This window comes from Pelmatolapia mariae, linkage group LG1 (genome assembly GCF_036321145.2).
Source record: "Pelmatolapia mariae isolate MD_Pm_ZW linkage group LG1, Pm_UMD_F_2, whole genome shotgun sequence".
Classification (NCBI taxonomy): Eukaryota; Metazoa; Chordata; class Actinopteri; order Cichliformes; family Cichlidae; genus Pelmatolapia; species Pelmatolapia mariae.
In genome coordinates this window covers 11589673-11661761 of record NC_086227.1, presented here as the reverse complement: position 1 = coordinate 11661761, position 72089 = coordinate 11589673, and the positions used below count along the sequence as shown (strand labels likewise).

Below are 72089 nucleotides of genomic sequence, written 5' to 3'. Positions count from 1 at the left end.
AGCAGGAGTCCTTCCATTAAAACTCTCAGCTCGAGGTTCATATTTAACGCTTTACGTCTGAAGTGAAACAAAACATCAACGAGAGAATTCACTGTGTCCTTAAATGGCAGGAAGTGCAAGGGACTCAGGTCCTTGGGTGCAGGCGAAAATAGAAAGCCTTCTTACTAAGTAAGACATTGTCTGTGATTTGATTAGGCGATACAAAAAGTTGTGACGCTAAATCGCTTAAGCTGCATCATATGCCAATCAGTCACAGATTTTAGCTTTTTGTGGAAATTAAAACAAAGCCTGAGGATCAAATATTCAGCAGCTTGTCAGGGGAACAAGTTCAGTACAAAGGTGGTGTCGCCCAGTCCGTCCCCCTGCTGTCACAAGACTTGTGCCCCCTGTTGGATTGACCTGTACGGTCAGACATCTGCCAGGGTTTGACTTCAGCTATGACTTAAAGGTTGAAAAAAAATTCTATAGAGATCACAGATGATGTTACACACCTCTGTGCTGTAACCCCTTCAGAGAACAAAGCTTATAAATAGTCCTCAACATATGTCTTTGTTGACATTGCTATTGCTAGGGCTTTACTAGTATTCATAATATTCTGTCGGGTAGTGTTAGTGAAATATTTCACACAATATCTCTCTGATGGGAAAACAAATTGACGCTTAATCAGCATCCAACACAACAGCAAATGCATTTCCTGACAGGAAGGAGGGAGTGGCCTTTAGGAGCCACGGAGTAAATACCAGGAGAGAAACTATTGTAATTACCTAAGAGATTCTGAGCTCAGCTCTAAAGACAAACTTCCTGCGATTAGTCACTTTTTGAGGGGTGGGTCAGTTACTGTGTCAAGATGCAGAACACGTGTATCATTAAAGAAATCAACTGTGGAAAACTATCAGGTTCAGAGTTCATTTATAAATTCATTTTTTTCTCCTGGTTCACCATTTGATATTTACTGCAGTCATAAAGTATTCAGATAAATGGTGGTTTATTGGTGTTGCGATGTTCGATACTGAAGCAAAGAATTGTGCTAACACTTTGTACTTATAGAAATATGGAAATGGTTTATTGGTTATTTCTCTGCAAAGGTGAGAGGTGCATCTCTTTGCATCTTCCTGTGAGCAGGATTAAAACTACCAAAATGAATTTCACAAACTTTGTGGAGAGACAGACCATAGTGGTGTCCTTCCTGTCGTGTAATGTCCTACAAGCTCAGCTATTTGAGCTCAGATCGAAACTTCCTCAAGATATATATTAGAGACCTTAAGACTCACTTTGGATTATGAAACACTATGTAATCATCTAATATTGGCCGTATTGTTGCGAGGTATCAGTAAAAAGGCTCAGCTGTAGACCAGTAAAAACTTAACAGCTCATTAATTAGAAACCTCATTTGCTCTACCTTCTTTGTTTGTGAGTTTCTCTCCTAACATGGTGAGCTTGGCCCGCAGCTCAGATGCCTCGATGTATCCCTTCTTCTGCTTGTCCGTCATCTTCAAGGCCTCCAGGATTTCCACTTTGGGATCCTCCTGTTGTATCTGTCTGTGCATTATTGACAGGAACGTAGAGAAGTCCACCTCAGCAGACTTTTCTAAACACAAATGTGAAATCAGTTGGTACATTTTATTTAACCTTGACTTGATGATTAATGTAAGTTTAAAAAGAAAATGCCCTTTGCTCTTGTACTTCTTTAGGCCCTTTGTTATTTGTATTGCTGTCTTTTCCCTGCATTTCTTAAGGATATATAGTGTTATTCTGTGTGTAGCACACATTAAGAAGGCTGTAAGAAAAATGTACAAAACCATGAATTTTAAAGCACAAACAAAACTACCAGCTTATGCTTAAACAGTGATAGTAAAGACTGTAAGTTCAATTTGAAATTACTGTCATTTAAACGTCACCTCTTAGACTTGTCCCTTATGCTACACTTATGTGTCTAAACCCACAACAAGCTGTTATTCAAAGACAAAAAGACTTTGATTTACTGCATGTTATAGTTTACCAATTTTGTGGACTTGTAGATGTCTCCTGATTTCACCAGGTGTGGGGCTTGTACCCAGGCAGCGCATAACTGTGATCAGGTCTTTGTTATTTATCTTGCCATTTTGATTCTTGTCATACAATGAGAAGCACTCTTTGTACTCTGCAGTGGGGAAAACAGAACATTTTTGAATGACAGTACTTTTTTTTCCCCTTGTCGTAATTAGTGAGGAGCTTTATCACAGTAAATCCTCGGTAAACAGGAATTAATTAGACTGAAAAAGAAGAGAGTTTGGTTGTTTTGTACAAATAAATCATTTCAAACATCAGTAACAGAGTGAAACAGTGATCGACAACATGCACCTGTAGATGAATCTTACCATTGATCTGAGCTTGTGTGAGGAATTTAGCCTGCAAGGTGACAATAGTGTGGCATCACTTGTTAGGTAAATACAGAAAAATGGTCTGTTGTGTGAGAAAATACACAAAAAGGCTCAATGGAAAATGGAATTTCTTACCATGTCTGAGACTGCTGCGTTTCTGTTCAGGAAGAAGACAGTTTACTGAAGCCTGCGTCACCTGTCCCTCCACCTCTGTTTAAAGTCCACCACCCGTCGTAATTTAATATCTGTTGCTGTGGAAACACAGATATCGGATCCACAGCGCTGCATTGTCCTTCCTCTTACCACCCCTCCAATAAAAGGAGGGGACCGATTACTACTAGACAACTACCATATGTTACCACAATGTCACATCATAAAAACGTTTTCTGACATCAAGTTAAAAGCAAGATTTAAAACTTCCAGATAACTTCAGATAAATATCTAAATAATAGTATGAAGTTTGTTTGTTTTTTAATTTAAAATGTACATTAAAAAAATCACATTCACCATGGAGCAATGCTATACAAAACACATTAGAATCCAAATTTTGCAATAACAAACTGTGCAGGAAAAAAAATATTTACAGACATCCAAACCCACCTGTAATGATGCAAATAAATTTATAAATTTATGTATTTTTTCTGGATTTTGTGCTGATATTCTGTTTCACTCCATTAAGATCAAACTACCATAAAAATTTGAGACTTTTTTTTCTAAGTGAGCAAACATAGAAATTCAACAGGGGATTAAATATACTTCAGCTTGAGGTTCATATTTAATACTTTAGTTCTGAAGTGAAACAAAACATCAACAAGAGAATTCACAGTGTCCTTAAAAGGCAGGAGGTGCAAAAGACTCGGGTGTTTGGGTGCAGGCGAAATAGAAAGCCTTCTTACTAAGACATTGTATGGGATTTGACTAGGTGATATAAGGTGTGAAAAGATGCTAAATCACTTAAGATGGATCATATGCCAGCCAGTTATATGACCCAGACTGACTGACCAATCAACAGAGAGCCTGTTATTTATGTAATACTGATGTTTCATGTTAAACTGAGACTTCTTATAGTGGCCTCCACTTAAAGATTAGTCAGGTTTAATCTTGTTATTTTAATATTTTGTCATTGTATTGCTATTTTTAGCTTCTTCTTTTTTTTTACCTTTTATAAATCCATATACACTTTATCGCCATAAGTATTCACTCACCCATCCAAATCATTGAATTCAGGTGTTTCAATCACTTCCACAGCCACATGTGTATAAAATCAAGCAACTATGCATGCAGACTGTTTCTACACACATTTGTGAAAGAATGGGTCGCTCTCAGGAGCTCAGTGAGTTCCAGCATGGTACCGTGACATGATACCTCCTGTGCAACAAGTCCACTCATGAAATTTCCTCTATACTAAATATTCCACAGTGACTGTTAGTGGTATTATAAAAAGAGGAAGCGACTGGAAACAACAGCAACTCCATGAGGTGGTAGGCCTCTGCGTAAAAATCGCAAGCGAGGTCAACAGATGCTTAGGCACTTAGTGTGCAGTCGATCACAACAGACCTCCAGACTTCATGTAGTCTTTAGATTAGTTCATGAACAGTGTGTAGAGAGCTTCATGCAATGGGCTTCCATGGCTGAGCAGCTGCATCCAAGCCTTACATCACCATCATAGACAATTTCATGCTCTCAAATATGTGGGAACAGTTTGGGGATGGCACCTTCCTGTTCCAACATGACTGTGCACCATCGTCCACAAAGACATGGATAAGTGGATAACTTTGGTGTGGAAGAACTTGACTGGATTGCACAGAGTCCTGGCCTCAACCTGATAGAACACCTTTGGCTAAATTAGAGTGGAGACTGCAAGCCAGGGCTTCTCAGTATCTGACCTCACAAATAGACTTCTTGAAGTGTTCAAAAAGTCCCATTAACACTCCTGAACTTTGTGGGAAGCCTTTCCAGAAGAGTTGACGCTGTAATAGCTGCAAAGGGTGGGCCAACATCATATTCAAACCCTATGGATTAAGAATGGCATGTCACTGAAATTCAAATGCATTTGAAGGCAGATGAGTGAATACTTTCTACATTTTAAAAAAACAACAACTATTATTAAGGGTTTTTTTTGTTTGCCATGCAACTAAATTTCTATTAATATGCATATGTTAAGATAAAGTAATATACTTATATAATGTAACTACTTCTTTTTATCTTTTCCGACAGTCAAGAGAGGACCATGTGTAACCATAGCACCTGTTTCTTCTGGGGTGTTAAAGATCAATATTACAGCATTCAGCTGTTAATAGATTGGATTCTTTAAGGTTATGCAAGGTCAGCTTTCTCTTTTTCCATTCAGGTTGCTTTCTGGCACCATCATATGTCAAATTAATTAAATTCTTTAAAAAGAATTCATTACCAAACATTCCCAAAATGTCAGTGCTCCACAGGTGTTTAAGTGGCACTTAATTCATTTGAATTAACAGCAAGGCTTGAATTTGTGCCTGATCTTAGGGTCCTGTGCGATAGATTTTTAAATGCAACACATTCACAAGTTATATTTGAATGACTGGTAGCAGTCGTGAGGCAGTGATTGGTTTCTGAGTAAAATGGAACATGTGTAATGGTAATTGAAAGGTAAATAAAGGATCATAAGGGCTCACTTTGTCTTTATTGGCTAAATCCCAGTCCAGTATTTATACCTTTAATTTTAACACATTCCCATTTGGCCAAAATATTTTAAAAACGATGAACAGATTTATTCCCCATTTGCATTAGAAAATTAAACATGTATGACATGAGAATTGCAAAATCTCCCCTAATATTGTTAACATGATGCATGACAGTGTGCAGTGCTGGTCTCTTTTATGATTTCTCATGTCACAAGATTCAAGCATTAAAAAAAAAATCACATTGCCTAATCAAAGTGAGACAAACAGCGAAACATTTCACATACATCAATATAAAAAAATCTACAAAGGAGGCAAATTCCCTGCTCAGTACTGGGGCAAGAGGCAGAATATCCTTGAGTTTAACAGTGAAAACCAGTGCACATCAATGAGTTTTATTAAGTGCCATAGTTAAGCACAGCTAATGTCTCTGCCACACAAAATTTGAGAAAATGTATTTTTTTTAAAAGAAAGAAAAAAGAGCAGTTTCTTTCATTTATAAAAACATACAACACTAGTGAAACCTTTCAGTGGCTCTTCTTTATATGCAAAGTGTAGTAGGACCAAGGCTCCGGCACATAAATGAGCCCGGGGTACTTGTTGCGTAGCACTGGGTCATTCCACAGATAGGCCACCCACAGAGCCACAAGCAGCACAGTAACACTGAAACTATAGAACAGGAACAGACCATTACTGTCGGGGCCAAGTCCTTTATGATGTTGGAATATCACCATAGCAACCATAGCAACGAAGGTGAGGAGGAAAAGTTCAGTGATTTGTCCTTCAGTGACCAAGTACCTAGAAGAAATTTTTAAAAAGAGACAGAAGAATTCAGAAAATCAGTGAGAACCAAATACTAAATGTCCAACAAAATATTATTATAAGGAAACTGCAATCTTTATGGAAACATCAATACTGCTATATATTGCAACAATCCTATTCACATTACTAACTATATTACCATTTAGATGTCAGATAAGAAAAGTAATTGCTTTTCCAAAATGGCACAGGTTTCGGAGGATCGTCAAAGCTGCTCTCAAGCACAACGTCTATATCTTTCTTTGTGTGTAAAATTCAATTTGGACAATTGTTAGAACATTTATCTGGTTTAGTCACATGTTCATTTTTGTCAGACTTTTTAGTCAGAAAGAAACTGATTTTAGAAATAGGTTAGAAAATACTGAAGTTCAGAATACTAAAGGTCAATCTAAAAAGAATTAAAATAGTTTGGAGTGCAGAATAATTGGAGGGACTGTTCATAAGCTATTAACTTCACTTATAGTACTGAATGTTTCCCTGGCTTTACTTTAAATGTGAGCATTACTGCTGTTCGTCTACTCTTTTCTTTATCTCAGTTAGCTTAGATTATGAAAGTTATTTGTAATCATCCCAATTACTGTTAAGCATTTCTTTTTTAAGTAGGGAGGGCATCTCTAAAGCCCATCATTAGACTTCAGATGTCCTTCACAGTTTTCATTTAGACTCATGTAGAGGCTGAGGCTCGCACTTTGTCACTTTAATAACAACTGAATGTATTCATGGTGAGCTTGTGTGTATGGCAATCTATGTAGTGCGTCTAAAGGATAAACTGACCAATAGTAGAGAGCGCTTGGTCCCAGCAACAGCCAACCAGCAAGAGGAACCTTTTTCTGTTCTTCACCACTGGAGAAGCAACCAGTGAAGTAGATGAACAGAATGATAAAGAAAGGAATGTACCTGGGGGAAAAAAAAGAAGCAAACCCTTATTCTCTGCACAGGATGAACATTAACTTCAAGTACGTCTTTATAAACGGGCAATGAAAAATATTATTGAGCTCGGCTCAAGGTTACCTTTAAAACCTAAAAAAAAGTAAACAGTATTTAACAAACCCCAAAAGCGGAAGGAGAAAAAAACCCCAATTTCTTTCTCTTTTTGTTATTAAATGTATGGACGTGATAACGATAATGAGGTCATTTGTTTAACTTAACATCTGCAAGAATTATTAGTACATTTTTAAACAGTGAATTAAAATGAAAGTGGCAAATTAGCAGTACAGTTGTAAAAATAAATGAATCTAATCGCTGATCAAAGTTGATAAAAACAAGATGGAAAAATGTAAAAAAATACACTGCGTTTTATTTTACCAGTAAATGTTACAGGGATGTGCTGTACATGGTCAGTTAATAACACCTTTGAAATCTATTAAACTGTCAGCTGGTCTCAAGCTAGAGTCTTTCATACCACCTAGAGTTTGTAATTATTATTGATGGTTCTTATCTGTGTAAATTTGGTCAGACAGTAAATGTTTCATCTCTTGTAAAACGATTATCTCCATTTGGATGAGCCCAAAGATTTAAAAGGAACATTATTTTCCCATCAGGTCCACTTATTTGCTCCATTAACGGCTTTTCATTATATTTGTCAAACTAATTTGGCGAGTACAGCAAGTGACTATATGAGTTTAACATAGTCTCTGCTCATATTCCTGCTTTCTTAACAACTACACAGATTTTTGCTATTAGTGTATCACAAATCACATCAGTACTACAATTTATTCTTGCAACTTAGAATTCAAAGGATCTTGGATATGTGTAAGAAAGTGCACATATCCAGGTTTGTGTACTCATTTATATTTTCATGTTTAAAAGATTGTACTTCATATTAAAACATAAATAAAAGAATATGTATAAAAATAAACCTGTTGGTTTTGGGGCCAAGGCACTGAACAGTTCACAGCTGCACCTTCCCTCGTGTCCTGTCATCTGTCACAAACCAGTTCAACCCTTCATGAGGCTGCTTATGTAACGCCTGAGCAGAGGAAGCTTAAACACTGTCTCAACTCACTCATCTAATTTTATGAGTTCTTTGGCAGCACCGGTGAGCAAGAGGGTAAAAAGACAAGTACAGTACAGTTCATCCTGATTCAACGTATTAGCAATCTCCCTACTCACCCTCTATCTTCTTTCCAGAACTGCAATACTCAAACCACACCCATATCTGCATTACTGAGCGAACAGCAGGCTCGTCCACTGAAAACTGTAATGCCTTTACCTCAGCAGTGAAAATGCAATGCTGGAACATTATGAGGGGAATAAAACATAAACAAACCCATAAAACTAAAAGTCTGTGCAATAATAAGAAATAGCAGGAGAGCTATAACTCTTCTTCATTTTAAAATAAAACCAAGTGATCTGGAAAAATTCTCAGTTTTCCTGCACATAATAGGATAAATTTTCCAGGCGACACTCAACTGACTCAAACCAGTCACTCAGCCTGCGCATCCTAAAAGTCTGTTTTATTGTTTAATCTTATAGAGACAAAAACTGGTCACACATTAAAGCTTAATAATAACTGTATACAGATTTTCTCAAAATCTCTGCTCTGATTACTTTACTCGCCTTTGTATGTTTTTTCAAAACATAACCATGATAACCCCCCACCCCACCCAAAAAAGGGGAAATTGTGGTTCATAGCGATCCATTTCTGTACATGCAATATAATTATTGTAAACATACCACATTAAGTGTCCCAGGTGTTCGTCATAATAATACAGCAGCTCAAAGGAGTCAATCTGAGGGAGAAGGACCAAATTAAATTCATTAAAACGTTCCCAGACACACAACCTTATGCTACAGTGCCACCTAGTGTTCTGGTGTGTAACTTCAACTTTATTACAGAACTCACAGAGAGCAAAACAAGATTTAAAAAACAGCTGTTAACAACATTAAATAATATAAAAATATAAGAAGACACTGGCTTTACCTGAGGTGACTGTATATTAAAAATGTTGTAACTAACTGAAGAAAAGATTTCACGCAATTGATGTTTTTCCAAATGTGTAAAATCACAACATTTCATGAGATGATGAGTTTTTGAAAGCTGTTGACCCGAGGACTTTAAGCATTTGATGAAGCCTCACACGCACACAAAAGCTGCTGATTACAGTTGCCAGTTACAGGTGTTACATCTAGAGAAATCCAAGTTCATGTTATTCTCAAATGGCAAAGAGTTGTTATCTGCATTTCCTAAGATTAACCCATTCAAAGGACTGCAATTAAAATGGTCAAATCTTACAAGTATCTAGGTATCATTATAGATCAGAATTTGTCATTTAAAACTCACATTCAAAGGCTTGTGTCCAAGTTGAAACTAAAACTAAGTTACTTTTTTAGAAATCAATCTTGTTTCTCTCTCAAAGTGAGAAAACATTTAAATTGATGCAGCTTTTTTTTTCCTTTATTGGATTACAGCGATCTGCTTTTTATGAATGCACCAGTCCAGTACCTAAAGAGATTAGATACTATCTACCATGTTTTATTGTTGGCTATGGAAATTGTGTACATCACTGTTCTCTGTATGCTGCTGCTAAATGGCCATCTCTGTACAGTATATCCACAGACTTTCCCATTGGTTGGTTTTTAACTATAAATCTCTCCTTGGCTGGTTTCCTCTTAACTGTGTGTTTATATGTGTTTAAACTGCAACTAATACAGCCTTCGTTCTCACAACATCATACAATTGATTGTCAGAAATGGTTGCCGTAAAGGAGTTTAAGTGCATTTCAAGAAGGGAGAGAATAACTCTTTTAGTCAGTGTGACTGTTTTAATTGTGGCTCTTAATGATCTGCTGTTGCATATTTTTCCCATGTTTGTGCGGATTGTTGTTATGTTGTCATGTGTTGTATGTTTTGTAATTTTTGCTGCCATGATGCCAGGTCCCTCTAGGAAATGAGATTTAAATCCTAATGAGACTTTTACCTGGATAAATAAAGGAGTATAATAAAAATTGAAAACAAAATATGAATGTAGAGATCTGGAACATCAGTCGACACCTCAAAGTACTACGCTGAAAGATGAGAGCAAACTTACATTTCTGTAGGCAGTAAATGGGTTTAAACCTCACAATGAAATTCACATGAATGCAGTGTGAAAAAATGTTTTTAAAAACCTTCTCTGACTCTCTGTTGGTCTAACTGTGGGGTAAGGAGTTGTGCATCAATCAGATGTTTGAACAACTACATATGAATCTTGGTTTTGTAATAAATAAGATCTGTAGTGATTTCTTCCCCTGAAACCAGCAGGGAAATAAATCAGGAACAAATCAAGCCAGGGTATAAAATCTTAACATGACTGCTGTTGTGCTGCTACACTAACCCACAGTATATAAGTGTTTACAAACACCACACTATCAAAGGTACGATGTTCTGCTTCTGGTCGATGTGACAATAAAAGATGTGATGATGACGACGAAGGAGCAGAGAGAAAAATAAGCTCCACTCCCACACAGCAGGATAAAGTCTGCTGCATCTAAACAGCTGCGGTGACGCGTGTTTCTGCGGTGTACTGTCAGTTCAAAAAGAACAGCTTTTTTAAACTGCTGAAGACAAACAATATTTTTTGTACGAGCGGCATGCACAAAGTTGTCCCACTTACATAAATAACATACAAACACACACTTTGACAACCTTCTCCATGTATTCCAGTATTCCCACTAAGCCCACCATGGATCTTAGCTGTTTGCCATCTTACCAGTGAAGCTGGTTTAAGGTCTTTGATGATGGGGTTCTCCCTCACTGATAGGTGGAGCTGATAGCCACTCAGGATGAGCCGGTGGTTGATGGAGTCTCCCACCAGGTGGATGCTGGCTCCCATGACGAACGTGATGATGCACAGGTAGACGGCTGTGCGAGACAGCACTCTCGGACTGCGCTCAATCAGCTGAATGGCGCAGAAACAAACATGTATACCTTAAAAGAGTTATTCTGGGGACACCTTTAAGAACTGGCATCAGCCACAGTGCCTGTGCGTCATCTCTGAGACATTTTTTCACACAGCCTACAAGTTAATGTGCTGTATTTCTTTTCTTGAATATGTTTTTGACTTTATGTAGGTGTGTTTGTGTTTTTATCTATTCAGCTGCACCTGCCTAGTTCTTCCTGTCTCTTAAATATAGATCTGCCTTAAAGGTAATGGATATTACAGGGCAAATAGCTTGTGTCATAACACAACCACACAGATGACCTACATCCTCTAACAAAAGCATGCAACTTGCGTCATTACACTGACTAGAAGTAACACTGTCTCTTTGCCAGTCAGGCGTTGAATTATGGGTTTTTATGTTGGTTTGCAAGAACCTAAATAGTCTGCCTCAAAATGCAGGTAAGTGGCTACCTGATTACTTTATATCAAAGGAAAAATCATAACACAAAATTATTACACAACATTTTAACTGATGCAATTCTGATTCCTGAAACTGAGAAAGAAAATTAACCCAAAATGATGTTGGATATAATATTGCCATGTTGAGTAACAGTCTCTTAAAGCAGGTAGTAAACAAGCTGGAAGGTTTTTCTAACTAGGGCCTGCCCAAAATTCGATTTTTATTGGTGAAAACTAAACTATCAAAAATCAAAACAAGGCCAGCAGTCACAACATGCAGAGCAGAAAAGGAATGACAAGATCTGGAATACTGAAATCTTTGCCTCTCCTATACTTGAGTGTCTTGAACTGTCCTAACTGTATAGGAATCACACATAAACAATAAGATATGAAACATTAAAAGTCAGCACAGATTTCAGCTTTTAAAGCAACAGAAAACCAGATTGGCCTGATGCAACTGCAGTAAAAACAATATTGAAATAAAGAGTTACACAATAGGATCTGGGTTACCACAGTAAGTCAAGTGTTCACACAGAAATTATTCACTGGAGAGAATACAGAAGACCTGATGTTGTCTTCACAATCACTAAGACACTCTGCTGCATTAAGACTTGCCTTGAGCATTAGGAATGGCGTTATAACATTGTAGGCCATGTGGAAGTAGTCTCCAGCACTGGGCTTGTTCAGTGGAAACCACTCCAGAGGAAGAATGATCTGAAACATATGTAAGAAAATACTGGTTTCCACTGAAATTGAAAATATTGATGTAACCATCCATTTGCCTTTTTTTCCTTCATTAAATTTAAACCACAAGAGGTACAAAGAAATTGCACTGAGCCTCCCTACCATAACAATGGGCCTTCCAAAGTCTAATATCCAGTTCTGCACAGTGAGACACAGCCACAGGTCAAAGTGGAAGAGCTGCTTTTTCTTCTGCGGCACATTTTCCTTTGAAACACCAGGAGTGCTGTAAACATACAGTAAGTCATTGTAATAGAGCAAGCATTACCAAAGCAAAGGGCAACACAGATGCCGAGCACTTAACAGACATGTTACTGAATTTATTTCAGGTTAAAAGCACATGGTTTCCTTACTCGAATTCGAGTATTTTATATTGATAGTAAAACTACAGTATTTTAAAATGTTATTTTAAAGCACAAGTGTATTCTCTTTTCACCCCCCTTGCATCCTCCACTCTTTGATTTCAGAGTAATAATTATGCAGCAGCTGTGAAACTGCTGAACTATCCAACCTGCTGTTTATTGTGTGCAGCTGTGCAATTTCCTGTAGCATGTTGAGCACAGTCCCTATAGTTCAACATATGCACTGGGAAAGCGGGAAGATGAGTGCAGATAAATCCCCCATGGGCTCTTCAGCCTTCCTCAAGGATTACAGGACCCCTTGTAACACCAGCAAAACCAGTATTTGCCGCAAAGAGTGCTGTGACCATCTGCATCTGCCTGAAATCCTTTTTCTTGCCATCCAGACATATTGATCATGAAACTGCAAACATTAATGAAGCCACACAGATTTTTTGCAAAACTCAGCTGCTGGGGAACTTTTGCAGCCACTTGTTGGTTTCAGTTCAACATACTGCTGCTAGTAGCAACCACTGCTGATTCAGTTTAAAGCTGTTTCAGTCTAACGTATGTGTCTAGACCAGGAATGTCAAACTCATAATATATTATGGACCATATATAACCATAAGAAAAAGAAAGGCAATTTCAATGGTACATGTCAGTTTTTCCAAATGATAAAGAAATGCTGCTGTAATTCATAAAAGAGATCTTTCAGCTTGACTCTTTGAGCTTAAATTGTCACAACTAAATGTGTGAAATTACAAAAGGAACTGAGGTAGCTCATTGCCCTGATGGCCCTGTGATTATGAAATATAAAGTTTCACAGGAGTAAGTCACAAAAACTGCCCAGTTTTTGGTCCACAAAAACTGTTTTTGTGGACCAATTGTAAAAATTGTAATTACTTTGGTGTAGTAAAGATGCCCATGTGGGAGGGCTTTATTAATAGGAAAACATTCAAAACTTATGCATTTAATAGTCCAAGAATTTATGCCCTCCTTCTCATTTTCCAAAGGATCCAGTAGGCCACAGTGGAGTCTTTGCAGAGCCGATAATGGCCTGTGACGTTTGACAACACTGGTCTAGACCTTTAAGACACAAGTCAGGCTTTATATGACTTAAGGTCTCAAATGCTGTAGTTGCACGTGTTCTTTTCCTATAGCCCCTTTTGATTTTTTGGATTTTGCTTGGCCTGATCTATTTTTTCTTCTTTTTACATGATTGTGTTTGATGGCCAGATGTCTGAAGACTGAAAACAGACTAGTTACATCCAGATCAGCTACACAGCCAGTGTGAGATTTTCCAGAGTTAGTTGGTGTTCCTGTCATGTCATAAGGAAGCCTGAAGACAAGAGCGAGGTAAATACAACAACAGGCTTCTCCGCAAGAAGCCAGGATTTTATTTCTACAACATTTGGCTTGAAATAACGCCTAACTGGCGCTATCAAACGGAGCATGCGCGCCTCCTAGTTTTCATTTGTACGTCCAATCATTCACTTGGCGCGCAGTCCAGCCTCCAACATCTGTTCCTGGATACATGCAGGAGAAGAAGTGATAAGCAGATGCTGTACTGTAGATAAATTTTATTCTCGGGGTTTTACAGACGTTCGTTTCTTTAAGCTTTACGCTTTCTGCGTTTATGAACCGACTGCGCTTCAGCAAGGCGATGATAACAGAAGCGACATCTTCATGTTTAGAGTACAAACCTCTTCAGGTGTAAATCCTTGCCTTGACGCTTCCGTACAGTCTGCATCGTTGTTTCCGTGTAGGCAGCCGATGGTCCCGTTTACTGTACCTATTCTTACAGCTCCGTGGTCACAGGTGTGGAAAGCTAGCGGGATTCAACATTTTTGTGTACAGTTAATGGTCACGAGCGCTGTCGCTTCCGGGCTGTCGCCTTGTTTCCGCCCATCAGAAGAATCCACCAATCAAACTGCAGCAAAGACACTAGAAGTGGAGAGGGCACACTTCACCCCGAGTTATGATTTGTAGGCTAGGCAGCTATAAAAATGCAGTCTTCGAAGCCTGAATAAATAAATAAGCAAATAAGTGAACTTATAAGGATGTTTTTTAGTCATCAAGTTCAAAGTTGTTGTAATGAATGTAAGGATTTTTTTTCATCACGGAAAATAAGCCAAGACCTAAAGTATGGAGGACCACAAGAGCCACGCACATCGAAATAAAGAATTCTGTGCTTAAATAATGAATTGTATAATAAATTCTGCATTTGTAAATTCATTTTTGAATTCCACATTTAAAAACTGATTTTCAAAATGTTTTGTTTTTTTAAAACATTTGTGGGCCCTCTGACCACTGGTGGTGATCAGAGGGCCCGGTGGCACCAGTGTCCGGCAGCCTCGCCTCTGTCAGTGCGCCCCAGGGCAGCTGTGGCTACAATGTAGCTTGCCATCACCAGTGTGTGAATGTGTGTGTGAATGGGTGAATGACTGAATGTAGTGTAAAGCGCTTTGGGGTCCTTAGGGACTAAGTAAAGCGCTATACAAATGCAGGCCATTTACCATTTACCATTCATTTCAAAAACCATTTTCGAATTCCAATTTAACTGATTTTCAAAATGCTTTTTAAAATGGCGATTCCACTCCTCATTTCAAAATCCATTTCCCTTTTCTGTTCGCTCATGGATTAGCTCAGGGATTAACATTTGGATTAGCAGCTGGATTATATGGAGGGCTCTCGTGGTCCTCCATACTAAAGGGGTTAAAAACCAGGAAAACACAGTTTAAAGACATACATGTTAGGTTAATGGGTGTGAATGCGAGGTGGGATTGTTGGTCCTTTGTTAGTGACCTACCCATTGTTTACCCTACATAAGGAGTTGAATATTCAGCTTATGGACCTTCTTTGGCCTCTTTTGTAAAAATGTTCAGCACTCTCACATATTAGGCTGGGCTAATATTCAACCTGATATCAGTATCAACATTGACATATCAGGAAATTATTATGACTACATTACCATATGAGTAAATAACAAGCCTTAAATTTAAACATATCTGTTGTGATTTCTTTTAAATAGCTAAATATTAATGTGTTATCCCGCATGCAAATAGCTCACAGTGATATAATGAAGAAAGTTTGCATAAAGTCTAAGAGCATTTTGACTTGCATGTGCACATAATTGGTCTCTAAGCTCTGTTTCAAAATGATAAAAGTACACTGAAAAGTGACTGCCTGTGCAATTATTCCATGATTACATTTCATCTTATCGGTCACAAGCTGATGAAACATATGATTTGACATGCAGATCACATTCAGCTCTGCCACTTGTCTTTTAATCAGCCACTTTAAATCTGTCTGTGGCAGAATATATAGACTCATTATTTTTAAAGTGGGCATATATAACACATTAGTGAAAGAGTGCTGCTGTTTACCTTCTGGATGGTAAAACAAAAACACAGTGAAAGACCTGTTCAGGACACGTACAGTATGATTAGCATTTATGGGTGATGATAGGAGTCTAGTTTGTTAGAATTTGTGCAATATCCATTGCCAGTCCTGTAGTAATTTTGGGGTGTAGTTATTCGTTCTCAGTATTAATGTACATGAAACACATGCAGAACAAGTCGTATGAAATAGAACATTAGTTGACGTTGGTTGTTGCTGCTTTTTGTAGCCCAGTAATGGTTTTGTAATTGTCTCTAATGTGGAAATCTGACCAGATTAGTTATGGAGACCTGAGTGGTGTATCAATGGGAGGGGGGGGGGTGTCTTTGTTTTATATTATTTTTATTACTAAACTGAAATTTTAAAATAAATGACAGGTAGGTTGGTAATACATTTTCCCAAGGAGCCACATGAGAAACCGGGATTGTTATGGAGGCCCATACCCATAACCTTGTAAAGAGGTCAAATCTATATTGAGAAGAACTCAGTTTATTGTTTTGGCCCTTCACAAAACTCCCAGTTACTCATTTGGCCCCTTGGGACAATTCATTGCCCACCCCTGTTAGAGTTTCTATCTTAAAGCAGCATGAGTTACTTGGTGTGTCTTAATGATATGTTAAACACATTCTGTGTGTAGGAATTTAAAATAGGGGTAAATTTAAAAAAAAATATGTACAGTGTTTGCAACATTAAACTGATAATTAAACAGACTCCATCCCACAATTGCAATATAATTGTAGTGGTTTTCACAGGCCAGTAGATGGCCTCTAGTTACGCAGACGCGTCCTCGTGCTTTTGGCTGAAAAAGTTGCGCAAGAGGTAGTGTAGTGTTGATATAAAACCACAATATAGTTAAATTAAATATAAATGATATAAACTGACTGGATTTAGTGTAGCCTATTTAGTCATTTGTGTGATTTACAATGCGCAAAAAAACAGAAAGGGGACACGGAGATCCAGTCAACAGTGCTGAAAGTCAAAAATGTTCACTTGTAAAAATGAGAGAGTACCGCAAAGTATGTTAAAGGTAAGGATAAAAAATTCTACTGTGGGCAGAAAGTTTTGATCCTTCAGCTTAAATCATTAATGGGCTGCCAGACAGTAGCTCTTCATTGGGAGGAGGAGTTATTTATTGGCAGAATTCCCTCTCATCACACACACCGCCCCACAGTGTTATCACTCCCGTTCCTGCATCCAGAAGAGTCTTTCTGTTTTCACTCCTCACACGTTTCAACATGGACTTAGTAAATTTTCTGCTCTCCGTTGCAGTCACCGCCTGCACAGTGAAAGGTAGGCAGTCTGCATGCATATCATTTGGCTAATTAACTCTTTCGTGCGCCATAAATGTTAAAAATAATAATTATTGTTTAAATAATTAGGAGTAATGGAATTTTTGTGTGTGTTATTGAACGAGACGTGTTAATGTGCGTTCACCCTTGCTTAGCGGTTCCCTAGCTGAGATTGCAAACCTGTTGTGCCAAACACTGAGTTTCAGACAATTTTGGTCTAGATGCCTTAGCAATCATATGAAAGTGTTGTGTGTGTGTGTGTGTGTGTGTGTGTGTGTGTGTGTGTGTGTGTGTGTGTGTGCAAATCTCAGTAAATAAATCAATAATCCATATTATGATTCGGTGTGTCTGTAGTTATAGTCATCATTATTAGTATTTGTTATTAAGTGTGTTTTTCATGGGTTCAGAAGCTATGAAGTAATATTACTATACTAAAGTAAGGTCCAATATGCAGCTTACAGAGAACAAACATGTTATAATGTCTTATACTACATGTTACGTGTGGCTGATTTGTCTGTCAGCTCTGAACTTTCTTTTTCTATTGAACTGTGCGGTTTCTCATGATGTAACTAGAAAAAATATTATGCAAAATGAATAAAAAGAGCTGCAAGATCACAGCATTTCTAATATTGTGGTTTATGAGTGATAAAGAGATTGAGACAAACAGTGACTGGACAGATGCTTCTATGTTTAAAAAAAACCCAAAAAACAGAATAACAGTCTTTTTTCTTTCACAAGATATTGCCATATGTATGAACATCTTATCCTGGCTCTGGTCCTTCTACAGGGACATAAGCAAACCGTGCAAAATTTCCAATGCTTTATGTTTTATTCTAATTGAATACTGCTTCTCATCAGTTTTTCTCAAATCTGCTCTGAGTCTGAATATTTTAATTGAGGCAATTCATTTAATGATAATCACTGACTGGGGCTCTTTAGTCTGCACTTTACAGGCAGAAGTTAATGAAGCTTTCTTTGAGAGCGAAGCAAGTGTTGTTGGTGTGTGTGCATACGGTGCATGCACATATAAATGTCAGGGCATGTCTGGAGTAATTATAGGCCCTGTCCAGCCCTTTGATATTACTAAGGCTGATAAATTTGATTAAGAGGTTGAGAGACTTTCCTTCTCCCTTTTATGGCTCCAAGCTCATTTCTCGTGGACCCGCTGTGGTTTTTCGGACAGCATGGTACTGGGGTGTATTACAGTATGTGGACAATACAACACATTAATGTCACCTTGCATTGAAATTTGATTACGGTGAGATCAGGAGTGGGGGGATATCCACTTGGGATATGGACAAAGACAAGCTTTCAGCTAACCTTTTTTTTTAATGAAAGAAGTGGATGCAACAGAGAACAGAGGAATAGGGATATGCAGATAGACAGTATGCTCTTTGCCAAACCATCAGGATAATGTGCTTCTCATAGGAGGTTTAGGATAACTGGGCCATTAGTGAAGTGAAGAAATGCTGCCAAAAACGCTCCATAACTCAGGAGAGGAACTAAGAGTGTGTTAAAATGAGGGACGGGTCTGATTTGAGATTGGGAGATGAATCATGTCCAAATACGGCATTTGAAAGATTGCCATGTCTGGGCTACATTTATTTCACCACCCCAGGTAATGTTGATAACTCCAACACCAACTTTAGATACATTAAATCGATTGCAAAATTATTCTAAAGTGCGAGATTTACAACTTGTATGAAGCAGGAGGTGGATCAGCACCACACAGTGAGACTGACCCAGCACAGAAGTGGAGTAGTAGTGAGTGGCTGCAAAAGGGGAAGATGTAAGAGGCTGCAGGAGAGTGGAGAGGCTGAGTTAAATTCAATTAGCTGTCTCAGTCTCATCCACAAATATATGTAAACTTCACTTCAAATAAATTGTTTTATTAATCATTTGAGCCAGGGCAGCATTGTGTAGTGGTTGTGTGTCAGTCTTGCCACACCAGTCCAGACTAGAAGATGTCAACAGCTGTTGGATAGATTGTCCTGTAGATCAGTGCAGACATTCTTCTTCTTACATGTGAAGGTACAGTGTAGCAGTGTGACTTGGTGAGACTCTTTCTCATTACAGTTGTGTGCGTGTGTGTGTGTAGGGTGGAGGCAACTCAGTGTGTAATGTAGAAAAGAAAGCTACAGACAGGCTGTAGGTCATGTTTTTATTTTTTTTATTTATTTACTTCTTTTTTGTCAGCCACATTAGAGTTTATAATGTTTAATAAATGAACAGAGCTAGAGGATAAATTTTAATGACTTTTGTGCATTTCACATTGCACGGGATCCTTATTTCAGTTTGCACAATACCCAAAGAAGTGTGTACTTGATGTTTGATATAAATTAGCGTCACTGTCTGAACTTCAGCGTATTAAAAATATCACTGTTTTTACTCAGGTTTTTAGTAATATCTAAAAGAATAACTGTACACACTTCATATTCTATGACGTAAAATACTGCATAGATGCACATGGATTTGTTATTACACAATCTTAAAAAATTCAGTGAATTGTTTTGCAGTATGGCTGCTGGAAGTTAAGGAATGATTTGATGTGACTAACGATGTCTTTCTTGCTTATATTTATAATTTATTTTACTTATTAATACTTCTTTGGAGTCCTGGTTACCTGTCCAGGGTGCATCCCACCTTTTTACCCTGTGACAGCTGTGATAGGCTCCAGACCCTGAAATGGATGGATGGATGGATATTTCTTTGTGTAAGTTTCTCTTTTTTTCTGTAGTTTCTCATCAAGGGCCAAACCAGCGCAGACTGTACAGTGACCTGATGAATGGCTACAACCCACTAGTGAGACCAGTCCAGAATGACTCTCAGAGTCTCATTGTTTCCTTCGGCCTCACCCTCATGCAAATAATGGATGTGGTGCGTAAATGATTGCCCATTAAACACAGCATGCTTATTGCTGTTTATACATACTACATACTACTCTACTACATATACTATACATGCCAGTAAAGTGATAAGTCATGCATGGTTATGTAAGCAATTTTCATATATTTAAAGATGACAGACCTGATCCCCATCACTGAAGCAACTATTCCAGAAACAGCAAGATCCCAAGTTCAGTGCATACTGATGCAGCAGTTTTGGTTGTGCCACAGCCTCCAAACATTGTTTTCTCTAGTGTGAGTGAGGCATTATAAAAGGTTTAAAAAGTGACGCTTCTGTGGATTTGTACATTTCTAGTAGTGTGATTTCCCATTTATGAAGCATAAACTTCATAAAAAAATCACTCTAAAAAGAAATGTACTTAATTACAAACATGAATAATTCTGTTTTTCTAACAGGATGAGAAGAACCAGGTTTTAACAACCAACATTTGGCTACAGCTGGTAAGTATAATTTATGTAAAATCACAGAAAAGCTGAGTTGCAAAGCTTTAAGGCTACACTTACACACATCATGCATTTTAATCATAGAGCCATCTGTTTTATATAAATCCTCTCAGTTAACTCTAAGACCATTTTCGCCTAAGTGTTACATTGTACCTTTACTTTTGGCATTTAATCTGGTATTTAGTTTATGCAAACATGTACCACAAAGAGATCTATCATATTGTGAGCATGTGATGAAATGAATTGTGTAACTCATGCGTAGTGCTACCCAGACTTTCTATTCGTCTTCCACACGGGCAGTACAGCACTTTGTCCTTCATGCAGTGAGATGAAGTGTATTAACGCAGATGCTTTATTACAGCTTGTCCACACAGTGACAATAGATCCCTGTTGCTGCATCGTCAGCAGCTCTACCAAGGCTGAACCAAGGCTGTTTGGTCTGTTTTAAATCATTCTGGGGCATCGCAGCGGGAGTTTTGTTCACTCTCTCTCCTTCTGCTCCCTGCAAAATTCATTTTAGCTCTGAAGCACATGATAGCGCCGACAGCATCCACAGTGTACTTTGTTTTAGCATCAATCCAGCATCTGTTGGATTATTTTACTTGTGTAGGTTTTGAGAAAAGTAAAAGACAAAAAAGGAAAATGTCCTAAAGATGCATACAAGATGCACACGTTGCTACATATATGACTTTGAAATACTGAGGAGGATTCTTTAAGATTACATGTTGAAACATTAAATGCGATCGACCCTTCTAGTGCCCTCCGTCAGTGCCACTGGGTAACTGTACTATAAATCTTACAATGCCCAACACACTGGATGACCTCTTCGATACACCCAGTGAAGATAATTTAGTACACAAGTATTTTGATTATTAAGCACGATTATACCCTCATACTCTTGTGCAGTGCTGTGTTTCATGTAATACCAGTTGTCTTAAGTGGAAAGTTTTTTGTTAAACAGTGAAGCAAATTAAAGAGGGCTCTCTGGCTGTGGAAATGCCATTTTCCAAAATCACCATGTGAGATGCACAGGCAATTACATCCTTCCTCAGTTTGTTTTCCTTTGCCTTTATCATTAACTGACCTTTATGGTTCATTATCCTTGCAACAGCCAATTTTTGAACATGGCAATTTGAGTTAATTAAAAGTGAACTATAGATCGGATTAGAAAACTCCTTATGAAAGCCATGTAATCAAGAGAAGTGTCTTCACAGTATGTGTTCATACATATTACCACGGCTGTGGACCTGAAGTTTGAGTTTTGCATTCGGTGAAATATTCACCTTTCTATTCACCTTTCTATTCATATTTATATTTTAAAAGAGATTCTGGAGCTTCATTTTAAACATTATGTGTAATCAGTACATTCATTTATCCTCAGGGATAGATGCCATTCACAGTGTGTTTTAAGAAAATAATCTGTTATACAGAAGTCATTCTTGTGCCTTATATTGTTTTGTCCCATTACATTTGAACCCAGGGCTGTGTAACCCACAGTTTGGCTTTAGATTATCAGATTTTTCAGAAACATCTGGAATTCATACTACTTAAACTATATGCTGCCATTAAAGGAAAGGATACTCTGAAATTTGTGTGCATCTTTCTAGTGCAAAATGTGTTTTATGTGAAAGGGGAATCCACATGAATTAATTTGACCTCTTAGTTCTATTAAGGTCAGATTTAGTATGGACTCAGTTTTGTTTTGCAGTTCCTGCTGTTCCTGCAGTTCCAGGCAGACAATCAAATAAACTAAAGATGTAAAACCATGTGTGTACAGATGCCAGATGCATATGAATGATAAAGCAAAGGCATAAACTTCTAACATTACTATTCACACTGCTTCCCTTGTTCCACATGTTTTTTATCATACCTCATAATGACAAAGGGAAAAAAGCTTAAAATTCTCACAAATTTATTAAAAATAAAAAACTAAAATATATTGCTAAAAGCTAAATGCTTTGTTGAAGCACCTTTGAAGAAAAAATTAACATAAAATGATGAAAAATATTGACAATTTTCAATTAGAAATGGAGTAAAAGGAATCAAATGCTTATTAATTACTAAGCTATTTAGCTCACCATATTTATCCATTTTAATTATACGTTCTGATATTTACATATATACTGTCTATAAATAAACAGACACTGTATCTCCTACAGTGTGTAAACCAAGTGTCCACTAAGTAGCAAAGTTTAGTTTAAATGTTTAACAGCCTGCCTCATCCATATACAGCACCACCTTCTGCATAATCCAAAATCTTTTAGCCCCAGTGGTCACATATCATTGACATGGCAGTAAAGACCAACACAACTGTAAACTCATATCTTCAGCCTGGCCAGGGCACCCTCACCATCACCATAACCACGCTAAATCTCAGGCCAGGTCTGATGTCACAGAACAGCAGGTATTAAGAGCCCTTTAAACAGTACTCGTGCTTATTATAACTGAAATATAATAATCTTCTGACATTTTGGGTTGAAATGTCTCAACAGCTACAAGTTGGAACTGTAATCATCCTCTGAGCTTTCCAATTATGTCGACATTTCAAATGCGCTTAGCAGCATTTCTTCTGAACAGAAAACCTTCCAGACGTGCTGCCGAAACTTGGAACAGAAATCAAGTCTCATTCTTGTTCCATGTCACTCTGTGATGTTGTCACATACATTTATTTTGGCTTTTATAGTAACTGTCACTGCTACGAGGAAACCGTGTTAAATCCCCGAGCCTTTAAAAAGGCTTAATAAGCCCATAGGACTTTAAATGTATTAAAAATAAGTAAGTGGAATGTGAAAGTCAAGGTGCCAAATGTGTTTGCATTTTGCAGTACTGGACTGACTATTACCTCCAGTGGAATCCATTGGATTATCCAGGTGTGTCTAATGTGAGATTTCCTGACCATCTCATTTGGAAACCAGACATTCTGCTGTATAACAGGTAGGCACTGATCTGCTGGGTTGTAAACTGTAGTTGTACATGGTGTTAGATTTATGCCTGATTTAGACCTCTGCAGCAAATCTACATCATAACTTACAGCATAGAGGGAAGCTACTTTTAACCCGTACGCTTCCATGAAATTCAGTCTCTGCAGACTGCGTTGACCCGAAGTGTAGTTACATTTCTCTGGATGTGCACGTCAGGTTAGTGGAAGATTACCGTGTATGGTTAAAAGGGGTTTCTGGTTACTTTGTAAGTTACAATATAGATTCCCAAAGAAGCCTAAGTAAGAATTAGTGTGCATGCATCTTCCTCTACATAACGCACAGGGATCTCAGAGGGATGTGATGCATTTTTAGATTTTGGTGCTCCAGAGGTTAAACAAGGTTGTTTGCAAAATGTTAATCTAGGTACCTATAAAATTTTGTAATTATTGGATGCTCTGTGAGTAAACTTCAAATTTAAACTTGTTACTAAATTAAACATAAATAGCTAGTAATATTTTTAACACCTCCCATTTTTATGGTATTAAGTGTCACGGTGTGGTGTTTGTGGAGAAAAGGACCCAAAATGCAGGCAAAGGTTGTGATGCGAGTGAGCGTTTATTTAAGTGACCAAAGTGGCAAAACAGGGAATGAGGAACGAAAAGCTACCAAAACCTATATTGGGAAAACTAAAGACAACCCTGAAAACAGGACGAGAGATGCAGAACGATGAACAAAACAGCATCAAATGCAGACGAGCTGACCAAGAGCACAGGCAGACAAACACTATATAAAGTAATCAGGAAATGACACACAGGAGGGACGCACAGCTGAACCTAACTGACATGACGAGACAGGGAGACATAAGTTGAACACAATGAAGTCACACATGGATCTACAAAGTAAAACAGGAAGTTCTCAGACTGTTTAACAGAATACAAAATCAGAATGAACTAGAAAATAATAACAATAAACTCAAACGCTGGCTCACTGACCCAGGACCGTGACATTAAGTATAAATATATTTAATTATAGCCTCCAACTTTATATATGTTGTTGTCTCCCAAATTACAGTTCAAACATTGCTGTATTTGGCAGGCTGTCATCTGTTTTTTGACCTAAAGGTTCACTGTGTGTGTGTGTGTGTGTGTGTGTGTGTGTGTGTGTGTGTGTGTGTGTGTGTGTGTGTGTGTGTGTGTGTGTGTGTGTGTGTGTGTGTGTGTGTGTGTGTGTGTGCTGTTAAAAATGTAACCCTGGCACCATCAGATTTCCAGCTGCAGAGTGAGATAGGCTGCAACTGATTGGGTGCAACCAGCACAAATTTCCCATCCAACATTTAGACATTTTATTAACAAAGGACACATAAGAATGTAAAATGAGCATATACTACTGACTGTTTTATTTACTATGAAATAGCTCCCAAAGAGAGTGGGAGTGCCTGAATAGAATAACTTTATTCAAGTGGCAACATGTGAAAAGATACTGTGTTCAGGCTTCTGCTCTGGTTTCATGAGCTCTGGAGAGCATCAGACCCCGTGCTGCCACAGGCATTATTTAGACTATCTTGCTGAGACAGACAAGCAGAGAATTAAAGATACATGCAGCTCGGTCCTTTTCCTTTTCTTTTCTTTTTTTTTTTTTTTTAAATTTTAACTCTGTATACCAACACAGTTGATTTTAAATCAAATGATATGTGATTGAATTGAGAAAACAGAGTGTCTCATTAACTGTTTAGGAATTATAGCTATTTAAATGAATGGCCATTTTCAGAAGCTCAAAATTAATTGGGCAAACTGACATTTTAAATTCAGGATTTCAGGATGGTTTTAACCTCCTAGGACCTGGCGTCCACATATGTGGACATCACATTTTGGGTTATTTAGACCAAAATACTCAATTTTGCTCTGCAAGGGCCTGATATCCACTTACAAGGATATTATACTGCTACTGTTCTATCAAAATTTTAAACGAATATCCTCAGATGTGGCTCTTATTTTTCTTAAAAACAAAAATAAGGTAAAAAAAAATCTGGTAATTCTTTGTTTTTACATTCATGGGCCCCAATCAGCCCAAATATCAAAGAGAAATTAAAAATGCATGCCATGGAAGAGTTCGGGTCTTAGGAGGTTAAATACCTGGATGAAAATCCTCTACAGTCATTAAGGTCCAGAACACATTTCCTCCCTTGACATGCTCTGCCTGATTTTTACTGCAGCCACCGGCTGTTGTGGGTCTCTCTGATGTCAGTGTTGTCTTAAGTAACTGAAAGGCATGCTGTGCTGGGTTGAGATCAGGTGATGGACTTTGCTATTAAACTATATCCCTTTTCTTTGCAATGAGAAACTCAGCTTAATTACATCTGTTATAAAAATGCAATCCAATGCCATTTTTGAAGTTTTCCCTGTCACAGTCATACTGACGTCAAAAACAAAATAAGGGCTAACTAAAATACACACAAATGTATTTGTTAGTTAGTTAGTCAGTTAGTATTTGTGTGTATTTTAGATTTATTCACTGTAACATATATTTCTATGTGCAGTACACATTTTACTGTGCAATATACATCTTAATAACGTGTGATATTTTTCCATGCCACAGTCATTTAGTGTAAGTGCAATACAGAAACTACAGTTTTATACTTGAAATTATTTGACATTTTCTTTCTTATCTTCATTTTCCCCACGCTCACTATAATCTCTGCACAAGATTTCCTATGTACACACACCCAGTGTATGTGTACAAATGGCAAATAAAAGATTTTAACTTTATCTTCTTATCTTATTGGTAGGTTGGTTACACGGCTGGGATATTACACTTCAAGGATAGGGGAGCTGTGCACTTTAAGTAAATGCAGTCCTCGCTAGAAAAGCACTTTGCAATAAATCATTTAGACAAATGAATAAAATTGTATAGAAATGGTAGGAAGAGCATTTCATTATATGTCCCAGATGAAATAAAGCTATAGCGATCACCATTAATCAATCTTTAGAACATCTGAACAAAATACATTAAAGGCACCTTACTCCCCTGGGAGCTAATAAGAGAGAGAGAGCATTGTACTTCTTTTGTCATTGCCCCACAGAGTAAAGCCTTGATTTGAGACTCTTTGAATTATTTAAATATATATGAATGTCATTTTCTTTATTCAACTTTAGCTCAACCGTGCCCCAGCCTTTGGGAATTTATTTAGATGGAGTGCATTGTGGGTAGCAGGGTAACCACTAAATACTCATCTCCTGGGAAGGTTTGCATGAGATGTGACTCATTGTTTGTTGTGTATCTGCAGAAATAATGACTTAGAGAATTATTTATATATTCCTACCACCACTGCCCCTCCTCGCTTTGTGTCTTATACAAATTAATATTCTATTCATATAATTCTGAGATACAGTTTCAAATGTTCAGGATGAATCTGCTCAGGTAACTTCCACTGAAATAATACTGGTGACAAATAACTCAACATTAAATGCTGGAATTGTTCCATGTTGTCTACAGTGCGGACGAAAGGTTCGATGCTACGTTCCGTACCAACATTTTGGTCAACTCCTCGGGCACCTGTTCCTACCTACCTCCAGGTAAAAGCCATATCTTAGTCACTGACAGATATTGACTGGGGAAAAAACATTTTTACCTTCGCAGCAACACTTACTGTATGAAATATGAAAACAAAAACAATAACAAATGATATGTGGAAACAACCCACAGAAGTTGCCTGTCGGGAGCAGATATTAGCTGGGCATGTTTCAAATAAATACACGCCTCCTGACTCTTCTAACTCTAAAAAGATCATCTGTATGTTAAAGCATTAATTGTTACACCTTACTATAGATCCAGTCCAAGTGTTTTACCTCTGTGCCGGCTCATGTGCAGGTAATGCTTTCTCTACAGCAGTAGTGTAAGTACAAAGTGGTCCATAGGCTCTACATATCATCCAAAAAAACAAAAAAACATTTCCCTGTGCTAGTCTTCAGTGAAGTGGGCATTAGAATGATGCATAATGTTACATAAGCCTCCTGTGGGTGCAGTTTAAATCCCCCAAAACATAAATGCAACACACATAAATATGTGTTGTATATAAACACAGGTAGTAAGAATGATGTCCTAATAAAACCTTTTGTCAAACGCAGTTACAGAACAGAACAGGCCAATGTTTAGAGGCTGCAGACAACCACTCAATCACATTTCAAGACTTGAAGAGTCTTTTGTGACCAAAAACCTACATGTAATGGCAAAAATTAACTGACATTTTATATGATACTAAAAAAGAAAATACCCGTGATATATTTGTTGTTTGTGTGACTAAATCATAGATGCCTAAAATCCAAACCTTTGCAAATGTTTCGTTATTCTTTAATTATCAAAATACATCTGCTTTACACTCGTCCTCAGAAGACAGCGACTCGCTGCCATTAATGTGCATCTACACCCCCATGAGTATTACTGAAGAGGTACTTGTCACTTCTCTCTGTAGCGACAAGTACCCAACTTTAATAATTCAGAGCACTGAACAAATGTGGTTCTGGTGTGGCTTTGCAAACATATGAAATTTTAACCCTGGAGGGCTTTTGGAATACTTGTACATAATAATTATGATAGTATATCATTATTTGACATAAAGAACAAGAAGTCTCATTATTTTTTCATATTGGCTTTGTAATAGATTCAAATCATTTTTGCAGTATTCACAATAAAATCTCAGGAAGTGGATCACTGTCTTTGATTCATAATTTACTTTAAGTTGAATTATTTTCTAAAAAAAGAGGTTTTAGTTAAGATTGGTTATGAACTAAAACAAAGCTGTTATTATTATGTTATGTTATGTTACTATGACAGCAGATGCTAATGAGCTCTCATAAGCTGCAGCTTTGAGTTGATTTCCTGAACTTAATGCCCCACAGATGTATTTTAATATGTTATGTTTTTAGCTTCTTTTCTTTTCTTTTTTTGTCTTTTCTATGACATGTTACATGAGAAGATTAATATTGCTAAGTATGAAATATGAGCCAGGAGCTCTCAACTTAGGCTAGCATATAAATGCGGTTTTTCATTTAGCAAGTCTGGTCACATGTTTAACTGTGTTATTACTCTTTTCATCTCATTCTTGCAAAGAAAGCATCATCTTCTAATGTTTTTTACATAGAGCAGAATGGCTTCTTTTTTTTTTTTTTTCAAATCCACCTGGTTCTGAGACACCATTCACATTTTGATGCCATATATTAGGCATGTCAAACTCATTTTACATTGCAGGTCACATACAGCTCACTTCAATCTTATGTGGCCCAAACATTCTGTCAATGTACAGAAATTTAACTACATATTTATTCAATGAGATATCTTAACATAAGAAAAAAATGCAATTTCACCAGTTTGTCTCAGTTTTTCTACACGATAAAGACATGCTGCTGTTGTAAAAGAAAGAAATGTCTCATTTAATGGCTTTGGTGTAGTATGAATGTCCATGAGGGATGTCTTTATCAGTAGAAAATGTCGAACTTGTGAAAATGCAGTTTAAAAGTTAAAATTTACGTCCTCCTTCACATTTTCCAAAGCCATACTGTGGGATGGATTGGAGTTTTTGTTGGGCTGATTCTGGCCCACGGGCCTTATGTTTGTCACCCCTGCTATATATAAATCTTTCTCTAAAACCATCAGTGCATATGCACACACACCTACCAATCATAAAGCAATCCTGCCAAACTGACTGCTTAAATATTGCAAAGGTTATCTCTGACCCATCATAGGGTAAGTAAGAAAGTAAAGTTTCTTTATATAGCACTGAACAACAATTTAAACACAATTAATATCAAAAGAGAACCACAAATAAAGATAAAAACCTAAATAACAAAAGTATGACAAGGTGTTCCTCTGTACCCACGAGTGGAGGTCAGCCCATGTAATGCTATGCCCATCAGGGGAAGAAGTCACCAAAAAGTCACAAGCTATAAGCTTTCTTTAGACAAAGGAAAATATGATGTGAAGTGACATAGTGTAACTGGCTAAAAACATGGCTAAAAATAATAGTGTAATTATTTACATCACCTGTGGTTTTAATGATATGGCTGATCACTCTACATATGCAGTATAAGCATGGATTCAAGGGAGCACACTGAAACAGAGTGCCTTCCTGTCATAGCTGGTGATTACTGCTCTCCCTGCCAAGCTCTTCCCCTTTTTCCTTACCCAGCAAAAGTGCTGGCTGGCTTTCCCTTAGCATCTTTAATCAATACCCATGTAAATAGCTTGATCACTGGATTTATTCTGGATTGATTACTTCTGTCACAAGCAAATTGCCTCTCAACTTTTCTCCAAATGATTCCTCATTGGATGCCATATTGGTACCAAATAATCATTTCATGCTTGAGTTGATCACAACTGCATTAAGTGGATAAAACTGTATGCAGATCGGACAAATCATTTGAATTTCCAGACATTTGTCTTTGTGACTGAGGTTCATTACAGTAAATCGGACTCATTCTTCAGTATTGTCTATATTCATTTCACATTCACGTTTGCCACCTTAATGCCGCTAGCAGAGGCATTGTTTACTGCCAGTGTCTTCTATATTTCTTAAATATGGATGAAAATAGTTTGGTGGCTGCCTGTCCTGAAGAATCACCCTCCACTTTCATCACATTGTCATATTGGATTTTGTACTCTTACTAGGATGGATGGCACTTTGACTTCACATCTCCTCAGAGTAAAACTCTTTGCTGCCTCTCTTTTTCATTTTTCAGTTTCTCTCTGCTTCCTATATACCAGAGTAATCGAGTGCGCTCTCTAACTAAGCTTGGAATATTCATGTGTCCGTTTCTATCTACAGGTAAAGTACAATATGTATGAAAGCAAGTCTTTCGGCATCTTTCAGTGTTTCTCACCACAACAGGGATTTTCAAGAGCACCTGCCACATCGATGTGCGTTGGTTCCCGTTTGATGTCCAAAGATGTGACCTGAAGTTTGGTTCCTGGACATACGGGGGTTGGTCTCTGGACTTAAAGGTGATGGATGCAGATATCAGCAATTACATTGCCAACGGAGAGTGGGATCTTGTTGGTAAGTAAGGTTGTCAGTAAAATCATTGAAACGATTTTGCTCTAATCTTTCTCTCCAACACTCTGTAACCCTTCTGACCAGAGTAAATGTATGCCTTGTTTTGGATCAGAGGTTCCAGGACAAAGGAATGAGCATTTCTACGGCTGTTGTGAGGAACCGTACCCTGATGTTACCTTCACCGTGGTGATGCGCAGACGGACGCTCTACTATGGCCTCAATCTTCTCATCCCATGCGTCCTGATCTCTACTCTGGCCCTTCTTGTCTTCCTCCTCCCTGCTGACTCTGGAGAGAAAATCTCACTGGGTAAAACCAGCTTCATTCAAAATAAAAAATTTTGTAACACCAGTTTGTAAGAACTGTAATCTCAAGACTTCAATTGCAAAGTTAAGAACCTGCATTATAGATGGAAACCCATCGAAAGTTAGCAAGCAATGGATGGCCATGATACGCTAATGGGTGCCCACATATTAAGAAACTAGCAGGTACGTGGCAACCAGAGGTCATAGAAATTGAATTACATCCAGCTTCTTCAGGCAACACCACGCAAAAAAAAAATTCTGATAGTAGAAAAGGCGTGTCCCATCTTTTCTCAACCCTCAGATGAGTAAATGAAGCAGCTACCACAGTTACCTACATTACAGGGTTACCTAGGTAACCGGAGCCTGGAATGTCCACTAGCAACAAACCACAAGCGACAAAGACTATGTGAAAGTCCCTTTACTGTACTCACATTACTGAAACCACCATGCATTTTTGGTTATGTTGTTGGATAGCTGACACACAGTCAGATCCATTTCCTTATGCTTTTCACCCCTCAGCCTGAAAAGCTGTTTGGGTATTTTGTCAATGCAATAACTCAGGGACGAGGCAATGTGAGATTTTCAAATTGATACAAAAGGTACATCTACTAAAAATCTCAGCAGAGTTTGAATCTCATTGAATCTTTAACCTTCACCTCAAGATGAAAGGTCAAGTTTTTTGAAAATCTTTTGAACACAGGAACTCAGAAAGATGTCAACTAGGATTTTCAAATTTATACCAAAGGTGCATCTGCTAGGAGGCCAAAGGATAGCACTGGTGGCAGAATTTTAGAGCAGCCACAGAAAAACAACATATTAACTAAGTGGACAGTTTACAGCGAAGACACTTCTTGACTCCTTACCACTGTTTTCTCAGCTGCTATATGTGGTAAAGACAATCGTGAGGTTACTATTAAATAATAAAGTTGGGGAAACAATGTGATGGCATTATTTTAAAAATACTCCAAAACTCTTTGTCTGCAATATGTTCTTTAAGAAGCAAGTTAATGCATATCACCTCAGTATCACCATACTGATAAGTCTGTTAACCAATATTGAAAGCTTTAATCCCACTCTGTGAACACATAGCTAGCGCCAAATGTGGTTCTACTTTTTTTTAAGACACAATCTACCTAAAGATGTGGCTCTGAATTAAAACTGCAGATAGTTTAGAAACCAGGAACTTCCAAGTTACACATTTCTGAATGTCACTAATTGCAGTAGTGCTTTTGCAATTAGTGAAAAGATAAAACATTTTCTCTGCCATACTGAGAAAACTAAAACTTTAAGTTTCTGAGCTACCAAGCAAAGTTACTATGAGCTGAAGACATAACCTTAATTGTAATAGAGTCGAATACAATAATAACACAGAGCATCAAATCACATTGAGAAAAATAAACCCTGTATATGTTTAAACTCACTGTATCAGCATTGTCATTATGAGCTTGCCAATATTGTTATTTCACTCAAATTACAAATCTAGCAAAGCTACTCATATAGACTCCTTTTTAATATGAATTGATTTGGGATATCACTCTCAGTTGGAATGCATTTTGTTAGTGCAAAAATCCTTGTGCCGATCGAGCCAAACGCTACATTATTTTTAAGCTGTCGTATCACCTAACACTAAACTAAAATTCCATTAGCTTCTTTTTTTTTTCAAGATGAAATCGAGATCCATTCTCTTCTGATGAGCTCATCTGGGCAGCTGATTTTGCTGTGGTGCAATATTCCAGATTTATACCCTGTGTGACTCTAAAGCAGCCTTCTGTAATATGCGTTTTTTGCCAGAACCATAAGACGTTCTCAATTTTAATTGGGGTCTCAGAGGCATGTCTGCACCTCTGCTACTTAGAGTGTACCTTTCAGACATTGTTTCACCTTTGATACTTCAATTTCCATGTGTTACGGGTTCGAAATTGAGGACGAGAGTAAAACAATGATGGTCCAGAAGAGGTCGGTCAAACAATTGATTTTAATGAATGCACGCAGCGTGGAGAGGTGCAAACTGCAAAACATCAGTTGTACATCTCTGCCCAAAATACACTCTAGATTGCTTTTATCCCATCAGGGTATTGTAACGCCCCCTCTTGCGTTTACAGTCACATAATTTGCATGTACAGAACATTCATGTATTTTAAGAGATAACTGCAGACACAGAAGTTCCCCATCCATCCAAATATGGTGAAGATCTCAGGCCTTTGAGGTCCCCATGGACTGGACATCCTTTCGTCACCTGTAACTAAGCAAACTCAAATACCACAAGAAGCTGAATACATTCAGGCCTTTGCTCAGCTACTATTTTACTGTAACAATATACTCAGGCTATGAGTTATGATATATATATATTAACTCAATCATTTTAAAGTAGTTATAACTGCACCTGTAATAAACATGTTAATATTAGATTATGATAACCCCTATAATATAACTTATAACATAATGCCAGCAGCTTCAATAAACACTTTGATGAAATGATAATTAATGTAATGTTAAGGATGATGGTTATATACAGTTCAGCAGTAAACTAATTTCTTTAAATATTACAATTCCCTCTCTTGATGTCTCTCCAGAGACATCACCACACCATTTCCTTGGGTCACTCCTCGACCCACTCTGACCCTCTCTAGCCGTCCTCTGACTCAGCAAATCAGACAACCACCTCATGTCCTCTAGGTGGTCCAGTACTAAAACACCAGCTCCCACTTGAAAACACTTCATGCTTAAGTGGTCCCTGCTCCTTTTCTGGGTCCCTCTCTAGTGGAAATCTTCTCCTGTAAGGGATAAAAAACAAACAGCCTCTCTCTGCTACACCTTACTAACCTACTGTGTTCATCTAAGGTTCCTGTCATTATTCAAAGTTGGTTCACAACATCATGTTCTGGGCTCTATCCATTATATTAACTTTACCTAATCTCAATACTCTTTATGTGTGTGAGCAACGCTTTTAGTTCTATTTAAAAACACCCCGGGTAAAATATACACCATCCCTATGTCAGCCTAAATGTCCGCTATAAAACACACTTCAAAATTTTCTATCATCATTTACGCCTCTTTTTGCTTCAAGCATATACATAACATGCAAAAGTTACTGTTCATACCAGTTAGACAAGTTTCTATTATCTACAACATTTTGTTTCACCCGACTCAGTAGTTGCTAAGCAGAAACAAAGCACCATGTGTTCCACCTTTACCCTACAAAATAAATCCATAACATGTTTGTGTCTGTAATCATGTTTTGCATTCATTCATTACAGTCCACACCATTCCTGCAAGTTAGGAGCTGTAAATTTAAAAGCTACATAAAGTCCAGACCTTCGGCCTGGCCTATATTTAAATCATGTGTGTTTGTAAGCGTGCATGCAATTAACCTGCTATGTTCTCATCTTCCCTCAACATGTATCACCTGGACACTCTCACCAGTGAAGCTTAAGACCCTTTTGGACGGAACATGAACTCTAAACAAGCACAGTTATGCATTGTGTCTTAACTCAACCTGCAAATAGAGACATCACTGTTATCACAAACATATTCAATACTATTAAAATTATACTGTACAACCTGTTATTAATGCAGTCATCATAAGGCACATTATATAGTAGCAATAAAAATCTCTAAATCCCCAATCCCAACAGATCCTGTTTTTAAATCTTCCCTGACTTTCCCTTCAAGTTCTGCTTTCTTAGTACAGTAATTAGGTCCTCCTAATCCCATTAAATCTGCCATATTGATTTCTTCTATTCAGCCAGCACTTTGGCAACAGTGTTAAGGAAAAACTCCCTTTTAACAGGAAGAAACCTCCAGCAGAACCATGCTCAGGTACGGGCAGCCATCTGCTGCGACCGCTCGGCGTCAGCTAACAGACACTTCTTTTAACAGAGAGACTTAATATTTAATAATCCACATTTCACTATTTTATTCTTTCGTTCATATTTGGATTCTGTATTATTCTTTATTTGTTATTATTTATATTCAGATTGTTTTTTGCTAGTCTTGGTTTGTTGTTGTCTGTTTGGGAGCTGACATAGTCTCTATGGATAAGCGTCTTTTGGTGGAGTAGCATCAGGAGAGAAGCTCCAGAGAGGCATCTTCCATGTTAAACACTAAAATATAACAAAAGAGATCTCCTCAACGTGTGGTATATTTTAATATTTCCTTATTATTTTGTCATAAAATAAATCAACCAAATAACTTAAGCTGTGTGACAGCACCTTGCGTTTACGCCGGGCTGTGAGCTGCCCTGAAGCTACACCCCCTTTTACCCCATTTAATTTCTCAATCTTACTTTAAAGTATTCCTGACCTTCTCCTTCTCTCATCTGATCATCTCAAGTACGTCCTGTACCAAATTTGCTTCCTCTTTTCAAGTCCCACATTTAATTACAAGCTAACACATTTGCCCTATATGGCTATTCCGACATGTTTCCTGTCAACTTAACAGAGTTATTCTCAAAACTCAGAGCTGAAGTTCCCCTTTCCTAAGTCTGTATGTTCTACAAGAGAGCAAGTCGGTAAACAAGTTTATCATCACAAAGGTTATTAGGTAAAGGTCACGTAGACATTTGCTCATTAACCCTAAAAGAGCACATTTCATGTAGCTAATCGCATATATTAAGACCCCCCTTTTTGTGACACATCTCATGTGTTACAAACTCAAAATCCTTCACTCAGGTTAGGGAATTAAAAGAAAAGGTTAATCATATCATATTAGGTATAGATGCTCCGGGCCTTCAAACCTGTGTTTAAGGAATGAAATCAAATTAATCATCATGTCAAAATCCCTTCTTGGCTCCATCCACAGCCTGCATCCTTGAAACGTCCTATAAACAAAAACCTGTGTGTTAACCAGAACATCACCTTTTATACTCACTTTCTCCACTTATGATCCAACCTGTGTTATAAAACAAAACTTAAAACATAACAATTATCAGTCATGTGTCCAACCTTAGTCCAGTCTTTTGTCAGTGTCCAGTCGGTCCAACCTATGGTCTGCCCGATCCGTCCATTCACCCACACATTCACTCACACGCATTAACATCGGGTATTGGTAGACTTCCGCACGAATAATCAGATTTTCCACTTTCAGCAAACTCAGTGTATTTATATAATCATTTATTTTCTTTTTACTCGTTTCTAGGAGAATAGTTCTTTATACTTTTGGACTGGATTGTCTCGCTGCAATCCTCTGAGACAGGGACCCACAATCTGACCCATTGTAATTCGGAAAAGGTCACCTTACTTTTTGTTTTCCTGAGACTATTGTCGACGCCGTTATTCATTGTTGTCTTTTGCAGGCCTGCTTAGAACAAAAATGAGAAAAAAGAGAGCTGAGTATTAGCTCATCAAAGTACAAAACAAAATCACCTGACAGGTTTTTCTTTATAAGTGCACTGTTACAAAACCCCTTAAACATGTCCATGTTTATTAAAACTCCCTCTTTAAAAAATAAAACAACAACCTCAAAAATCTTCAACAATCTTAAATTTCACCCATAGAACACACCCAAAACTTAAAAGCTTCACCGTTTTGTACACAATATCCCCCTTTAAGCACTTTACCAAACTCACATTCAACCTAACATATAAGCACGTTCTCACAATATGTCAACACTAATTTATAAACCTCTTGATCAAATTTTCACCTCTGAACTGTCTACTCCTCCTTGAAGGCCTCAATCACACACACACAGCAAGCTCCTCTGTCATCACTCACATTAGCTCTCCAACTAATTTTCATACTCAGTCACAAGATAAATACATGTTTAAACCTTATCACATTATTCAATTATTTTCATTTTCTTTCTATACTAATCACTTGTTTTTTATCAATCAGTGCAACAGCGCTCCTAAGTCACCCTTCTTAAACTACTTTAATCACTTCTCTTTTGTTTTTGTTTTTTCCATAACTCACTCCCTTGTCATACAGCTTCGTTTGAGTTATTCCACAACTCTATTTTATCCAAGTGTGTTTTAAGTTTATTTTCTTCAACATTCACACTAGTTTAACACTCATGAAATTAGCAAGCTCATTTAATTACATATGTTTGTGTTCTTAGGCAGGTTTTAATCACTATCTATGCATTACTCTTCATGAGCTTATCTCTGTAGGGTTAGTGCATTTTCTGTTTGTATGTGTGATTTTTATAAATGTTTATTCGTGATCTTTGTGATCTCGTAAATGTTTCTTTTGCAGTGTTTCAGACTCCTTTTGACAGGGTGTGTTTTCTCTCTCTGGCTCATCACTGGTCATTGTTAGTGGCATTTCCCCTTCGCCTGTACCCAGCAGCTTTACCCATTGAAGTCCCGTCTCCTCCAGTGACTCCAAGGTCACTCCGGGACTTAGGTTCAAGCAATCGTGACTGCGCCTTGCCTTAGGTCGTCCCAGGGTTTCGAGGTGGGATCTTACCCGTCATGGGCTGTCCAGCCTTCCATGCTCGCCTGATACGGGGGCCAACTGGGCAAGGGTGTTATCAGGTCTGGGGGACACACTGGTTCTGGAAATTAAAGGAGTGTAAACTGCTTTCTTTATTTCATGTGTGTATTAAACTTTCCAACAATAATTTCACATGTAACAGTTTGTGTACGTGCGTTTTCACTTCATTAATGTAATTGTTAGTTTATGTATTTATTTCTCTCGGTCTGTCTCTTTTCTAAAACCTGTAATTAATATAATTTTATTACTTTATTACTTTTCTTAAAACATGCATTCGCTTAATCTTCTTAGAATTTAAGGTCTGTCTATTTCTCTGGGTGCTCCCCTCACATCATCAATCACTCACACACCTTCTTCTCACACACACAGCAGCACAGTATTTCCTGTTTCTCTTTCCTGTTTCTACAAATTAATCAAACCCTTGTTTTTTCATATTTACAGTTTACAAACCCTCTTTAGTTTTACTAAGTCTTGGTCTAAAAACAATACACCCTTATTTCATGCACACCCTTTTAAATATTCCAAGTTTTTTGCATTTGTCAGTTTTTGTGACATCATTCACCCAATACTCTCATAATCGTCTCATACACACTGCCTTTTCTCTCAACCTCCCACTTTTCACTCATTCTACTATAAACCTCCCTAGTGTTATTATTACTTATTTACTATTTGGTACAAATCACACAGAGTCACTCAAATCAACTACTGACAGCATTCACACAGTTAAAATCACTCAAAATACGCTTTCCTAATGGTATTTTACAGGCATTGTTTTCAAACTCAGAAAGAGCAAATCAAATAATAACAATTTAAACCTCTAATCCTTCTCACAGCACACGCATAACTGGAAAAATAAAACACCACAGCCTTTATTTCTGAAAAGAGGTTACTACTGAAAGTAATATGTTAGTCTTAAGTATATACAATGCACTCCATATATATATATATATAACTCAAAACTCAGTCAATTACTATACATCCACTACAGCACTCAAAACTTTATTTATAACCCTCTAATAAACATAAATGGCGTCTTAAACACACGCATTCAACAATGTTTGCAGCAGTGCTTGTGAAACCAACTGTGGTTTAAGCAGTTCACAGCTTCTTAATTTGCATTTTATTGCTTTCTAGGACATTCTAGTCTCTAATTCCTCTGTTTTCATGTTACAGCGTCTGTCACCAGCTCACTAGCTGTATTCAGACCTCCCGTTTGACACACACAACCACACACTCCCCCTAAAAACCCACAAAAAACTATCCCTAAAAACACACACAAGAACCCTTAAAAAACTTCATTCATTTATTTATTATTATTTTAAACCCTTAAGATGTTGTGCTGTGTTTCCTCTGTGCCAGCTGCAACCTATATTAACATAAAGCCAAACTGTAAACAAGTCTGTCAAATCTAACTATTTATATATTATCTGACTAACCGAAAAACCACTTACAATCTTCTAAAGTCCTCCTTAACCCAACAAACATCAAACGACTTACACCTATATGTATCACTCAAAGTCAACCACAGTACCTGATAAACACCAAATGTAACTGTGTATATTATCTCAAACTGAAACAAAACCCATCTAAAAATCCTAAAACATCTTAGTTTGATTAAATTATCGCAAATTCAATTTCAGTTCTCAGAACCCAAATAACGGTCCTAAGTATCAACAGTTTATGTATCCTATCTCAAAACCCCGCAAAAGTCATACAGTCATGGCAAGAAATAAAACTTTACTTACAATATTGTCATAAACAAAACCAGCGTCTTAAATACAGCCATCAGCAATGTCTAGCAGTCTCTATAAACTTCCTCATCCTCTATGCACCTCTCAGCTTCCTTATTTGCATTTTCACAGACACACTCTCAAAATAACCAGCCTGCTGCAGTACCCGTGGCAGACAGAGCCTATATACAAACATAGAAATTATAACAACCAATTATAACACCGAGACGTCTTATAAAATATACAAATATGTACAAGGCCTCAAAGCGAACAACCTACCGAATTTAGAAAAATTTAACTTTAACGGTCCAACCGATGAACTCCCTGAGTTTTTTGTAATCAATTAAAACCAGTCTCGGCCCCGGGCCGTGGTCAAATAACTAATAATCTAAGATAATTTAAAAGCGGCAACCAACTATACTTCCCCGAAGTTATAATTGTAACGTCACACGCCCGAAACCCGGTTTCTATCGACCAAAAAAGTGCAAAATACCGTCCCGGACGGCAAAGTGGTCCAACCACTAGTTATTCAGGAGTGCCCCAGGCTCCACAGTGACCAACTGACTATCCCTCAAAAGAGGACAAGATCTAAGCGTCCTTGACCTTGGCAAGCGTTACCTCTGAGCAATGCACTTCTTAGAACTCCCAGAGTTCCGTTCTACAGAAATTTAATTACTTTTGAAGACACCCTATGAAACCACCAAACCTACTATACTGATGTCCAAGCCCAGCTTTATAATCAATTAAGACTGTATTACCATATACAGATTTCAAATGACCTATATCCTAAATTCAGTAGTCCAACTACTGTAACTTTTCCTGTTTCCGTTACTTTTACCTATTCCTATTTAGTAGTCCAACTACTTAAATCCTTGTAGCAGTCCAACTGCTTTTCCTTTAATCAGTACTGTCACTTAACCTTACATTATCATTACTTCAACTTCAATTCTCATGAGATTTTCACCAAAATCAAAACAGACCTTTACCAGTAATTTTCAGTGAGTAGACTTTCAATTTTGTAATCGTCAATCTGGCACAGTTTGGAAATAATTCAACAGGTAGTGCCTTACCTTTAGATAAGCCGGCTTATGTCAACTCACTTCGACCACTGACTCGCGTCTGCCTGTTTGAGCACCTTGGACCCTCTCAGTCTCAATCTCCAACTTTCTCCCTCTCTCAACCCTCGGCCAATGCACCAAATGTTACGGGTTCGAAATTGAGGACGAGAGTAAAACAATGATGGTCCAGAAGAGGTCGGTCAAACAATTGATTTTAATGAATGCACGCAGCGTGGAGAGGTGCAAACTGCAAAACATCAGTTGTACATCTCTGCCCAAAATACACTCTAGATTGCTTTTATCCCATCAGGGTATTGTAACGCCCCCTCTTGCGTTTACAGTCACATAATTTGCATGTACAGAACATTCATGTATTTTAAGAGATAACTGCAGACACAGAAGTTCCCCATCCATCCAAATATGGTGAAGATCTCAGGCCTTTGAGGTCCCCATGGACTGGACATCCTTTCGTCACCTGTAACTAAGCAAACTCAAATACCACAAGAAGCTGAATACATTCAGGCCTTTGCTCAGCTACTATTTTACTGTAACAATATACTCAGGCTATGAGTTATGATATATATATATTAACTCAATCATTTTAAAGTAGTTATAACTGCACCTGTAATAAACATGTTAATATTAGATTATGATAACCCCTATAATATAACTTATAACATAATGCCAGCAGCTTCAATAAACACTTTGATGAAATGATAATTAATGTAATGTTAAGGATGATGGTTATATACAGTTCAGCAGTAAACTAATTTCTTTAAATATTACACATGGCATCTTTTTCAGTTAGACTTTAGAGTTTAGGTGTTCTGTTTAGGTCCTGAGTGACCCCAGTATTGTTTCTGCACATCCACCAACCGATTTCTGAACATTGACTTTTCTCGATGATGTGTGCCATCCTCAGGTTGCAAAGGTAATTCTGTTAAAACATTTTCAATTTTGTTCTTTTGCAAGTCCTTCCAAGAAGCTTCAATGTCACAATTATTGTAAAAATCAAATGTTCCTAAACCCCCATGCTACAGAATTAATTAGATTAATGAGATGATAACCAGGTTACATCATTTACAGCCCAAGTAGTTTTGACACGCAGCCAAACCTTCTTTCATTATTCTTTAATTTTTCTCCATCTTAGACAACTTCATATCCAAGCCCTTTTTCTCCTGGGTAATCAGTGGTTTTATGAAAAACAATGGCTTTCCAGCAATCCTATTGCTCCGTGGCTTTATGAAGTGACCTGATTATAAAAACAGATTGACGAACAGGATTGTCAGAGGACCTTTGAAAACCTTTAATCTTATCGCAGTTGTCAGAGTTGCCTGAGTGTTTCATGCATTCATTATAAATGCTTTATATAGACAGTATCTGAGGTGTGTGTGTGTGTGCTGCATGTTTCAGTAGAGGCTATTAATTTATGTAGTTTCTGCCTTTTTCAAATGATTAGAGTCCTGTGTTGCAGCTGGATTCCTTCATTAACCAAATGATGCCTAATGTGCGGGCTCACTGTGTGCGTTTTCATCTGCATGTTGCTTTTTATGTTTTCAAAGCTTATAGAGGAAAGAGAAATGAGGATTGGGTGAAAATATAAGTTGCTATGATAGTATGAATTCTTCTTTAACACAAAATTTAATTAAAAAATTGTATGTATAATGCGGTTCACTTCAATGTCTCATAGCTTCTTCTTAATATATGTGTGTGCTGACTATGTCACAAAAACCACTGTAAATGAAGTCAGTATATCTAGTTACCCAACTCAACGTCAGCATTTTTAAGAATGGCGAAAACAGAGTGAGAAATGTGTTTTAATGCCAGCATTTATTGCCCGGTTTAATTTCAGTTAAATTGAGCTGCCATGAGAAGTGTGATTTGTGATATTATAAATGGATCAACAGGAACATTATAGTGCATTTAATGGTAAGATGAAAATTTAAGGAAAAACAACAAAATAGCCAAATAAAATGAAACTAGTTATGTTTTGAATGTTCGAATAGCTAACTGTTTGATATTATGCTATTTAAACTACAGTATGGCATTTTTAAGAAAGATTATTGTGCGTGTAGTCATGCTGCTGAACTGATGGCCTCACATCACTGTGCTTGACTCTAGAATACTTTTACATAGAGGAATATATGGTCGATTCAGTGTGCCCAGGTCCTGTGGCTGCAAAAAACACAGTGCTTGACAGTTGAAATGAGGTGTTTGTGTTAATATGCTGTGTTTGTTTTTCACCGTAGATGGCGCTATGGTCAGTTTCCACTTTGGTGTCGTCTGTTTAAAGGACATTGTTCCAGAAGTCTTGTAGTTTGTTCAGAAACTTTGAAACCTGAAGCTGTGCTGCCATATAGAAAGTAGAGGCTTTCTCCTAGTTATCCTTCCAAGCAACCTATACTTGTTCATTCTTTTCCTATTTGTCATGCCATGAATTTTGACATTTAACACAGTAACTGAGGCTAATAGTGTGTGTGATGTAGCTCTTGGTTTTTTGCAGTTTCTCTGAGTACTGCATGGTCTGACCCTGGGATGAATTTGCTGGGCTGTCCACACATAGGTTTGTGTTAAATGGACTGGTTCTTATACAGCGCTTTTTTACCCTACCTGAACACAACTTTATACAACTTGGCTCATTCACCCGTTCATACAGTTTTCTACGTAAGTACTTTCTATCTTACATTCACACATATTTCTACGTTGACAGATGCATCAGAGAGCAGTTTGGGGTCAGTATCTTGTCCAAGGTGTGCAGACTGGAAAAACCACTGACCTTCCAATTAGTAAATGACACGCTCTACCTGCTAAACCACAGCCACACCAGAGACACCTGAGACACCTAAAACACCTGAAGGCTCCAGACCAGCAAACTACCAAAACCTCTGCTTTATACAGTGGCTTGCAAAAGTATTCGGCCCCCTTGAACTTTTCCACATTTTGTCACATTACAGCCACAAACATGAATCAATTTTATTGGAATTCCACGTGAAAGATCAATACAAAGTGGTGTACACGTGAGAAGTGGAACGAAAATCATACATGATTCCAAACATTTTTTACAAATAAATAACTGAAAAGTGGGGTGTGCGTAATTATTCAGCCCCCTGAGTCAATACTTTATAGAACCACCTTTTGCTGCAATTCCAGCTGCCAGTCTTTTAGGGTATGTCTCTACAAGCGTTGCACATCTAGAGACTGAAATCCTTGCCCATTCTTCTTTGTAAAACAGCTCCAGCTCAGTCAGATTAGATGGACAGCGTTTGTGAACAGCAGTTTTCAGATCTTGCCACAGATTCTCGATTGGATTTAGATCTGGACTTTGACTGGGCCATTCTAACACATGGATATGTTTTGTTTTAAACCATTCCATTGTTGCCCTGGCTTTATGTTTAGGGTCGTTGTCCTGCTGGAAGGTGAACCTCCGCCCCAGTCTCAAGTCTTTTGCAGACTCCAAGAGGTTTTCTTCCAAGATTGCCCTGTATTTGGCTCCATCCATCTTCCCATCAACTCTGACCAGCTTCCCTGTCCCTGCTGAAGAGAAGCACCCCCAGAGCATGATGCTGCCACCACCATATTTGACAGTGGGGATGGTGTGTTCAGAGTGATGTGCAGTGTTAGTTTTCCGCCACACATAGCATTTTGCATTTTGGCCAAAAAGTTCCATTTTGGTCTCATCTGACCAGAGCACCTTCTTCCACATGTTTGCTGTGTCCCCCACATGGCTTGTGGCAAACTGCAAACGGGACTTCTTATGGTTTTCTGTTAACAATGGCTTTCTTCTTGCCACTCTTCCATAAAGGCCAACTTTGTGCAGTGCATGACTAATAGTTGTCCTATGGACAGATTCCCCCACCTGAGCTGTAGATCTCTGCAGCTCATCCAGAGTCACCATGGGCCTCTTGGCTGCATTTCTGATCACTGCTCTCCTTGTTCGGCCTGTGAGTTTAGGTGGACGGCCTTGTCTTGGTAGGTTTACAGTTGTGCCATACTCCTTCCATTTCTGAATGATCACTTGAACAGTGCTCCGTGGGATGTTCAAGGCTTGGGAAATCTTTTTGTAGCCCAAGCCTGCTTTAAATTTCTCAATAACTTTATCCCTGACCTGTCTGGTGTGTTCTTTGGACTTCATGGTGTTGTTGCTCCCAATATTCTCTTAGACAACCTCTGAGGCCGTCACAGAGCAGCTGTGGAGCTGTTTTGCAAAGAAGACTGGGCAAGGATTTCAGTCTCTAGATGTGCAACGGTTGTAGAGACATACCCTAAAAGACTGGCAGCTGTAATTGCAGCAAAAGGTGGTTCTACAAAGTATTGACTCAGGGGGCTGAATAATTACGCACACCCCACTTTTCAGTTATTTATTTGTAAAAAATGTTTGGAATCATGTATGATTTTCGTTCCACTTCTCACGTGTACACCACTTTGTATTGGTCTTTCACGTGGAATTCCAATAAAATTGATTCATGTTTGTGGCTGTAATGTGACAAAATGTGGAAAAGTTCAAGGGGGCCGAATACTTTTGCAAGCCACTGTAGATGAGCTCACACTTGCTAACAATAAATCAATCAAGTACATTAATAGCAACTGGCTGCTACTTATCCTCTTAATTCCTATTGAAGCAGGAAGGGTGTATTTATTTGATCCTCATGTTGCATTTCCTGTGTCACTGGCCTGGTCTTTTCCCCATGTTTTGTCTCTCTGCATTGTCCCTATCTAAGAAATTCAAAAATAACTTTTGAAGATGTTGAAGAACATTAATACTCTCCTCAGTCCTTTTCATATTTAAATATTCTTCCCTGATCCAAAGAAAGGACTAAAGTAGCAGTTATGACAAACTCAAGCCGCTTTTAAAGTGTTTCTCAGAGGTATCAAACGCACATGGGCATGCATGGGGGAAGTTGTGAAGTTAGTTAGTCATTAGAGCCAGTGGTGAGGTGAAAATTTGTCTCCCCATAGCTAAAGATACCTGTTGCTCTTGCTTTTACCTTTTCAGGTCATCTTGTGATACAGTGAGGTTCGATCACTCACAAATTTTGATTTATAGAGATTATATGTTTCAGTTTTTCACATTTGACTACTGTGAATTAACCAGTTGCTGTGGAGTAGAATAAACCTTAAAACAAAGCAAAATTAGCAGACTAAAAGAGTATAAAGTGTCACAAATTCATGGAATAAATTGAATGGCTTTGTGTGAAATAGGAACAAAATGTGAATAATAGAATAAATCTGGGTACAAAGCAACTGGAAACACCTGAAAATGATAAAACAGTCATTTTAATGTTTAAAACGTCTGCAACAGTACACACAGTTTTCTGCATTTTATTGCTATAATATTAGAGGGTCTTTGTGTCTGTTTGTGACATAACATCCAGCTTATGGTGATTTGTAGCTGATTGAAAGATCAAAAACATATGTGTGTGACTACTTTTTGTTGAACTACGTTTTGTTGTCAGCTGATAACTGAGATTTGGTTTCCTCCCCAGGTATTACGGTCCTGCTCTCTCTGACTGTCTTTATGCTGCTAGTTGCAGAGATTATGCCCGCCACATCAGACTCTGTGCCTTTAATAGGTAAGCCAGGCCAAAGTTAAAAGCGATTCCTATGGGTGTCAACTACTATCAGAGAGAAGCAAAGGGTGAAATTTTCTGTAGTCATTTTTCATCAGGGAGTTCCTTATATCACAGTGTAGCCAAATTCAAGCAGCTACCCAGTATTTAGATTTCGTTTTGGTTTAGGGATCTGAGTCAGTCTGTTTGAATCCGTGGAATGAAAGCACTTCTTGAGGCACATAAGTGAGCAGTAATGCTCAAGGGATGAAGACATATTTGCTGTCCTTAATGATCGGCCCGGCCTTTCTTCTTGTATGCAAAACCTTGATGTTATCATCTAGTTTTCTCATTGTTTTTTTACTACACAGTACTTCTTTCTGATCCATTCTGATTGCCGCCTGCATTTCTTTTTTATGCAGCTGAATATTTTGCCACTACAATGGTCATTGTTGGTCTCTCAGTAATTGCTACAGTTCTGGTCCTGCAATATCATCACCACGACCCTGATGGAGGCAAGATGCCAAAATGGGTGAGTGTTTTCTCAAACAATAATAACTTTTTCGTGAATTTTACTGGCATTATTATTTATGTAGTTTCACTATAGACACACGCAAAAATATGAAATACATTAAAAACAAACTGTTGACAAACCTAAATAAAATTCACATTTTTAAGTAATAAATTGAAAAAACAAATGCTGGATATAGCAAATATGACACTGATTAAACATATATATGCGAATTCATAAGGGTTAAAACTATATCAAATATAATATATATAACAAATATAACATAAGTGTATGTAATGTATATATGTATGCATCAATTATTTTGAAAGATATTTCAGAAAAGCTGGGAAAGAGGAACAGAACAATCTCTAACAGTTCAAAACTAAGGTTACTAAGAAACAGATTAGTAACATAATTGGATACAAATTCACAGTAATCATCTATAAAGGCCGTGCTAGTGCTGAACAATATATAAAGGCCACATATGCTGCCATCCAGATGACATTTTTCAGCAATCTACAATAACCTGCTTGCACTCAGGATTTGTCACATGGTGAAGATATTGCATTATCTGCACTATGAAATGAAAAATGTGAAAAATAAAGCCCAGAGAAGTTCAGCTGGAATCCTATATGAAGCAAGAATAGGAAAACATTTAGCTCTCAAAACTGCACTAATGGGCTCCTCAGTTCTCAAGCGCTTCAAAGAACAGGTGATGCAACACGGTGGTAAACAGTGAATCCACATTTTAAAACTTGTTGCTTGTATGGGCAGAGTTTTCAAAAGAAACCACAAGTTTTCATTTTTAACATTTGATAAGTTATCTTTGTACTATTGTTAAAATAAATATAGAGTTTAGATTATTTCCAAATCGTTGCATCATCCTGTTTTATTTACATTTCATTCAGTTTCCCAATTTATTTGGAGTAACTTGTATTAACCTAATGAAAAGTTATGGAGCCAAAGAATGCAACAACACAAAGTGGAGTGAACATCTGCATGTTTTATATACTCATTGGACAGTTCATTAGATATGTCCATTTTGAAGATGAAAAGGGGGTCCAACCCAGTACTAGCAATGTGTGCCTAATAAAGTGGCCAGTGAGTGTGTACTCAGTCCACTTTTTACTGTGATTTGTCAATTTGGGAAAAGTTAATATGACAAGTTGAGCATCTCTGTAAATATTAATGTGTCTAACCCATACAAATGAGACTGATATTCTGCGCTCATTCTTATTTCTTCAATGGCAGATTTAAAGTGAATTACAGCCTTAATCCACTCTTTCATTCACCGTTTTATCTCAAAGACCCGTGTGATCCTCCTGCATTGGTGTGCCTGGTTCCTGCGTATGAGGCGTCCGGGTGAGGAGCGAGTGCGTTCAGCCTGTCACAACAAGACTCGACGGAGCAGCCTGACCAGCATAGACCTCAACATGAGCACCTCAGCCTCCCAATGTACCAACGGCAACATGCTCTATGTCGGCGTGCGTGGCCTGGAGAGCATTCACTGCTCCACTGCTGCCACCTCGTCTGACTCCGGGGTCCTCTGCGGACGCCTGGTTGGACGGGCGGGCGAGGACGAGATGCTCCTCCCAGCAGGTCAGGTCACCCCAGTTGGAAGCATAGAATTAGAGATGGCCAAGATCCTGGATGAAGTGCGCTACATCGCGAAAAGGTTCCGCGACCAAGACGAGGGTGAGTCCGTGTGCAACGAGTGGAAATTCGCCGCCTCCGTTATCGACAGGCTTTGTCTCATGGCTTTCTCACTCTTCACTATCCTCTGCACTATTGGTATCCTCATGTCAGCACCCAACTTTGTAGAGGCAATTTCCAAAGACTTTTTCACTTAGTTGTTGCCAGGAAATAAATGATTCATCAAATATAAAAGCCTACACCAATCACTGTTCTCGCAAAGTAACCATTTTCAAACACACGGGGTAGTCATTTGGATACACTTACCCATACTTAATCCAAAGTTAAATGTAGAATCTATGTGATACATAAACAGCTGAATATATGCATCACATTACATTATTGAAAACTAGCTTTTCTCTTTTCTATCACACAGCCTGGCTTCACACCCTGATCCTCTTGTACTGTATGATTCTCTAAACTGCATAGCATTGCTTCAGCGATACAATTTGCTAACCTGGCAAGAATGCTGTTATTAGTTATGCTGTGTTACCTGTGTATTACTGTGCATTATAATGCTTCTGTAATGTGTAATGTGGTCCATATACATAACGGCTACTGTACCTTCTATTCAAATGTATTTCATGTAGCACATTTCTATATCATACATTACATTGTATTACGATCATAAGTAGAACCAAAGGCCTTGATTTAAATGTCTTCTTACTTGGTTTTACTTACTGTTTATATTTGTATGATTTGATCACTAAGAATTTCTCATAGTTCAAAATGTTGTATGTTTCATTTTTTTATCAGTTAATTTCAATGGGTTGATTCTTGTCCACTTTGAAGATTCATAAATAAATTCATTCAATTCAAAAACAATCCCATCACACACATGACAGATGCTCACATGGGACAACAGGAATAATGTCCTTTTTTACACTTTTTCAGTGTTTTTTAAAAACCATACACGTAAAGCATATGTGGAGCTGTTTATGAGTTTAACCTTCTGAAAACTAGACAGAGGTTTTAGCAGTAGGATAGTACGTGTCATCTTAAACCCCAGAATTAGTTTTTCACACATGTCACAGCCAACAAACTCAAATGCACTACTCTCAATGAAGAGGTTTTCTTGCAGTGAGGTCCGAGGCCTGGTGAAACAGGTGAGTTTTTTCAGTAGGATTCTCTCCAAAAAATCTCCCCAGTTTTCCACACTGGAGTTTCTGAACAAAGAAGAAGCTGGTGAATAGAGAGAACGGGAAGCAAACGCTAGACTTCACTGATTCAATGAATCAGGCAAAGACTGAATGAATTCCTCCATCCTAAGTAGCAGCTGGTCACAGGTGATTACAAACAGGTGAGATGATTACCTCCTTGTGGTAATTATGCTCATATTTTCACCAGAAAGAATTTCAGTTTCTGCCTAATACGACTGAGCTTTCACACATCACTTGTTAATTCACAGATTTCATCCTTATGTCCATCAGTTCAGTGGAAAAAATGTTGTTACATTAGTGCACACTGGATGCATACAAATTGTACTATGCTTTATTAATCTAACATGTGAGATGGAGTGTACTGTTTCTTTTAATGTACCATGACAAACATATGCATCTATCCATCCATCCAGTATCGGTCTCCTCAGTTCCCAAACACTTACGCTGATCAAAGAATAGGTGATGCAACACAGTGGTAAACAGTGCCTCCACATTTAAAAGCGTGTTGCTTGCATGGGCAGAGGTTTTTTTTAAAAAAAACTACACTTTTAATTCTTAACATTTGTACTATTCTAAAAAAAATAAATATAGGGTTTAGATGATTTCCAAATTGTTGCATTTTTTTTATTTACATTTCATTCAGTTTCCAAATTTATTTGGAATAACTTGTAATAACCTAATGAAAAGGTACGGAGCCAAAGAATGCAACAACACAAAGTGCAGTGAACACCTGCATGTTTTATATATTCACCAGACAGCTCATTTGGCTTGACATTTGGTGTTTTTAGTTCGTTTTTACTACAAAGTATTATATGTAAATGTTTCCATGGCTAACTGTCTTTTTTGGAAAGTGTGGACAAACGCCAGACAGGTTATGAACAAGGTGTGGTAGCAGGGTATAAAGGGCTCCCAATTAACCAATGTGTTTGCTGGTTTGCTAGGAGAAGCCACTACTCTTCCATAGAGCAGCCATGTTGAGCTCGTAAATGAAAGCTTTGATAAATAAAAATAATAAAACTTGGGCTGTACTAAATCCTGTCTCTGCCTGCAGTGACTGGAGCCTTGCAGCTCACTGGCCATTTGACACAGAAGCATGATTAGTTGTTAATGAATAAGACCAAAAACAACGTTGCTTCATGGCACAAATCAAATGCAAATATAAAACGTGAAAATTAGTATAAGTGCAAAACTGTTCTAATTCGGGGTTGTTGCTGTCACGGTCTGTGTGGCAGACCGTGGGGGGTGTGAGGAATGAGGACCCAGTCGCGGTGCTCTGTGTGTAAACAGTGCGTTTATTTACAGTGGTAAGGAAAACAATTGTTAATCCTCTGTGCACTCCCGACTCCCGTGACGTGTCCTTCTCCCAGTGTCAGTGTCCCCGCTCCTTGGTGTCTGAGCACCCCGTGCTCGCTCGTCCTCTTGTCTCCCTGCTTCTCCTGGGGATATGACAAACAGACAGCCATAAGACACACACACACAATGCGGGAGGACAATCTGACTGACTGGCCGGGAGACTAACGTCAAGTCACGCAATGATCCCGCGTCGGAGAGAGCTCCACCACACTCTCAAGTAGCTCCTCCAACGAGGCCTGATCAGCTGCAGGTGTGACATGGTCTTCAGGTGTGGCCAATCACCTGCCAGGGCCACACCCACATACACACACACACACACACACATATGCAGGGAGAACGAGGGACAGCAATACAAAATACATACATTATAATATAAGTCCAAAACTGCTCAGGGTCCCTGGGTCACTCAGACCCAGGACCCTGACAGTTGCTGTGGCATATAAAGCATGTTTTGATTGTTATTTATTTAATCAATAGCGTCAAAAACATAAACTAATCTATGGTAGCTTATTAGAGATTGTTAGCTAATTTTAGATTTCATTTTAGATTTTAGATTGGTGGGATCTCGCTAGCTGTGAGCCAAGGAGCTGATGTATTTTATTAATGTAGTTAGTTTCCTATTCCTATTCCTGCTCTGGCTGAATTAAGTTGAACTCAAAACAGTCTGACCATCATTCATTTTTCACGCTTTTCTTTCTTTGAATAAAAGATTTTAAAGTAGTTTTTATTTTCTTACTTTGGTTTGTTCAGTCTCATGACTAGATGTAAACGACAGACCATGAAACAATAACTAAACATGCACCTAATAAGGAGAACGGGACAATAAACAGAGGGAGAATGAAGACTTAAATACACATCCAGGATAAGGAGGGGATGGAGAAACAGGCGGGAACACAGCTGGGACTAAACACACATAACGAGACAGAGAGGAAGCAAAACTGAATACACTAAACACAGGACAGAGGACTATCAAAATTCAACAGGAAACAAGAGGCACACTGAGACACAGACTGACTAAACACAGGGAGCAGGGGGTAGCAAGAGGCACGACAGGGAAACAGATTAATAGACATGTGAGCTTGGCACAGTGACTGGGGAGACAAAAACACAGATACAAGACTTACTAAACACAAGAGAAGACTAGACAGTGAGGGAGGGAGAACTATAATCACAAAGAACTGAAGGCAAACCGAAACACACTCTACGAAATAATAACGAAGAACCAAAAAGCTACAACCTAACCAGAAACTAAATGATCAAATAACACAAAAGTACAAAGAAAAAAAAAATACCACTCATACAGTATAACCCAGTTTAGAATATTATTTCAGATGCAAAACAATCCAAAACATAAACCCTGGATCACTGACTCAGGGACATGACAAATAAAACCTCATAAGTGGAGGAGTTACTGTCTTCCTACAGCCCCCCAAAAAGTGTTCAGTAGTAATCAGTAATAAATAATAAAATTAGAAAAATTTAAGTTATAATACCAAATAATGATAATACTGATAAACTGTAATAACAGTAAATAAAAATCTTAATTACATCTCTGTTTTATTTGGTGTCATTGAAACCAGACTGGTGATGACTATACTTTATAGTCTTGTTATATACTTGTTTTACTAATAATACAGTCACTTCAGACATAAGCTTGATTGGCTCATGTACGATAATAACCTATGCCAGGTATAAGCCGATTGTGGGACTATTCGGTGGAACCTGTCGATTTAAGCAACAGCTAAAGCTTGTGTATTTAAATTTACTGCAAACCTGCCATCTAGTGACTGAACTCAAAAGTGCAACCAATCTGTATTTCACTGATAAAGGAGTGTTTAGTTTCACTAACACCTGCGTATAATTAAAGAAAAGTTACAATTAAAGACAGATGATTTTACACAAGTCTTTTTTCCCCCTCTTTCTTTCTTTTACTTGGCTGTTTGGTCAGGTGGAACCTTTACACCACAACATGAGTTGTTCCAGGACGGGATTCTGCCACGTACTCCCGGTAAACGCCAATGTTATGTGCGCATTTGTTTTTTCGCCGACTGGAAACACGTTTATGCTATAAGTTTGTGCTTGACACGCCGATCTCTTTGATTTAAACTTGAAGGTGTGGAACCTGTCATCTGGTAAAAATGTCGGAGCAGTTGTTGCAGTGGTGTGTGGAACAGTTACATCACAAGTTTGGATTGGAGGCGGGTGAAGAAATCGTCCAGTAAGAAAATTTTACCTGCCTGTTATTACTGTCTGCCGTCTGGCTAATTGTAGCATCTGCAGATCAGCTAACTAGTAAGCTAGGCTGCGCTGTGGTGTACTTATGTATGTATATGACGTGTCGTTGTCGTTTTTGATACAGCTAATTAATTGTGACACTACAGCTGTATAGCAGTGTATTGACTATTTAGTGGCTCACCGTGAACAAGCTGTTTTGGCTAAAAAGTCAGATTAAACCTTTTTCTACATGACAAGTGTCGAGTGGGAGTTTGTGTCTTTATGTATTTTTATTTGTTTTAACTATTAAAAACCTACACACATGGTTTACGTGGTTTACATGGTTTAGTGTATGTAAGCGAAACAGTGAACATAGTTTTCTGTTGAGAAATCATAACGTTTTTCATTTGGCAGGTAATAAGCAAATGATATGGACAGTAAACCAAGCAAAGTTGGAGTCCACCCATCAAATCAACAGCCTGGAAGCTGATATTTTATCATAAAGACAGAGATGAAGAACTGCATAAATGTGTACCCTAAAATAAGCAATTTTAACCAATTATATATGAAAAGCTTTTCGTGGACTAATATGGTAAATGGACTGGTATTTATATAGCTACAGTATATATTACTACAAGTTTCGTTCACCCAGCCCCACACACATTCGTACAAATGCTTTTTTTTTTTATACCTAAGCTCCTGATATATTAGCATACTTCTAAAATTACTGAAAGAATATTTTAAAAGTAATTGATAATTAAATGACAGTTCGTCACTATTTCCAGTCTTTTAAAATGTTAGGCAATTAATATGTATAGAAATGTTATTAAATGAAGTTGTGCCGTTGTGTTTCCAAGATACATTCTATCAATCGAGAAAGCTGAAGAGATTGAGGAATATGTGGGAGACCTCCTGCAGGGCACAGATGGGAAAAAGGGGCAGTTCATTAACGAGCTCCTCAGCAGATGGAAGAAGACTCAAAGACAGGCAGCAGATACCACAGGTCTTTTCATTCTCAAAGAATCTGTTTCATCACCAGGTAAGAAACAAATTTCATTCAGATAGACTACATAAAAGGAACTACAGTAAAGAACGCCTCAGTTGCTCTGAAACAACGTTGATGAAGGTAATTCTTTTTATATTTTAGATGCACAAGATATGACCCGAGATACCCAGAAGAAATCTAAACGAAAAGGACGCAACAAACAGGAGGTGATGACCGTGAGCCAAGCAGAACCTGTGCCAGAAGCTGTAAAAACCCCCATTGATCTGATGAGGGTGGGTACAAATAATGCCACACTTTTGTTGTCTTCTCACCTGCTTTATAGAGGTAATTTGTTACCAAATTGACAGAACTTATAAAATACCAGTCAGAAGTTTGGACATGCCTACTCATCAGTGTGTGATTTTCTTCTTTCTTTTGTTTTCTTTTTCTTTTTTAAAAAATATTTTTTACATTGTAGAACAATATGGACATCAAACCTGTGATGTAACTTAATATGGTAGTCAGATGGGATGGTGTGTCACTTCAGTGCATTCACAGCCTTTCACAATATCCATATCTAACAAAGACATAAAACTGCATTCATCAAAGCAACGGACAGATTTCCACTGATGTAATATCCAGTTCATTAATGAGCAGACTTCTAAAATTACTTGTAACTCTGTTTCTTGTTGTTTAAAGTAGTGGATTTTGCTTTTGCTATTCAGTCATGAAGGGCTGAGTCAGGGACATGCTTTTTATGTTTAATCATTTTTATCATATCTTTTTGTCAAAAGTACGGCCTGTTGATAGATTCTTGCTTATGGCATCGCAGGGGAATCTCAAAGTCCTGCTTTGAATAATTTAAAGTAAACTTTGTTTTCTTTTCATATATTCAGGTGATATTTCTGCGTTCTGATACAAAAAAGAATAAAAATATTAAAGAATCCTTTAAAAAAACAAAAAAAAACAAAAGCGGGGTCCAAACTTGTAACTGATATCAATATCATGTTTATTTGTACATGTCCTGTGCCATTTTTATTGTTGTGTTCATTTGTTAAACAGACGTCTTCCTTTCTACTTTTCTTCATTCAATTGTTCTTCAGGCCCAGGAAAATAGTAATACATCATCATCAAAGAAGAAAACAAAGTTTGTCAATCTCTACGCTAAAGAGGGTCAGGACAGGCTGGCTGTGTTACTCCCAGGTCGGCATGCTTGTGAATGCCTTGCCCAAAAGCACAAGCTTATTAACAACTGCATCACCTGTGGCCGTATTGTGTGTGAGCAAGAGGGCTCAGGACCCTGTTTCTTCTGTGGCAGCCTGGTACATATCACTTTCAGTCCTTAGATTGCGTTGTTGTTTTGGGGCTTTTTCTTCTTGTGCTAAAAGTGTTTTCTGATTAAGGTCTGCACAAAAGAAGAACAGGAGATCCTCCAACGAGACTCCAACAAAAGCCAGAAACTAAGAAAGAAGCTCATGGGCGGTGAGAGTCTTAAGTAGTCAGGACTTATGAAAAGAAACTCTTTGAAAAGATCAACTGGTTTGATACTGTGAGTTTGTTTTTATTTTGGTGACAGACTTCGGAGAAAGAGAATATCTCTCACACCAAGAGGCCACGATGAAGGCTGGGCTGGAGAAAGCAATTCAGCACAAAGACAAACTGCTGGAATATGACAGGAATAGGTATCATAAAACACACAGTTAAGAAAAGAGCTTTACAAGAATGGATAGGTTTACTGCTCTGTGTGCAGTGTTTACACTTTTACAGGACATTTTGATTGCTGTAGAAGATAGTGATGAAAGTTGGTAATAACACTTCACTGCCTCCCTTTAACCCCAGTGTCAGAAGAACACAGGTTCTGGATGACGAGTCTGATTACTTTGCCACTGAATCCAATCAGTGGTTGTCACCCAATGAGCGAGAGAAACTGAGGAAAAAGGAAGAGGAGCTGAGAGAGCTTCGCCATGCCTCTCGAAAAGACAGAAAGATCACACTTGACTTTGCTGGTAGACAAGTAATTGAAGAGGGAAACAACCTGAATGAGTATTACAACAAGTAAGATAATCTGACAGCACCTGAATCACAACAGCAATCCCAGATTTATGTTATGTGGTTGTGTTAAACAGCCAGACTTTCTGAAATGTTTCCAATAATTTGCAGGTTGGATGAGACCCTCAAGTCAGTGAGCAATGAATCGGTGTCTAAATCACCAGTGTATTCTGAAAGAAAGGGTGGACGGCAGGGCCTCAGAGATCTGGTGAATCCCAACATAATGCAATCTGCACCAGAGGTAACTTGATCCATTCTGAACGTAGCATTTCTTCTTTAATAATTCTTCTTTAGTCATTTGTATTATTTTATAAATTCAAATGAAATATCAGTCAAATCACTTGAGTTTGCTCTGCACTTTAACCCATCACAAAACAGTGGGCATTCATACAGACTCTACTGATGTTTCTAATGAATGCTTATTTCAGTGGGTTGATGTTGGAGGGAGTGAAAGCCACAAGAAACCAATGGAGAAGGGAAAGAGTGCAATGGAGGACAAGGGAAGAGAAGAACGACACCGCTTGAGGCTCCAAGACAAAGAGCTGCAGGAGATGTCCGATGGCGGCTGGTGCCTCAGCATGCACCAGCCGTGGGCCTCGCTACTGGTAAAGGGCATCAAGAGGTAAGGACTGTGCAGTGTGTATGTGTGTTGTATATATGATAAACTCCTGTAGACACTTGGGTTTTGGCAAAGTGTTGTAATATGTGACATTTTATGTGTGTATGCAGGGTAGAAGGACGAACATGGTACACGTCACACCGTGGGCGACTTTGGATTGCAGCTGCAGCAAAGAAGCCCACCCCTCAAGAAATCGCAGAGGTGGAAGCCATGTACCGCCACATTTATAAAAAAGGTGCAGATGCTGTACAAAGGAATCAGTTTGTGAATACTAAAAATGTATTTCTGGTTTAAACAGATTTAAATGTGGTGCTGCTGAGGAGAGAAAAAAAGCTGCTAGAAAATATAATGCATGGGTAATGCTTTCCTTGGCTCAGGAAAAAATAATATAGAAATATTTATGTTAAAAATGCCCCCAGTAGCTTTATGTGGGCCCTTTTAAAGGCCGTTGTAACAACATTAGCGCTAGGTTTTGTAATAGGCCCTTTGGATCTTATTGCCAAGCTGTGGCTTTCTCTGTGAAAGCTGTGAAAGGACATAGAGTGTCTTTAGGGCATATTTAATAAACTTTTTTATTGCACACAGTAAAGTATTTCTAGCAGAAAAGTATATTTGTTTAAATTTGCTAACAAGCACAACTTTCTTTTCATGGGCATAATAAAATGCTGTTAATAACATGTCATAATGGTATCATAATTTAGTGCTGATACAAGTAATATTAATGCTAAACTGGGCTCTGTGTCATGGTGCTGTCATAAAGTGATACTGATTGCTTTTAATTCCACACATTGTTGATTCAGTGATCCTGGTCTTATCTCCACAGGGCCCATGTTTCCTAAAGACTATCCCACTGGCTGCTTGCTGGGCTGCGTTAATGTGACTGACTGTCTATCTCAGCAGCAATTCAGAGAACAGGTTAGTGAAAGATGTACTTTTACAACTAAAAAAAAAAAAAAAAAACCCAAAAAGTGAAAATCTCAGGTTTCACTACTCTCATTTTCCTTATGACCAATTGATATTATGGGTTCTGTTTGAAGTCAGTCTGGGTTCACAGAAACATGAAATGTCTGCAACTGGATTAAAGATGACAGCCTTCCTGTCATCATTTGTGCTTCATTGTGATCTAAAGTAGTTGTACATTTAAAGTATAAATTAATTCACTTAAGAAAATGTCAATAAATTCTGGGTTTGTACATGAAAAGGCCATATATAGGTTTTATGTATTTGTCCATGTGAGCCTTGGAGACAGTGTTAAAGTGACGCATCAAACACCTAACTTGTATTAAGTTAGAGACAGAGTTTTGTAATAAGTCTTTTCATTCAGAACTCTGTTAAGTAATAACTCAGTTCCAGTTATATCAAAAAACAGTAGTGGTTGTAAAAACACTGAGACCTCTCAGTGTGTTTGAAGTGCCCAGTGGATAATTTTGAGTAATAAGTATGATCTCAAGCTCTAGTCCTTTCATGTCAGTACTGTTTAGTGACTGTCGTTGGCTGTTCTGTGTAATTGTGAGTAATTTGGTGCAGTGCCACTTTCTGTCAGCAGAGAGCAGACTCCACCCTTCACAACACCTCCCTGCCAGTTTACAGTGTGTCACACTAGGGGCAGTATCCACCACAGAAACCAAATACAAGCTCTCATTACACCAAAATACCTCCCACCAGAGTGGTGGTATGTACATTTTACAGTGGTGCCAGTCTTTGTGTGTATTTCAGATATGTTCACAGGAGAAAGCAATTCTACTTGAAATGAAATCCCCCCCTTAGCTCACAGTGTTAGAGTGACTGTGAACATGTGATGCAGCAAATAATGCTGCTGCTCCATTAGTGCCATGGTCACTGTTGCCTTGTAGGACTAATAAACTGTTTACTTGAGCTTTTGCACCTAAATCAGTTGAATTAATTGCAGTGTTACCAGATATAAGCTGGAAAATGCACCCTACTTTCCATTATAGCATTGTGTGGAAACAGAGTGGTTCTCCCCATTTGCTGTGAATGGAACACATTTAAACTTAATTGCATTGCCATCTTCATTTTGGCTGTTTTGCCCCCGGCTTTGCAAGACACTGCTTGTCTCAAATCATTCTTTTACAGACTATTAAATGTTTGTATTATATGTTATTATAACACTTCACCAAGAAACATTGTGTTTTTTCCTTTAAATTTTCATCTTTAGGTACATGCCTTATTTGATTACATTAGTTACTTTTTATTCTGTACTCTACACCTCTACCTGGCATACTCCATAGATATCGTAACACACGGATACACTCGCATCCATGTAGAATAGTCTTGTTAAAATATTTAAGTGGGGGAATTTGTCAAATTCTACACATTGCATAAACATGCTCTCACCCTGCAAAGCTGGAAAACCTCTTGCACATGTGCATACATGATCTTCTGCCATCTTCAGTGTTAAACAAAAGCAGATCACATTTGGAAACTGCACAGTCTTAAAAAAAAGACGCATACACACAGAAAAGGCAATAATCTGCTTGTGGGTTGTTGTATTTCTGCACATCTCTGCATACACACACAGTATGTCCCTGCATAAAGGCAGTTGTTGTTTTGTTTTTTTTTCTGAGAAGCTGTGTTTTTGGTTGAAAGAAAAAAATAGCCTTAAAAATGTGTCCTGTTTCATGGTTGCATTCTGACTGCTGGGACCTGTAAATCTAAGGGCTTTCCCCTTTTGTACTCTGTCCTCATTCTCTCCTCCACCACTCATTCCACCCAGGGCTGTAAAATCATGTTTGCAGGCAGTGTGGCTGCCCTTTCATCCTGTGAAAGGGTGTGTGTATGTGTGTGTGTGTGTGTGTGTGTGTGTGTGTGTGTGTGTGTGTGTGTGTGTGTGTGTGTGTGTGTGTGTGTGTGTGTGTATGTGTGACCACTTGCACAGAGCAGCCATAAATAACACCCCCACCTCACACAAGGCCCCTCAGAAAAAAGAAAGCAAGACACATGTAGAAAAAAAGTGAACCAACTAGAAAAGAATAACAGCACCAAATGCCTAATGATGGTGCTGAACTGTTAGCTACTGCCTATTGGAGTCGACATTTTGGAAAAAAGGAAAAGCCATTAATGGTTTAGCGTTTGAATCTTGATTCCTTTTGTGTAAGTAGAAGAGGGCATGTTGTGCTAGTGTATAGTAGCACATAGCTGCACTGCTGGGTTGGGAGAGTGGGTGAGGTGTAGGATTTACTGTCCTGTGCTGGCAGCTGTGGGTGGTTAAAAGGGGGGTGGTGAAGGACAGACAGCCATTATTCTTCAGGCTCTTCTAAATCTGTCTCTTCATGATGTATGAAATATTCAGGGAAAGTGGAATGTGGGAAGATTAGGAGAGCATGAGAGAAACACTACTGACTCACAGAAATGGAAAAAAAAAATGTTTTTAACGCTTAAATGTCACTGATTGGCGATTCTGTGTCATTGCACTCGTTCCTCTGTTGGGGCGCTATTGCACAACACCAAAAACCTGAAACCCTGCTGACAGACAGTGCAGAAAGACCACCTCAGGCAGAGCAGGATTTCCATCTGCTTGACTTGGACCAATTCTTTCCCTCATTAGAAACTGACTGGTGTATTGATCCATTCTCCCTGTAATCTCTCACTCCTCCCAGCTTCCCATCCCCCCCTTAGTACTGATAATTGGCCAGCCATTATGATCTGTATTCTGTCTCTCCACTCCTACCCCCCAGTGCTCACTCAGCAATGGGTGGAGATGTATGCCTGACCTGCCTGCTGCAGAGGGGGGTTGGGATAGAGATGGGTATGTTACAGATTGAAAATGGGAATGTTTTTGCAGCAAAAGGCTAAGTGAGATAGTTAAGCATCATCAAAGAGGTGCAGCCAATCTGAGCAGGTTTATAGGTGGTAAAAATGTAACAGATTCTTTATGTTGACTAAAGCTGCTTTAAGTCAAAAAGAATTTCTCCCTATTTTTATTTGTTTTTTGCTTTTACATAAATCAACACATCCACATATGCGTTCTCTATCTCCATGAAAGCTTCTAGCACAGACAAAGGCACATCAGACCCCATGTAGAGCTTGAATCACACATCTACTTACTCCTGCAGTGAAAAAATTGATTGGATCAATCCACACTCTCATTTAAGGTCTGATTTGTTACCCTGTTTCAAAGACCAGACCACCAGCTGCAGAGATACATGTCTTAGTGAATACCAAAAAGAGGTCTTCATTCATATGATATGACTAAGAGGACAAGAAGTCAAAGTGGGCAATGTGTGTGAGGGAGGTTTGTACATGCATTATCTGAACAAAGAGCCCTACACATTTCCTAATGATAAAATATTAACATAGTAATCTATAAGTTGCATCCTTCTTTTTTTGAACAGTAATCCAGTCTGTGGTATCTCAGATAAGCATATGTTTTTGACCTCAGAACTGTTGACGGCCGGTATGTAACACATTTCCCAGCTCACGTACATATCAGTTAAATGCATATTCGTGACATGACTCAAAACCAACTGTTAAAGACTCAGTTTTTGTTTTGTTTTTTCTTTTGTCATTAATTCCACTTTCAGAGCAAAGAAATTTACCTTGATTTTTTTTTTGTTAGACAAGAACACGCTTTGATGTGTCACAACAGGAATAACACAAGTTAAAATAATCAGGATGGTGGTTGAATTTCAGTTAGCTTCACTTTTAGGGTATTGATCTTGAGCATGCTCACTTTCACGCTTTCATTACTAGAATAAAGCAAATATTAATGTTAGAAGTTAATGGTACTTTGCCAACATACTGAGTCAAAACTTACATTTGGGTTTTAAAAGGAAATACAAGCACTGAAGTGAGTGCTAATTCAGGTGAAACTCTTATTTACAGCATAACAAGTAAATATAAGAAGATTTTATATAAAAAGCAAGAATATAAAATGGTTTTCTTATGGTGTTCATCTGCTGCATGGATAGATATATAGGTTATAGTATACCATCAGCATATACAGTCAGGTCCATAAATATTGGGACATCGACACAATTCTAACATTTTTGGCTCCATACACCACCACAATGGATTCCAAATGAAACAAACAAGACATGCTTTAACTGCAGAGTGTCAGCTTTTATTTGAGGGTATTTACATCCAAATCAGGTGAACGGTGTAGGAATTACAACAGTTTGCAAATGTGCCTCCCACTTCTTAAGGGACCAAAAATAATGGGACAGAATAAGAACCATAATTCAAACATTCATTTTGTAATACTTGGTTGCAAATCCTTTGCAGTCAATCACAGCCTGGAGTCTGGAACACATAGACATCACCAGACGCTGGGTTTCATCCCTGGTGATGCTCGTGGGGCATTTTCCCTTCAGTTTTGTCTTCAGCAAGTGAAATGCATGCTCAATCGGATTCAGGTCAAGTGATTGACTTGGCCATTGCAAAACAGTCCACTTCTTTCCCTTCAAAAACTCTTTGGTTGCTTTTGCAGTATGCTTTGGGTCATTGTCCACCTGCACTGTGAAGTGCCATTCAATGAGTTTTGAAGCATTTGTCTGAATATGAGCAGATAATATTTCCCGAAACACTTCAGAATTCATTGTGCTGCTTTTGTCAGCAGTCACATCATCAATAAATACAAGAGAACCAGCTCCACTGGCAGCCATACATGCCCACGCCATGACACTTCCACCACAATGCTTCACTGATGAGGTGGTATGCTTAGGATCATGAGCAGTTCCTTTCCTTCTCTATACTCTTCTCTTCCCATCACTCTGGTACAAGTTGATCTTGGTCTCATCTGTCCATAGGATGTTGTTCCAGAACTGTGACGGCTTTTTTAGATGTCGTTTGGCAAACTCTAATCTGGCCTGCCTGTTTTTGGGGCTCACCAAAGGTTTACATCTTGTGGTGAACCCTCTGTATTCACACTGGTGGAGTCTTCTCTTGATTGTTGACTCTGACGCACATACACCTACTTCCTGGAGAGTGTTCTTGATCTGGCCAACTGTTGTGAAGGGTGTTTTCTTCACCAGGGAAAGGATTCTTCGGTCATCCACCACAGTTGTGTTCCGTGGTCTTCCTAGTCTTTTGGTGTTGCTGAGCTCACCAGTGCGTTCCTTCTTTTTGGGAATGTTCCAAACAGTTGTTTTGGCCACGCCTAATGTTTTTGCAATCTCTCTGATGGGTTTGTTTTGTTTTTTTCAACTTAAGGATGGCTTGCTTCACTGATAGTGACAGCTCTTTGGATCTCATCCTGGCAGTTGACAGCAACAGGTTCAAAAAGCAAACAGCACACTTGAAATGAACTCTGGACCTTTTATTTGTTCATTGTAATTGGGGTAATGAGGGAATAACACACACCTGGCCATGGAACAGCTGAGAAGCCAATTGTCCCATTACTTTTGGTCCCTTAAGAAGTGGAAGGCACATATACAAACTGTCGTAATTCCTACACCGTTCACCTGATTTGGATGTAAATACCCTCAAATAAAAGCTGACAGTCTGCAGTTAAAGCACATCTTGTTTGTTTCATTTGGAATCCATTGTGGTGGTGTATAGAGCCAAAAATGTTAGAATTATGTTGATGTCCCAATATTTATGGACCTGACTGTATGTTTAGTTGACAACAGTGGCATATGCATATATTTATTGTTTGCATCTGAACACTAGTGAGAAAGTCAAAGAGCCATTATACTGCAATAATTAACAGTAATAAAAAAAAAAAAGCACATACAAAATTAAGTAATTGTGGAATAACCTATTCAGCATGACACATATGACACAAAAACAACAAATCTAAAGTCAGAACGTGGTGTGAGCACTTTTTGACTAGCAGGTTCTTCCCAGCATCTCAGTTCTCCTGAGGATTTAGGCTGCCTCAGTGCCTTTGGCTTCTTCATGTAATCCCAGACTGACTCAGTGTTGATGAGATCAGGGCTCTGTGGGAACCATACCATCTGTTGCAGGACTCCTCGGTCTTCTTGTCACTGATAATTCTTTATGGCCCTCGCTGTGGTATGTTTGGGGTATTTGTCCTGCTGCAGACCTGCTGAGTTTAAGACGATCAGGTGTCTCTCTGAATATACTGCAGTACATCTTTTTCCCCCTTTTACTGAACATGGGTTGCTGAGTCAGATGCTTCACAGTTCAGATTTTACTGATCGCAGACTCATACTGCCGAAAAAGCTGAGCGTTGTTCTATGTCTGCCTTTCCTGCTAACTTAATCTCATCTAATCTAATCTGCTGTGCATTGGTCAGTTAATAAAACGAGGCTTTAAGTTGTTCTTCACTGTAGCTTCAAGCCTATTTTTGTGGAATTGTGTATGTAATCTTATTCTAGCTCAGTATATATATTATATATGCTGCAGCTTGGTACATCTGTGCACACTAGCACATGTGAGATAACTGAAACCAGGCTTATACCACATCACACAGCTGCAAGGCTACAGCCACTTATCTGTTAAAAGAAGTGCTGGTTCCTGTGGAATTCCATTTGTGTAAGCTCTGCCTCTGACCTCCAGAGTGGAGCTCCTGTGCTTGTTAGGCCTGCTGGAAGCTCAAACTGATGCCTGCGTTTCCTTGTGTGGTAATGTGATATTTATATGCTGAAAGCCTTCCTGCCAGCATGCCACACACGCACATACACTCACACTCACAGGATATATTGGATGCATTCCAAAGGAAGGGAAGTCAGGCAATGCTGTTTTTTTTTTTTTTTTCATGCCCCTTTTTCTCTGTAACATTGTGTGAATCCTTAGCAGTGGTTGCTTCCCTCTCTTCCTCCTCTCCTCCCCCTGCATTATTCCATCCATATTTTTCCCTCTCTAACAGTATGTTTTACAGGTCAGTGCGGTAAAGTTGTGTGTGGGTGCAGAGAATTCAGTTTACGCTCAGTAAACAGACATGCAAGCTCATACTCAATCATGCATCTTTGGGTCTTGCTTTCTCTCCCTGCCTCTTTCTGTACAACCTCAGTCACACACTAACACGCTGACATTCCTCCCCTTCCTCCCTGTTCCTTGCTGGGCAGTTTGCCATGGCAGAGAGGTCAGACATCATGTGATTCTGCAGTGGTGTGTAGAATGCATTCAGCTCTGGGTCCCCAGGCACTGGATGACAACCAACCGAACCTCAGTCACAGGTTTTCCACGGCATGAAAAATACATAGAACCATCTGCCAGACTCGAAATGGCCTGATACACCGTTTAGAATTTCACTGCAGTCCACAGACCACTTCATTAAATGTCACACAGTTTCTACTGTTGGGGAAACTGCCTGTTAATACCCATTTATTATCTCTGCTTCTTCTCTATTTTGTTCTGCTCATTTAATAGGACTTGTTCCTCTCTCAGTATGCTGATCACAGGAACTTGGAACAATGATAAAGCCAATGCGAGGAATATTTCACGCAGCTCCCTTTTGATGGTTTGAAAGACAGCACCGTTGATGAAAATAAGTCAGAATCAAAGAGAGTAACTGAATATCAACTTACTTGAAGTGTTGAATGCAAAACAGGTTCAAATCCTTCTTTTCTCTTTAAAAATGGTGTGATGTGTTTTTGCTCTTTTAAGTCAGAGCTTTTCAACATATTTCTAATCCACAGCAGACTTTTCCCTTTTTTGAAGAGATAAAATATCAGTGAAGTCCTAGTCACTTCTAAACTGTAGTCTCCTGGAATATAAATGGTGAGGGTGTACTTAATATTACATGGTGTCTAATATTTACTGTTATAAAATATACTAAGAAGAAAAATCAGCAAAAGGGGAAGAAATGTTTCTGTTTTCACACTGACAGGATTCATCTCTGGTTTTTAGTTTTTAGTCGTTGCGACACATTCCACGCAAATTCCATTAGCAAGTATTTGGCAAATGACAAACTTTTTTAATATTCAATTCAATTCAATTTTATTTATATAGTGCCAAATGACGACAACAACAGTCGCCTCAAGGCGCTTTATTTTACCTCTGTATACCATCAGAGTGGATTTAAATCAGTCAACGTGTGATTGAAGTGCAGACTTTCAGCTTTGGTTCAAGCATTTAACAAAAATATTACAATAACGGTTTGGGATTTACAGCCACTTTTATACACTGCCCCCCATTTTAATATGCTCAGCAGTAGTTGGTCAATTTAACATAACATGAAATAAAAGGATTGTTTTTAATATTTCAATGACAATCCTCTGTGACCAATTTTGTCCTCGGTAACTGAAAAGCAAGCTCTGTTGGGTTGAGATCAGGTCCCTGATTTAGCCATTGAAAAATGTCCTAATTTTTGGTTTGGGTCACTATCCGTTTGCTCTGTGAAGCTCTGTTAGATCAGTCTTGAAGCGTCTGGCTGAATCTGAGTAGAGAGCATAACCCTTTACACTTCACAATTCCTCCTGCTGCTTCTGTTACCAGTCGCATCATCGATAAACACTAGTGACTCGGTTCCACTAGCAGTCATATATGCACATGCCCTTACATTGGTTCCGCCATGTTTGGCAGATGATGTGCATATTTTTGATCATAAGCTGTTTCTTTCCTTCATATTTTTTCCTCCTGATCATACTGTCACAGGTTAAGCTTGGTTTCTTCTGTATAAAGAACGTTTTTTCTGGCAGTCTAATCTCACCTTCTTGTTCTTGAGTGCAGTTGGTGGTTTGCACCTTGTTGTAAACCCGTGGTATTTCCATTCATTGTGGTGTCTCTTGATCTAACAATGACACGCTTACCAATTTGAGTGTTCTTGACTTCATTAGATGCTGTGAAGTTATTTTTCTTAACCACGGAAATATTTCTGCCATTATATACCTTTAGTTGTTTTCAGTTGTCTTTCTGACACTTGGAGTCAATTCCAGTTTCTCTATTTACTTACCGTATTTTTCGGACCATAAGGCGCACCAGATTATAAGGCACATTCAGCGAAACAAAACAGTCAGATAAGTCAAACTTTACTCAACTCATTCTTCTTGCTTCCTCCACTTCCATACCATTGATTCATTAATGCTATATTCTCTCGCAGCTGCTCTATTCTCATGTTGTTGCAGTATATTAATGACTAACCTTCTATTGTGGATGGATTATCTGAGTTGTTCTCCTGACTGAAGTTTGGTCCGTTTACAGCATCCTGCCATGCGATTGCATTTGTCCCTAACCATCGGGAACCCTCACGTTAACTTTTATCGAGTGGAAAAAAGTTGGCATTCATCTTCCAGCTTCACTGTGTTTGTTATGCTAACATAGCTGTGTCACTAGCAATCACGTAGCACATCATTATATACCAGCTAGTCCAACTTCAGTAACCCTACAAAAGTCACTGCTGTTTAGTTTTCTGTCTTCATTTATGTTGGAAGTCATAGCAGAGCGGTACATTTTAATTTTTTCAGAAATCTCTCAGTCAGAACATGCTATATCATGCTTAGGTGGAAACTAGCGAGCTAACTTCCTGCTAACTTCTAACTCTGTTAAATTTAATAAATTCTGCTTTCATGGGTGCCTGGATGTTAAACTTAATTGTTACACCTGGTAAAGCAGCAACGCTGATCATTTTATTAAAGATGAAAGAATTTAGTCAGTTTTTAACTCTCAGTGATGCAGCAGTGTTGACTTTGGGACCTGAAGCGGACGGAGTTTTGGACCCAGATTACTCCGCGAGGCTCCTGACTACGGTAGCCGTAATGCTCTGACAATCCATCAAGCTGTGCGGCTTCATAGCTTACCAAAGTCGTACTAAAACATTTTTTGACAGATTTTTGAGCGCCGTGTACTACATAAAATCGGTTCAAGGTCAGGTAGCACAACCAAAATTCATACATAAGGCGCACTATCAATTTTTGAGAAAATGAAAGGATTTTAAGTCTTATAGTCTGAAAAATACGGTAATTTGTATTAGAAGAGTAAGGGAAGAGTCACAAGTTCCAGTGTCACAGGCTGTCAAGTGTCCATTTATCTTTGAGACTCTTTGAGTGTAACAAGGTTCTAGGTCAAATTCAGTCACTTGACAGAAATCTGTTGTTTAAAAGATAAAATAAAATAACTGTTGCTATTTTTGACAAGTTGTATTTGCAAATCACTCATTTTGGCTCTGCAAACAGTTTTGAAATCTCAGCTGGAACAGAAACACCATTTTTTGTTTTTATTTTATGAAGCAGTGTTCTGGCTCTCAGTTTGTACTCTCTTTGATAATGGCACCAACTGTGTTAAACAATGTTTGCATAAAACAAGACCTCGGTGGATGTTGATGTTGTGATCTGTTATTACCATTGCCACAGGCAAACTTTACCCCCCATAATAAGCTTTAATGAAGCATAGAATCAATATGTTTGACATTTATCTCCCATCTCCACATCTGGTGTTTGTTGTTGATGCCCCAAAATCGCTCCTCATGAGGCCTGTGTCTGTGCCAATTTTCTGTTTTGGAATGGGAAAATGAATGAAGGTTGTGTGTTGTAGTCAGTAAGTACTTGTGCAAAGTCAGTGGGCGACCATGTTTCCCTGCTACGATATTATCAGGAATCGGAAGAGCTCTCAGTTTAATCATTATTCTTTATGCCTGTTCACATTCAAATGTGAGAACAGGCATTACTTCTCTCATTATGTCTAGCTGAGTTTGAGTGTTTTTGCCAACATTCCCCAGGCATGTCTATGCAATTCCTTCATGTCACACATGCCTGTGTGTGTGTTCACTTGAGAAAAGATCTTTATCCAGCCCAGCCCAACCCAGCGTCAGTATTAACACAAGTATCTCTTCTCAAGAGAGAACCAGAGAGACAGAGAGCGTGAGACTCTCTGCTGCTGCAGGGTCACTGATTACAAACTCAATTGTACTCCACTGGGCGATGCATCTGTTCGGCAACTTCCTGGTAGTGACAAGAGATAAATGGAAAGTAGGGGTGGGCATTTGTTTATTGTAAATAACAAATCAGTACTTACCCAGAGTTAATTTACAATGGCTTTCTCTGTCTGTTAAAACTGTCTCTTAAGTGTGCATATGATATTCATCACATGAAGTAGGGCTGGTCTCATTTCAGTCGATCCAACCTCTGCCGTTTGCCATTTGGCTTCTCAGTTCAGCCATCTTTACAAAGCGCAGTCACAGAAGAGATAACATCTTTGCCACATGCCTGTTACACAGCGGGCTATTTTCAGAGTTGGACTCGCTCCCATCTTGATGGAAATTGATTCTGTATCGGTCTGTACTGTTATGTTGGGTAACCACATCTAGGTTTTCTCAATGTGTCATCCGGAGTATTCATCAGAATGCCTGTGACAGCTCATCTTTGGTGTATTTGTCTTTGGTGTGTTAATCTCACTCAATCAACGTTTTAATTCCACAACACAGGAACTGTGCTTTTGATATGAGGTGCTGTCGGTTTAAATGGCAGGAGGAGCGGGGTGATTATTTCCAATGAGGCTCCAGTGATATGTGCTGTGGGAGGCAGGGAGTTGATTGCCTGCCCCATATGCACAACTAGGTACTCGTGTGTGATCAAGTAGAATTTACGTCAAACGTGACACGCCTTCGTGCTCAAGTCATCGGCTTTCAGTTTTAAAGCCGACAACATAAAAATACAGAATTTTCCTCATAATTTAGCCTTAGTAGCCACAGACACTATCTTATTTTAGAAGGTTTTTTAATAGAAAAAAAGGGAGTTCACTTGTTAATAAGCCTATTATGCAGATAAAATGTGCATGGAGATTTCAGTTTTTCAGTGAAGCTTTCAAACTCAATTAAAGATCGGTTGGTTTCACTTAAAGTGGCCTGGGTGCTATTGCAGTCACTGTTGCAGAGGCCCAGGTTGTGCTTAACTGGACACTTCTGTTAGTATTATTTTTTGTGTAAACAAGTTACTATAGCTAGGCTTTGCATTAGGGGTGTAGGAAGGTGAAGATGAAAACATTGATAGAAAGTGTGAGTTTACTGATTTATGCAGTTTCTAATGGAGACACGAAAACAGAAAAAAAGGCTTTAAAAAGTAGGCCCAGTGTCATGTTGTTTTATGTTTTTATTGGGAAAGAACTGAACAAATGAGATGTATATTAGATAGATTTTTCTTAATATTTAAAAAAAGAACAATCAAGGCTGGTGTCATATTAATATAACAAATTTCCCACGTGTATATAAATAAAGGTTATCTTATCTTATATATCTAATTAGATGGTCTAACATAAGAAATGCAATCGTATGTTTATAGCTGACCAGATTTTACCTGACAGCATCTTCAAATATCTCTCTGCTTATCATCCTTATTCATAATAAAACATAGTGAGTTTGAACACTTCCTTCAAATCTTGTTTTATGTCTTAGTCATCAACTGATTAATGAGTCATAGAAGTATGTTTGTGCTCGACAGTGTTACTGTTGGAATTATAGAGTGTAGCAAGCAAATGCAGTCAGACGTTTGTTTCTTTAAATCTAGTAACGCAAAACATAAATCTGTTTATGGCCAGTCCAGAGGTCTACTTTGTGAGACCTCACATGTACATTTAAAGAATGGTAAGTTACATGTAAACTGTTTCCTTGACTGGAGAGGTTTTATCACATTAAGCTCGTTTTAGAATTTGGCCAAAGGCCTTCATAGATTGATCTCCTGTTTCTGTATTTTAGCTTACATCAAGAAATACATGTATTCTGCAGTACAATGGAAATCCAATATTCAGGAATTTGCAGTGTTACTCCACCACCAGCCGGGACTGTTTCATTCTGCTGCCTTTTCCTATATTTAGTGATGCTTCTTGGCGCACCCACTCCACAAGCCCTTCTGCCATTGCTCAAGAAGCAAATATGACATGATTTGCTGTTGTTGGCCAACTGTGTGAAGTATTGATTTACATGTCAGATCATCCTTGGAATGTAACAGTTTTTGTGGTCACTGATGCAAGAATATGACGCAACATAATTACATTTTAATAGTGATGTTTTAAACAACACATGGTCTGTGCGGAGGCATGTTATCACCATGAAGAAAGAATCTTTTCTTCCATTTGAAAGATGACCTTTTTTCTAAGAGCTGTTTTGTCAAACTGTTTGAGTCTAGATGTAATAATATTGGAATTTTCTAAAAGCTAAAAGGTTTGTGTCTGCTGTTCAAATAAAGATGCAGTTTTAATATTTAACAGAAAGTTGGATAATGCACATGACAGAAAGTTATCAGCCGGATTTGTACTCAAATGTTTACTGTGTCTGGGAAAACATAGTTTTATCTAATATGTTTGAAGTTTAATCCATCATACATAAGTGATATAAGAAGCTGGCATTTACATAGAACATTGTGTAGTCGCAAAGCTAAGTACTGGCAAGGTCTTGTTGAGACTACAGAGAAAAGTTATGGCTCTTTGTTGATTTTCTGTTGTTTTTCCATACATTATCAGTTAGGCTATATCAAGAGCAGGGCTGGGAAGTAACCAAGTACAAATACTTCGTTTCTGTACTTAAATAGAGCTTTCAGGTGTCTGTACTTTACTTTTGTATTTATTTTTCTGACAGCGTTTTTCTTTTGCTGTGTACATTTTCACATAAATATCTTTCTGTTCCTTACATTTTCAAAACAGGCTCATTACGTTTGGCTTAAGACATTTGAGGGGAGTTGTTGTTTCACATCACTGCACGCTTTTAAACATCAAACCGATTTGAGCCTGAACAATAACACAGGAAAGGCAATCCTAATGGCGTATCAATCAATCGCATGCAAAGAGATGAAAGAGGCAAAACCTTGTAAGTTATGCATAATTTATATCGCCATAGTTACAGGTTAAAGTGGGCTGATGTTTTGTTTTGTTTTGTATAGATGTCCATAAGCCATGGTACCGGTACTTCAGCATCTAGCTAGCCCCATGGAAAAGGAGTGAGAATAAAAGGAGGAAAGTTTATAAAGTTTAAGTGATAGATAATTTCAACATTGTAACATTTCTATCAGCTCAACAAATATTAGCAAACGCACGAACATTTTCTGTGCAGTCTGTCACACACTGTGTCTGTTAGCTAAAAGTGCCGGTGTATTTCTCAGGGAGTGAAAGGAATGAGAGCTGATTTCTCTCAGAGATGTAAGAAAGACAGGACACGAGAGACGGGGAATAGAAAAGAGCTTATATTTAAAGATATTCAATTCAATTTTATTTATATAGCGCCAAATCACAACAACAGTCGTCTCAAGGCAATAATACATACAGAGAAAAACCCAACAATCATATCAACAATCCCCCTGTGAGCAAGCACTTTGGCGACAGTGGGAAGGAAAAACTCCGTTTTAACAGGAAGGAAGCTCCGGCAGAACCAGGCTCAGGGAGGGGCAGCCATCTGCTGTGACTGGATATGGATTGCTCTGTGGCATTTGATAAACTGGGAATTTAAAGATTCATGTAAAGTCCTGTTTTGTTTTTTTGTTTTTGTTTTGTTTTTTTTGGGGTTTTTTTTGGGGGGGGGGGGGGGGGGGGGGTGTTTTCAACCAGATGTTGGCTTTGTATATGATGTGAAGTTATGATTTTTCATATTGTGAAACGTCCTGCAAAACAAATTAATGTATACTTAAATACTTTGTGCTATTAAAATTGTATTTTTCTCAACACAAAACCCCTTGAAGCAATAGTTGTTGTGATTTGGTGCTACATAAATATAATTGAATTGAATTGAAATGGAGATTGCATGAAAATACTCTGCAGGGTAGTGCAGGATAAACAGGTTAGCTTGTTGTACTCTGATGGATTTAAAGTGAGAACAGTGTGTTGGTCTCGTTCAGAGTGTCTGATGTTTCATGGCCAGAGTTAGGTTACATAAAGTGTGGCAGAGATGAATTTCCATTTTAGCTAACGATGCTGAGATTCAGTGACTGAATTCTAACTTCACACCAACTGTATACTGTCGATATAAAACCAGTAAACAGTATACTGTCAGTGTAGAGGATGGAAATCAGCCAAGACAACTCACGAAACATCTGTTTACATGTGGTTGAATTTAGATGCGTAAATCCACAAAGAGCAGCAGCAGATCACATGAAAAAAGAACACTTGAATTGCCATCAGGATATAGTTTCAAGAAGGTCTGTAGGTAATAACTGTCCCTGTATTATTGTCAGCTGCTTATGTGCAATGCAGAAAAATGTATAGCGACTGAAGAAATAATAAATTCCCAATTGCCTAATTTTTTTTTATTTGTTTTTTCTATTAAAGCGAAGGATAATTCAATAATGCAAAGAAACCTAAAGTAATCATTCCATCTCTTAGCTGTATTTAACCACTCACAAAATTTGGATTACTTG

The 72089-nt window shown here is 38.3% G+C and overlaps 4 protein-coding genes across 4 annotated transcripts in view; 2 read left to right on the top strand and 2 right to left on the bottom strand.

Annotated features, from left to right (window-relative positions):
* calml4a (calmodulin-like 4a) overlaps positions 1-2666 on the bottom strand; it is a 3410-nt gene extending 744 nt beyond the window's left edge. Inside the window, exons 1-4 of the mRNA XM_063483650.1 lie at positions 2496-2666; positions 2358-2388; positions 2000-2140; positions 1400-1588 (exon numbers count right to left, since the gene is read on the bottom strand). Coding sequence (XP_063339720.1) covers positions 1400-1588; positions 2000-2140; positions 2358-2388; positions 2496-2498 — 364 coding nt within the window. The 5' untranslated portion in view covers positions 2499-2666. The remainder of the gene's footprint in view (positions 1-1399; positions 1589-1999; positions 2141-2357; positions 2389-2495) is intronic.
* A 2420-nt stretch (positions 2667-5086) lies between these two features.
* cln6a (CLN6 transmembrane ER protein a) lies at positions 5087-14125 on the bottom strand. The gene is made up of 7 exons (XM_063483532.1): positions 13942-14125; positions 12006-12126; positions 11775-11873; positions 10530-10718; positions 8516-8571; positions 6614-6736; positions 5087-5818 (listed from the first exon to the last, which is right to left on the bottom strand). The coding sequence occupies exons 1-7, from the start codon at positions 13986-13988 to the stop codon at positions 5548-5550; spliced, it is 906 nt and encodes a 301-aa protein (XP_063339602.1). The 5' UTR covers positions 13989-14125; the 3' UTR covers positions 5087-5547.
* Positions 14126-16863: 2738 nt separating this feature from the next.
* On the top strand, positions 16864-48075 carry LOC134634264 (neuronal acetylcholine receptor subunit alpha-7-like). The gene is made up of 10 exons (XM_063483414.1): positions 16864-16927; positions 19664-19803; positions 20229-20273; positions 23101-23210; positions 26690-26769; positions 30078-30245; positions 30355-30549; positions 45248-45334; positions 45733-45842; positions 47129-48075. The coding sequence occupies exons 1-10, from the start codon at positions 16873-16875 to the stop codon at positions 47669-47671; spliced, it is 1533 nt and encodes a 510-aa protein (XP_063339484.1). The 5' UTR covers positions 16864-16872; the 3' UTR covers positions 47672-48075.
* A 3992-nt stretch (positions 48076-52067) lies between these two features.
* The window catches only part of trip4 (thyroid hormone receptor interactor 4), a 79144-nt gene continuing 59122 nt past the window's right edge, over positions 52068-72089 (top strand). Inside the window, exons 1-11 of the mRNA XM_063483288.1 lie at positions 52068-52244; positions 53098-53279; positions 53388-53518; positions 54329-54547; positions 54629-54707; positions 54802-54907; positions 55065-55280; positions 55386-55515; positions 55703-55896; positions 56004-56128; positions 56717-56808. Of these exons, the coding sequence (XP_063339358.1) occupies positions 52165-52244; positions 53098-53279; positions 53388-53518; positions 54329-54547; positions 54629-54707; positions 54802-54907; positions 55065-55280; positions 55386-55515; positions 55703-55896; positions 56004-56128; positions 56717-56808 (1554 nt within the window). The 5' untranslated portion in view covers positions 52068-52164. The remainder of the gene's footprint in view (positions 52245-53097; positions 53280-53387; positions 53519-54328; positions 54548-54628; positions 54708-54801; positions 54908-55064; positions 55281-55385; positions 55516-55702; positions 55897-56003; positions 56129-56716; positions 56809-72089) is intronic.

Bases quoted from the DNA above. Each gene is read 5' to 3' on its own strand.
- cln6a (XM_063483532.1), bottom strand. From the start codon at position 13,988: ATGCAGACTGTACGGAAGCGTCAAGGCAAGGATTTACACCTGAAGAG. The intron at 12,127-13,941 runs GTTTGTACTCTA...GTATGTTTACAG, and splicing joins AAGGATTTACACCTGAAGAG to CACTCCTGGTGTTTCAAAGG. The intron at 10,719-11,774 runs GCAAGTCTTAAT...TGCGCCATTCAG, and splicing joins CGCCATTCCTAATGCTCAAG to CTGATTGAGCGCAGTCCGAG.
- LOC134634264 (XM_063483414.1), top strand. From the start codon at position 16,873: ATGGACTTAGTAAATTTTCTGCTCTCCGTTGCAGTCACCGCCTGCACA. The intron at 20,274-23,100 runs GTAAGTATAATT...TGCATTTTGCAG, and splicing joins CCAACATTTGGCTACAGCTG to TACTGGACTGACTATTACCT. The intron at 23,211-26,689 runs GTAGGCACTGAT...TGTTGTCTACAG, and splicing joins GACATTCTGCTGTATAACAG to TGCGGACGAAAGGTTCGATG.